General features: G+C 42.6%; 7 protein-coding genes and 2 long non-coding RNA genes across 9 annotated transcripts in view; 6 read left to right on the top strand and 3 right to left on the bottom strand.

Annotated features, from left to right (window-relative positions):
- Positions 1–4820, top strand: part of LOC108896571 (zinc finger and BTB domain-containing protein 5) — a 7147-nt gene extending 2327 nt beyond the window's left edge. The window contains 4 exon segments of the mRNA XM_018695760.2: positions 1–243; positions 246–316; positions 423–923; positions 925–4820. The exon segment at positions 1–243 is cut by the window's left edge and continues 556 nt beyond it. Of these exon segments, the coding sequence (XP_018551276.1) occupies positions 1–243; positions 246–316; positions 423–923; positions 925–1596 (1487 nt within the window). The 3' untranslated portion in view covers positions 1597–4820.
- Positions 4817–7371, bottom strand: grhprb (glyoxylate reductase/hydroxypyruvate reductase b). Its single transcript, XM_018695762.2, has 9 exons — positions 7113–7371; positions 6606–6739; positions 6428–6500; positions 6179–6295; positions 5979–6067; positions 5760–5864; positions 5347–5482; positions 5131–5261; positions 4817–5035 (listed from the first exon to the last, which is right to left on the bottom strand). Exons 1-9 carry the CDS (start codon positions 7283–7285, stop codon positions 4914–4916), a joined length of 1080 nt encoding a protein of 359 aa, XP_018551278.1. The 5' UTR covers positions 7286–7371; the 3' UTR covers positions 4817–4913.
- A 1060-nt stretch (positions 7372–8431) lies between these two features.
- On the top strand, positions 8432–18602 carry uba6 (ubiquitin like modifier activating enzyme 6). The gene is made up of 32 exons (XM_018695741.1): positions 8432–8500; positions 9008–9100; positions 9331–9425; positions 9544–9572; positions 9714–9808; positions 9981–10092; positions 10606–10686; positions 10812–10934; positions 11191–11314; positions 11623–11726; positions 11888–11950; positions 12140–12216; positions 12392–12458; positions 12565–12708; positions 12832–12978; positions 13072–13197; positions 13273–13338; positions 13451–13632; positions 13755–13860; positions 13998–14087; positions 14210–14290; positions 14411–14539; positions 14656–14707; positions 14835–14898; positions 14995–15064; positions 15153–15224; positions 15306–15429; positions 15568–15761; positions 15962–16089; positions 16185–16272; positions 16422–16516; positions 16720–18602. Exons 2-32 carry the CDS (start codon positions 9060–9062, stop codon positions 16859–16861), a joined length of 3111 nt encoding a protein of 1036 aa, XP_018551257.1. The 5' UTR covers positions 8432–8500; positions 9008–9059; the 3' UTR covers positions 16862–18602.
- A 307-nt stretch (positions 18603–18909) lies between these two features.
- On the bottom strand, positions 18910–32736 carry polq (polymerase (DNA directed), theta). The gene is given in 34 exon segments (XM_018695739.2): positions 18910–19367; positions 19739–19845; positions 19974–20109; positions 20223–20252; positions 20254–20348; positions 20633–20744; positions 20838–20939; positions 21030–21112; positions 21206–21306; positions 21642–21765; positions 21921–22095; positions 22203–22331; positions 22425–22618; positions 22702–22909; positions 23030–23232; positions 23324–23464; positions 23583–25155; positions 25258–26809; positions 27197–27440; positions 27973–28097; positions 28206–28399; positions 28566–28708; positions 28954–29143; positions 29261–29403; positions 29512–29724; positions 29844–29990; positions 30142–30283; positions 30390–30591; positions 30686–30797; positions 31090–31246; positions 31356–31486; positions 31599–31775; positions 31893–32134; positions 32239–32736. Coding segments are annotated over 34 exon segments (8145 nt in total). The 5' UTR covers positions 32643–32736; the 3' UTR covers positions 18910–19253.
- On the top strand, positions 23146–23781 carry LOC127142483 (uncharacterized). Its single transcript, XR_007813259.1, has 3 exons — positions 23146–23250; positions 23380–23559; positions 23694–23781. It is a non-coding gene; the product is annotated as an uncharacterized LOC127142483 (long non-coding RNA).
- Positions 32602–33195, top strand: LOC108896561 (uncharacterized). Its single transcript, XR_001963136.2, has 3 exons — positions 32602–32742; positions 32864–32958; positions 33126–33195. It is a non-coding gene; the product is annotated as an uncharacterized LOC108896561 (long non-coding RNA).
- A 1226-nt stretch (positions 33196–34421) lies between these two features.
- On the top strand, positions 34422–45452 carry ptpn9b (protein tyrosine phosphatase non-receptor type 9b). Its single transcript, XM_018695740.2, is given in 14 exon segments — positions 34422–34469; positions 36873–37016; positions 37683–37772; positions 38094–38218; positions 38648–38753; positions 38882–38992; positions 39091–40001; positions 40201–40297; positions 41028–41097; positions 41227–41305; positions 41495–41645; positions 41976–42119; positions 42121–42184; positions 42674–45452. Coding segments are annotated over 14 exon segments (2349 nt in total). The 5' UTR covers positions 34422–34436; the 3' UTR covers positions 42898–45452.
- Positions 45453–46446: 994 nt separating this feature from the next.
- adamtsl7 (ADAMTS-like 7) lies at positions 46447–55492 on the bottom strand. Its single transcript, XM_051070278.1, has 12 exons — positions 55279–55492; positions 54417–54546; positions 54147–54322; positions 53873–53981; positions 52423–52612; positions 51979–52104; positions 50975–51197; positions 50359–50532; positions 50085–50258; positions 49808–49987; positions 49266–49410; positions 46447–47046 (listed from the first exon to the last, which is right to left on the bottom strand). Exons 1-12 carry the CDS (start codon positions 55411–55413, stop codon positions 46892–46894), a joined length of 1917 nt encoding a protein of 638 aa, XP_050926235.1. The 5' UTR covers positions 55414–55492; the 3' UTR covers positions 46447–46891.
- A 4649-nt stretch (positions 55493–60141) lies between these two features.
- On the top strand, positions 60142–67581 carry melk (maternal embryonic leucine zipper kinase). Its single transcript, XM_018695795.2, has 18 exons — positions 60142–60304; positions 60555–60668; positions 60755–60840; positions 61272–61388; positions 61484–61627; positions 61728–61796; positions 62088–62180; positions 62432–62530; positions 62683–62751; positions 63109–63207; positions 63524–63610; positions 63794–63925; positions 64114–64278; positions 64388–64673; positions 65726–65822; positions 66099–66255; positions 66517–66620; positions 66738–67581. Exons 2-18 carry the CDS (start codon positions 60590–60592, stop codon positions 66913–66915), a joined length of 2061 nt encoding a protein of 686 aa, XP_018551311.1. The 5' UTR covers positions 60142–60304; positions 60555–60589; the 3' UTR covers positions 66916–67581.
- Positions 67582–68738: the final 1157 nt, after the last annotated feature.

Genomic DNA, 68738 nt, shown 5'->3' with positions numbered 1-68738 from the left:
CTAACCTGGGGCTGTTAGGAGAGGAAGGGGTGAACGCAGAACGAGAGGAAGGAGCACTTCTCTCCCCAGACTCCCACAAGATGGGGGACGAATCGAAATTGGATGCTGCAATCACAGGCCTAGTGGGGATTTCCCAAGATGATCCCCAGATGCCTAGTCAGTCAGACAGTGGACACTGTGAGGGTGAGGACTTGGGGAGAATGCAGGGAGGGGTGAGCAAGGAGGAGGACATGGATGACCAGGACACCAGGACAACAGATCAGGCGTGAAAATTAAATCAGGGGCAGAGGAGGAGGCTGAGGAGCAGGAGCAGAAGGTAAAATTGTGGATTCTGTTCTTGTGTAGTTTGTGACAAAGTAACAAACTCTCGTTGGGCCTCATGCAAGAGCATTTTCATATTTCTCATCCTTTGCTTCCCACAGGTGGTGGTTAAGCGAGAGCCGCTGAGCTCGCCTGAACCGACGGATGAAATCAGCGACGTGACATCACAGGCTGAGGGCAGCGACCCGGCCGAGCCTGGAGGCCAGGAAGAGGAGGAGAAGGTGGAGCTGAGCCCGGAGAGCAGCGACCGCAGCTTCACCTCTGAACCCCAGCCCAGCTCTGACTCTCTGCTGCAGCCCGGCTCCCAGCTCCTCCTCAAGAGCAGCATGGGAGGAGGCTCCGGAGTCGGGGGAGGTTTTGGATGTAACAACGGATTAAATGGCAAACCTGGGTTCAGTATTTCTAGCTTCCTCAGCCCGAAGGATTTTGGAAGTGGCGGAGCAGGGTTGGTTACAGGAGAGGACGACTTGCCCAACACGACAACTGGGGAGGCAGTAGCGCATCACTTCCTAATGAGACAGGAAGCCGCTGGGCCGTCTGGCTCCGCTTCTTCTTCTTCTCTTCTGCAGTCAGGTCCACTCAGCGGTGAGAGTCGCAGCGGTTTTCGGAGATAACTTGCAGCCTGATTCTCTGTTCCTTCGTCCCCTGCATGACAGTTTGGGGAACCCCAGAGGGAGTGGGGGAAGTGCGAATGGAGGACGCGGAGGGGTAGATCCCTTTGCTTTGGACTTCCAGCGCTCAAGTCTGGGGCTTCACTCTCTGGGGCGACCCTCACGAGGGGCTGGAGGGGCAACCACTGCCTCTCTCAGTTATCCAGGCTACAGGCGCATCGCTCCGAAAATGAGCAGCAGTATGGGAGGAGAAGAAGGAGTAGGCGGGGTCCTTCAGGATTCTGCATCTTCCTCCTCAAGTCTGGCAAGTCCCATTCTTCTCAACGAGAGCGGTGGGTATGAGATGAACAGCGGCCGGCCCACCTCCCTCCCCCCTCAGCTGACCCGAGCTTCAGCAGACGTCCTGTCTAAGTGCAAGAAGGCTCTGTCGGAGCACAATGTCTTGGTGGTCGAGGGGGCTCGGAAATACGCCTGCAAGATCTGCTGCAAAACCTTCCTCACCCTGACCGACTGCAAGAAACACATCCGCGTCCACACTGGAGAGAAACCCTATGCCTGTCTCAAGTGTGGAAAGCGCTTTAGTCAATCCTCCCACCTATACAAGCATTCCAAGACCACCTGTCTCCGCTGGCAGAACAGTAACATGTCCAATGCCCTGCTGTAGGGCCGAGATGACCGCATCAAGAGTGGAGTGGGGCAATTGGATGAATACATCTGCAATCGGAGATGGGCTGAATTTAAACTCCCCAAAAAATGTTTCATTTTTTCTGAAGCTGTGACAGAGCAGCTGGATCTGATCAGCTGTTGTGTCCAAACTAACTAGGCCTGATCACTGACCAAAGATAGGAATGATAATGTAATCATGCATTTTCATTAAGAGGAGAAACTCATACTATCAAGTCAGTAAAAGTTATTCTAAACACATTTAGCCTGAAGAAAGTTTGCAAAAAAATACCACATTTATTGTTATGGACTATGCTATGGATAAGAGTATTATAAGGATTTTCAATCAGTGTCAACAGCCAATTGACTTTGTATAATATGAGCCAGGCCAAGTTGGGACTTGACTTTTAAAGCTGACACACTGTTGGCTACAGCATACAAAACACAATCACATGGGCCCTCTCCTTCTAGTAACATTTAGATGTGTTGAGATGATCCCTTAGTATGGAACATCAGTAGCTTGCGGTACACTTAACAGATGCTGATTTGAGTCAGTTATAACACTCAATCTGAGTGTGTGCAGAGCAGAGGCAGCTGTGTGTAGCCCCAACATTGAGAACAGATATCATGTAAAATAATGTTCAGATTTTTCTATTGCACATATGTAAAACATGTAGCAGCATCCGCATCAGACTGCTGAGTCATCCGAACTGTGCGTACTGACTGTGCCTTGTTCGGTGCAAGAGCAGTCACATAGACTGTGGACTAACTGATTTAGATTCAGTTTGGGTGCCAGATATAATGCCTGTAACTTTTGTTGGATACCCTTGATATTTACTCTACTGTACAAAAAGGTGGATGGAGTTAGATTCTATCCAGTGAGGCAAGGTGATGCTGAAATCTGTACCTTTTTGCAAGTTCAGCCAGAAGAAAAGGATGACAGAGACTCTAAGGGTGTATGTGTTTTTCACCCTGTTGTTGGTATGCAGTGAAAATGTCATTAACTGACTACATAAACTCTCTTAAGTACAGAAGTGATGATGTCTGAGGCAGTTTACACGCATATTCAACCAAGCCATGTCAGATTGACGGGAGATGTTTTACCTCTGTAGTTGCCTTTCAGTCCAAGCACCTCAGTTAAAGTTGAGAAATGATGGGGCCTTCACATTTCATGTGACTACAGGAATAAGTGTCTTTCTTTGATACATTTATACCTGTACCTTATGGTTGCTCTAATCAACATCTTGTTCCAGTGTGTGCTTGCCAGGCAGAGCTATTAAAAAATCTGAGCAATCATAGAGGGAGAAGTGTCAAATTGTAACATCATTGCATTATCAGCAGTTAAAAAAAAAAAAAAAAACCTGCATTTACTGGGCCTTGTAGTGTCTTTTTGAGAAATCTTAATATAAAATATTGCATTATGATGCTACTATAATACAGAGATAACAGGAAAATGTGCTAGAGGTGCACCTTATTTTGTGTCATAATGTTAGTAGTTTTAAATTGTATAAGATAAGCCACTTTCTCTCCTCATTGGTTACTGACTGGGAATGACCACAAAAAGTTCAGCTGTGGCCAACAAGTTTACTGACCGTCCACACATCAGTGTGCTTGTGTGTGTACAGTTTGTGTTTGTTAAAAGGGCAATGAAGTTGTGCTGAGAGGCAGAGTCTGAAGCCGTTTACAGGATATTGAGATTCAGCACGTGTTGCAAAAGTGCTTTAGAAATGTAAATATTGCACATTTGTGGTCGTTTTCATATTTTTTCTCTTGGAGAGGAGACAAAACAACTCATGAAGAACTTAACATTGTGTATAAGTTTGTTACTGTAATTGATATCAATGCTTTATACGCGTATCTTTTTACATCTAATGTTGCATCTGTTACTAAAGCACTTAGACAAATCATTCTCTTTTATAACTAATATGTTTACTGGAAATGTTGAACTATGTGAAAATGTTGCTGTATTGCAATTATCCAACTCTACCAGCTCTCAAGGGTTTTTCCCTTGTTAGTTTTTATGTTTATTTCAGGAGTTTTGATTTCAGGAATTATAACTGTATCTATATTTTAATGTCTACCTGTAACTTGATAAATGCTGTCATATACTGTAAGTTTGACAATTATGGTTCAATCAAGGATTTGTGTAAGATTCAGAGAGAACAGACACACTGAGAAGGAAGGAATCTAATTTTGCAGCTTAATGAAAATACAGTCATATCAAGGATTTTTACATCAACCCGAACTGGCAATGCCTGATTTCCAGTTGGTTGTAAATAAGAGCAGCTTCACTGGTAGAAAGTTGGTTAATTGAAATCAGTGTTCATGCAGTGTTGTAAAGTTCTGTTTTAGTGAACTGAAATGAAAAAAATAACACTTTAAATTCATGTTTGCCTTTTTGTATATTTTATTGCTTGCTATATTGTGTCACCTACACTGTCAATGAGAATCACACAGTCGTTGCTTCCATTTCTAGTTGGCACCTTGTCGTACTGTAAGTCATTGCACTGTTAGCTTGTACGAAATGACAGTTTTATTTGACATATTTTGATGGTTAACTTTGACATTTTACTTCGTGGAAGAGTAATTGCCTTCAAGGCTGTTTTCCCTGTAAACATAAGCTAACCTACTGTCTGCCCTGTAACTCTTGGCACAGTGGAGTCAATAGTAAAGTCCTTAAAGCTTGGCCACAGACTTACAAATGACCACTGATGGTCAAATCTCAAATCTGATGTCCATTCCTCTGTGTTGTCCTGTCACACCTCTTGCTTCATGACTGAGAAAGCTACCTGTGACGTGCTCTTGAGAAATGGTTAAAAAGGTGATGAGGAGAAGGAAATATGCAGTGTCTCCAAAATGGCTTCCATGTCTCACACAGTGGCCTATTAGGAATTCTAATGGTGCTGTCTTCTAAAGCTTAATGTGAATCTCTGAAAAATGCACTGACTGTATTACCCCTGTATGAATATGCCAAAATTTTGAAAAAAATGTAAAAGGCCTGAATTGATTAGGAAAGTTACTGCCTTATGCCCTCTAGCTTGAAAAGCTGGGCCTTTGTTGATTTGCCAAATCTGATGGATTTCTGTGTTGTTTATTTCTGTATACCTAACATAGTATAACCATGAGAGGACTAAATGTTTGTCTCTTTACTGTTGAAGGATATGAAGATTGTATAGTATGTTCAGTTGTTGTATAGACTGAATTAAAAAAAAACAATGAGATTGATTTTGTTGGTTTTATTTTCCTCTATAAAATAACTAGGTATGTGAAGGAATGGTCCAGTATTCAGTTGGTTCTAAGAGGGGAACCACTTTCTTCTTAGAGCTTCAGCTCTTTGATCATCGGCTCACCCCGCAGACCAAGGAGGAGGTTGTTAGCCGCTAGGGCAGACATGGCATTACGGGTGCTATAGGAGGCACTTGCAATATGTGGTAGAATCACTGTGGGAAGAAGGAATTTAAAAAAAAAACAATTAAGGCTTTATAATAAGATGGCCTTGAGACAGCTGAGGCACTAAAAGGTCTGACAGACTCACCGCAGTTTTTAAGGGTAAAGAGTGGGTGGTTGGTGGGTAGGGGCTCAGGGACAGTGACATCTAATCCAGCTCCTGCGATCTGCCCAGTGGACAGAGCCTCATACAGGTCTTCCTGGTTCACTACCCCACCTCTGACATAACAGAGAGACCGAAATTATAACAGTTCTCAGTGAATTTTCATTCATTGTCAACAGTTTATCTTGACTTAAAATGTACCTGCTTGTGTTTATAAAGATGGAGGTGTTTTTCATCTTGGAGAAGAGGTCCTTGTTGCAGATCTCCTTTGTTTCCGGTGTTAAAGCACAGCACACAGTCAGGAAATCTGACTGCTTCGCCAGCTCGTCCAGAGAGACTAGACCAAGACAAAGGCTTGTTGACGTCATATGACATAAAAACGTCTGAGAGCAGACTGTCATCGGAAACAACCTGATTCCCCTACACAGCATCTCATGAATCTGAGATCAGCATGTGAAAGGTCAAAGGAGATGACCTGTACCAGCCAGCGTTTAACCTCTCTACTATCCACCTTGTTGACAGTGATCCCACTGTACACTTTTCCTGCTGTGACATGTCAAAACACCTTCTGTGGAAAAAAGAAATGCTGACGTGACCGTAAATCTGCACCTTACCATACTCTGCATTGATGATACTGGCCAGCTCAGGCCTGGGGGCCACATCTGTGTAAATGAACTTCTTTACTTTGAAAGGTGCCAGACGCTCAGCGATAGCAACACCTGCGAGCACAAACACACAGTGTGAGAAGTGTCAAACTGGTATAAATGGCTGTGTGGTGATAAACTGACGTACAGTACATGTCATGTATAGTGTGTCAGATACTGTATGCTCACCGATCCTCCCTAGGCCAAGAATACCCACAGTGCTGTTGGCCAACTCATATCCACACAGCCACAGGGTTCTCCATGTGCCCCAACCACCACTGACACAAGTATGAGAGAGAGACAGGAGAGCTATGTATTTATAAGTCTGTGCTTGTAGGTTTTAAATAGCATTTGTGCATGTATGTTTTTGTATGCGTGTGTAACATTACGTTTTGGCTTCATGTGTGGCCTCTATGAGCCTCCTGGAGGTTGTGAGTAGCAGAGCTACAGTCAGTTCAGCAACAGCATCTGTCAGAACATCAGGGGTATAACCTACACGGATTCCTCTGGGGAGAAACACAGGTAGCATATGGCACCAGGAGTTTGCATATTACCAAGTTTAATTAAGCCTTCGTGTGTGTGTGTGTGTGTGTGTGTGTGTGTGTGTGTGTGTGTGTGTGTGTGATTTTATGAATCACCTTTTCTTCAGCTCCTCCAGAGAGAGATGGTCAAAACCCACTGACATAGTGCTGAGGACTTTCAGGTTTGGACCTGCAGGAGTAGGTCACACACACACACACACAAAGACATGCATAAATAGAGATACTGATCATTTAACATAGGTTGATTCAGCTGGCTCAAGGACTGTTCTCAGACCTGCAGCTTCTAACAACTCTGCATCAATCTTCTCTGTCAGCACGCAGAGCAGACCATCGACCCCTTTGACCTTCTCAAGCAGCTCCTGCCTGGGCACAGGTATGTCATCTGAGTCCCACAGCTGGAACTGCACTCTGGGAAAACAGACCATGACTTAAGATCAAATCTTTTTTTTTTTTAATCCATAAAAGGATTTGTAGATATACAATATATCAAGCTGCTTCACGTATAGTTTAAGCTTTCATAGAAATTTTTGGGGAGATTTTAGGGACATTTCTTCTTCAGTCTTCTGTGGGGGAATACCCTTTAGGCTACCAGTCTTATCTATCCAACCTGAAGGTAAACGTTAGAAGTCCTGTTTACTCTGAGTAAATGATGAACTTAACAAAACAGAAACTACAAGTGTATCACAATCAAATCAGCTACAACAGGCAGTTAATTATTGTTACAAGACTTCTATATAAGAATCTTTCATTTTAAACGACTTAACAGGACTCTATGACTCACTGTCCCGATTCACGGAGGATCTTCAGACCCTCAGGGGGGATCTGTCGGGTGACATACACCCGAGGCAGGGTCGACATCTCTCTCTGCATGTTGCTTGTGAGACCCCCGGTGATATTCAGTGGAGTGACAGCAATCCGCTGGAGCCGACGTAGCACCGTACGACTGCACCACATTGCCAAGAAAGAGTAAACCTGTGGGCAGGTGTCAGGGAGATGGAAGCGGTACTTTGGAGTTCAGCGTCTGTTGTGTGCATGTGCATGATTTTGGCTCTAGTTCAGAGGAGGGGATGTTCCTGTGTGAGTCTTTGACCAATGTGATTAGAGGGAGGGTGTCTCTAAAGTCTGAAGTTGAGGGGTAGCTGAGCCAGACAAACTCAACACAAAATCACTGAGTCAAATCTTTGTCCAGAAGTCTGAGGTCATTTACTCTTATTGCCAAATGGAATTCAAAACACAGATACACTGACTTAACTAGGAAACACAAACAAACATACCTTTGCACACAAATTATACAAATGTATTAAAGACAGCAGTAGACTTGTTTTCAGAGTGGTAGGTGGTGGGGTGTAAATGTTTCACTTGGCTGTTGACCTTTGTTTCTTTACACAGTGGAAATCCCAAACTCTGTTTTGTATTTTCTGTTCTGTCTCTCCGGCTGGGACTGGTTCAGCTATCTGTCTTTGCTTTCCCAACTGGAGCTATTTTTTCTCTAAATACCAAACTAAGTTCAGTTAACTCAGTTTAAGGCAGCTGGGAGATATACTGAACATTTTAAAGATGAACCAGCTTGAAATTATGTGTATAATGTAACAGGTATCTCACAATTCTGTTTCCTTTTTAACTTTCTTTACTTTTTTGTTTTTCCTTAATATAATGCAATTTGTGATTATGTTGAACTGCATTGCTTTATACCATGTAAGAGTTGTTTAGCCTATTCTCATTGGTTTGAATAGGGTGTCAACACAACGCAATACAGTTCAACAGCACCACAAACTATATGTTCCAAAATATATAACCCTAATGTGGGCAGGATTTATCGCAGGACTGTTGCGTTAGACTGCACTGATTTTAGCCAGGTGTTCCTAATAAACTGCCAACTGAGTATAACACCCCAGCAAGTATTATTATGCACGATGATGAACATAAGCCATGAAAATGGCTTATATTCTTAAATTTAAATAAGAGAAAATAGCCATAGTATTCCTGTAGTGCAGTGTTTGATATCGACACTTATAAAAGTAAATAAATAATCTCAAGTGTAGTCCTGTGTAAAGCACTGTGAATCTATTGGATGACCTCGGTCATGTGACTGTGGTAACCCGGAATCACTCCAAGTTTTTAACCAGTCACAGCCATTCATTCGCTGTAACTCGTCGCGCAAACTGACAGGTAGCTGCGTATGATTATTTGTCTATTTTTAACAATATCAGTAACATTTTCCCCCATATTGCTTGGTAGAATGATTATACCTAAAACAGTTGTCTATTCTGGGGAGTTATTTGTAGCCTAACGTGTGTGTCATCACTTTTAACGAGTTTATGACAACTGTCCTCGCCGCCGGCACCAGGCAGCAGTGGCACTCAGTGCTAGCTAGCTGTAGCAGCTAAGCTTTCCTCAGCAGGTTCACAAATCAACCAGCGTTAACGTAGCGAGCTAACAGCTGTAATCTTTGACTCTTATAACACGTCGCTTTGTTAGTTCAAGTCAGTTTCTTTACCTTGTGACGCGGCTTACAGTTGTCAACAGCATTGCCGGTGTTGGCAACTACAGTTAGCTGGCATTTACAGTTAGTTAGCCACCTAGCTAACATACAGAAGGGCGTTGGTTTAGATATGCCGCTAACAACTAAAACGTTTTATGGCTTCTGTAATCACTGTGTTTTTATGTGTCTGATAGGTATAGTCGTTATCTCTCAGACAGTTGAATTCCCCCCTCTTCCCCTCCCAGCATGGCTGCAGACTCGATGGAGATTGACGACTCTCTTTACAGGCAAGTCTACCTTTTTTATTTATTTTTTATTTTTTATTATTATTTTTTTTTTTTGTGCTCTCGTATTAATTCACTTGAAAGTATAGATCACGTTATACGGCAGCCCAGACAGGAAAATGACAGTGCTGTGCTTTATTCTGCAGCAGGTGCATTTATTGCACTTGGTCTCTTTCCTTCTTGATCTGTCTCTAGCACATTCCCTCACACATGCTCTTCTTCCCTCTCTTCAGCCGCCAGCGATATGTGCTGGGAGACAGTGCTATGCACCAGATGGCCCAGTCATCAGTCTTTCTCAGTGGAATGGGAGGACTGGGAATAGAGATAGGTAGGGTATTATACTTTTTGTGCCACAACACTGTAAGATATTTAGTACCATGGTATTAATTTGATCTGCATTGCCAACTGTGATTTGAGACTAAACAGCTTGGTCTCTGGTTTTACAGCAAAGAACATTGTCCTGGCTGGTGTGAAGGTATGCACTCTCACTACATATTATGATTGTTCAACACCATGACAGTACATAAAGTTTTAATCAGGAGCGTCTTGAAAATTGGTCCTCCCAGTGCCTTTTAGCAACTGTTTTTGTGTACATGTGCGCTCTGTGTGTGTGCAGGCAGTCACCCTTCATGACACAAAGCAATGTGAGACCTGGGATCTGGGCTCTAACTTCTTTATCCGCAAGGAGGATGTGTTGAACCAGAGACAGAGGTAATGTACACCACCAATCTGGACTCCTCCTCTTACCCTCTGACTGTACTCACTCCCTGAAAATAGTGCACACTCACACTTTGACTGAAATCTTCACACACAGGCAAACACTTCTATATCTCTATATCCCCATTTCTTTGTCTGTGTCTTACACATTCTCCTACATCCTCAGAGTGGAGGCGGTGTGCCCTCGGGTTGCAGAGTTGAACCCTTATGTTCATGTTGACCTGTCCTCCTCTGCTCTTGATGATGACACTGATCTCAGTTTTCTCAGCAAGTATCAGGTAAGGTATTGCTTTTCACAATCTGGGTTGTGACCAACCTTGAATGAGTTGTTCTTAGTCACTCAGTAAAATTGTTTTCCTGCAGTCCCCCTGTTGATTAGAAAGTTATGTTGTATATATGTATGAAAATGCCCAAACCCCCATAGACTTGTAATGTGGTTGTAAAGTTCGTTGTCAGTTTTCATGGAGAACAGAAGCTGTCGTCTGCTTGGATTCATAGAAGTTTCCAACAGAGACAAACTGTCATGGTGAAAAAGTCAGAAAATGTTAATAATAGCTTCTCAAACCACTCCTGCAGCATGATGATAAACTGAGTGAACACTAATCCTCTCTCTCATGGTGGGAATGCTACAGTTAAGAGTCAAACTTTCAAACTCCCAAACCATGTTAGGATTAGACAAAACTTTCAGGGATGATGCAGATGGATCTAGGTGTTGACTGTAACTTTAATTCGCATCTATCCAGAGCAGAAAACACCTAATGTCTGACTGCCTGCTGTGCTCTCTCCCATAGTGTGTGATTCTGACTGAAGCCAGGCTGAGCCTACAGAAGAGAGTAAATGAGTTCTGCCACTCACAACAACCCCCCATCAGAGTAAGTCTACAGCCTCTGCAGTGGTTATACATTACAGAACACGAGCTGAATCATGTCTTGTACATGTGGAGCACACAAACAGTCAAATATTAACCAAACCTTTGTTGCCTTTTTGTCCCTGCCAGTTCATTGGCTGTGATGCATATGGCATCTGTGTACGGGTGTTTTGCGATTTTGGAGAGGAGTTTGAGGTGTCCGATCCCACAGGAGAGGAGCCCAAGGAGATTTTCATCCAAAGTATCACTCAGGTAATCCTCTAGGGCCCATAACATGTACACAAAAATAGCAGTTGTAACTTTACTTCCAGAAATGTTTATCTGATTTTCTGTTTTATTTTTGTTAATTGGAGAGAATGTATTTCTTACTAATATTGAGCTACATTTCTTGGAAGAGTGAGGTTGTGTTATCTAGAAACTGCAATTTTCTTATTCTCCTTTAGAAACCAGTCCACAAAGACGTTGTGATTACATTTAGCAAATCCCCTTACGACTTTTGCCCCTTCAGGACAGTCCCGGGGTGGTAACCTGCATGGACAACCAGCCCCATGGCCTACAGACAGGCCAGAGTGTCGTCTTCCGAGAGGTCAATGGCATGGTGGAACTCAACGGCACTGCACGGCAGGTCTCAGGTATTATGTCTACATTGTAGATAATGGTTTCAGTACATTAAAGCTTTTTGCTGAGCTTTTTTCTTTAGGTTTATTATTGCAATTGTTTAACACAGACCAAGCAGTGGTGTCAACAACATTTAGAATATGGTTGTGTTCAGTATTTATATCAAGTAGTACTCTTTTACTTTTGTCATGTTGAACTATTCTAAGAGCAGATTTGGTGAGATGTTTTCTGTATAATGTGACATAATAGCATAGTAATCTAATCTAAACCATGTTTGTCCTTTGTTTGTGTATGTGTGTTTTGTTTGCATGTGTGGTATTAGTCCTTTCCCCTCACAGTTTTGCAATAGGAGATACATCCCAATTACTACCATATGTACATGGAGGTTTCTTCGTCCTGGTGAAAACCCCTAAAACATACAGATTTGTAAGTTATCTTGTTATATAAAACACTGACATCACAACTGAACCTTAAAACATACATTTGCCAAAATGAACATTCTTTGTGTGTGTGTGTGTGTGTGTGTGTGTGTGTGTGTGTGTGTGTGCGCGCGCGTGTCTTTGCATTTATGCATTTGTGTATTTCAGGAAACAATAGAGAGACAGTTGTGTGATCCTCAGGTCATGACCCCAGACTTCAGTAAACCAGAGGTGAGTGTTTAACTGAACACTAGCATTACATTGTATTGTAAAAAGTAAAAGAAACGCAGATGTTGACAGACTAGCAGCATCCTTCTGCCATCGTAGTTTCTTCCGTGTGTGTCTGCTATCTTTCCTGGGTTAACACAACTTGAACGTGAACTTGTTTCCTCACATTCTTCTCTCACATCTTCCCATCAGGCTCCACTACAGATTCATGCAGCCATGTTAGCGCTGGACACCTTCCAGGAGCAACACAGTAGACTTCCCAACACTGGGTAAATACAATATTTTCTCTACCTCTCACTCTCTCTCTTTAGATCCAATCTGCTACTCTACTCTCTGTATCCCAACAGTACCTGAGGATATCATTTGTCCTGGCTGTTTACAGTGTGTGAAGTTGTTGAAATGTGACATGTTCAGTTGTGAGCAGTTTTACTTTGATGCCATCAGGTGTTTACAGGATGCTGAGGTTTTACTGAAACTGACTGAGGAAGTGAATGCTACTCTTAAGAACAAAGTGAGTTTTTTTTATCCCTTGTTCTGTCATTCTCTTGGGTCTGCAGAGGTGTCATCATCTATAACATCTCTTTTTTCCTTCCCCCTCTCTCCCTTTCTCCTCCCAGGCTCCCGTTAATGCAGAGCTGGTGCGCTGCTTGTCAACGACGGCAAGGGGAACTCTTTCTCCGTTAGCAGCAGCTGTAGGAGGCCTAGCCAGCCAGGAAGCTCTTAAGGCCATCACAGGGAAGTTTGCACCACTGCAGCAATGGGTAGGTTACTAAATTTGGAATACAATGGAAACTATTAATAGTTTTTACAAAATGTTTGCATCAATTTTTTTATTTTCCCTCAACTCTCTACTGTATCCTCTTCTCTGTTTGTCCTGTGTTTAGTTTTACCTTGATGCCATCGAAGTTGTCAAGCCCCTTCAGTCTCTCTCCCCAGAGGAGTTTTTCCCCAGGGGCGATCGATACGATGGATTACGAGCTTGCATTGGTGAATCAATGTGTCTTGAACTGCACAAGCTCAGGGTCTTCATGGTGAGGTTTTCTCAGCATATTGAAGGTATCTTTCATTTTGAATCATTTTAAGGTTTATGTCTTCAGTAAACCCCACAATGTCTTCTCTTCCAGGTTGGCTGTGGTGCCATAGGGTGTGAGATGCTAAAAAACTTTGCTCTGCTTGGGGTTGGATTGGCCAAGAGTTCAGGAGAGGTGAGCCCTTCTTCCTTCCTTGTTTTGCTGTCTTACTGCATTTCTGTACATATTTCAGTATATTTAAATTTATTGAAATTTCTTGCACCATATCTGTCCATCCTCAGGTGTGCATCACAGGACCCAGACCTTATAGAAAAGTCCAACCTCAACAGGCAGTTTCTCTTCAGACCACATCATATACAGGTGAATGCATGTCCTCTTTCTGTACACTCAATTTTAAATTACTAAATCATAATCAGTACACCCACCATATATACACACACTAATACCCATTTTTTTCTTTTCTCTGTCTCAGAAACCGAAGAGTACCACAGCAGCAGAAGCCACTCACGACATCAACCCAGACCTGCATGTGGATGCTCACCTCAACAAGGTGTGTCCGGCTACTGAGAACATCTACAGTGATTCCTTCTACTCCCGCCTGAACCTAGTGGTCACCGCGCTGGATAACGTGGAGGCCCGGAGATATGTGGACAGGTTGGTGCAAATATAAAAGTGATACAATCAATATGATGTAAAACATTCAGAGGGATTTCATGAAATACTTACCAGTATGGCCGAATACTGATATTGTGTTTCTGCATGTATTGAATTTTCAGTCGCTGTGTATCCAATCAGAGACCTCTCCTGGACTCTGGCACCATGGGAACTAAAGGACACACAGAGATCATTGTGCCAAATTTGACAGAGTCCTACAATAGCCATGTGAGTGTGTCTGAGAGTTTGCAAGTGTGAAACCTTTTTTTTTTTTTGCTTGAGTTTGTTTCCTATCCAGTCACTTCATAGGCACAGACTACCCTCAGTGCAGACCTCAGTGCTTCTACTTTTCCTTTGCTTTCTAGAGAGATCCCCCAGAGGAGGAAATCCCATTTTGCACTCTCAAGTCTTTCCCTTCTGTCATAGAGCACACCATCCAGTGGGCCAGAGACAAGGTCTGCCTGAAGTCCAACAGAATTCCTCTTTCATGTTGCATGTGATGATTCTTTTTATTTTAAGTATCTCTCAGTGTACTGTCCTAATTTAGATTTTTTTTTCTTTCCTCGGGTGCATGTAGTTTGAGAATGCATTTGCCCACAAGCCCTCCATGTACAACTCGTTCTGGCTGACCCACTCTTCGGCTGAAGTGGTGCTACAGGTAAGGACTAAAGTGTATATCTCATTTATTACACATAGCCTTTGTTAATATACACCAGTAACGTAATACTTCATTCAATGAAAAACTGTTTTGAAAGATCATTGGTCTGTGTGTTTGCAGAGGATACAGGCAGGGGAAAGTCTGGAGGGGTCATTTCAGGTCATTAAGCTGCTAAGCAGACGGCCTAGCCAGTGGGAACAATGCGTTGCTATTGCTCGTCTGAAATTTGAAAAGTATTTCAAGAGAAAGGTAATCATTCTCTACTTGAAAATACATATTCATAACAAATAGATCTTACATATGTAGGTGTTGGTGCAAGCTCTACAACATGATATGCGTTGTTTACTAATATTGTTTTCATGTAGGCCATACAACTGTTGCATTCTTTCCCCCTGGACACAAGGTTAAAAGATGGAAGTAAGTTTTTATTATTACACATTTGTTCCTATAAAGCAAATAATTTCACAGAAATTTAATATATATCTACAGTGTAAGGTGTACGTAAATGTAAGATACATGATAAAAACTTTATCCTCATCCTTAGGTTTGTTTTGGCAGTCTCCAAAAAGACCTCCAGCACCTATTGATTTTGACTTGAAAGACAATTTGTGAGTACTATATTGTTTTATATTACAGTTCAAGACTTTCTTGTGTTGTGTATGTTTCATATCTAAGCTTGCCAAACCCTCCTCTATTCCCATCAGGCACTTCACTTTCATTGTCAGCACTGCCCGGCTTTTCGCAGGGATTTATAACATCCCATACTCAGAAAAGGTAAGTCATGAACACTCACACATACACTTTTTCAAACACACACACACACACACTCACTGACTGACTAAACTTTTTTTTTATCTCTCAGGATCTCTCTGAAGAGACAGTGAGCAGGATTCTCGCAGATGTCAAGATTCCCGAGTACAGACCCTCAGAGAAAGTAAGCTTCTCTACTGATCTGAGATTTCAGAGTGTAAAGATATCATACTCTTGTTGATTGTTGTGCACCTGTTCCTTCCAGTGTATAGAGACTGATGAAACAGTAAAGAAGCCTGATCAGATGAAGATGCCTCAAAGCAGTGAAGAGGAGCGAGAGGCCATCACACAGCTGGAGCAGGCCATTGCTGCTAACAGCGTCACGCCAGGTACATAAACACTCAAAATGACCATTACAATTCAAAGCTGATCTTATATATTGTAAACATATGGTTTATATGGTATTTGATGAAAATATCATTATTATATCCTGTGTGATAATGTCTGTGCTCTCACACTTTCTGTAGAGAGCTTACAGATGAGTCCACTGCAGTTCGAAAAGGACGATGACAGCAACGGCCACATGGACTTTGTCGCATCAGCATCTGCCCTCAGAGCGAGGATGTACTCCATCGAGCCAGCTGACAGACTCAAGACCAAACGCATCGCCGGTAAAATCATCCCTGCTATCGCCACGGCAACAGCTGCTGTGGCTGGACTGGTGAGAACCTCACTGTTACTTATGCACTGAAACTGTCTTGTAAACGTTTAGGCTGTCTTTCCAAGTTGGTGCCAATGGTGCTACACCTACAGATACTGGGGAAATGTTGATTTCAGCTTTAACTGCTTGATAATATGACAATCACTTTCTTTTTGTCTATTTATTCAGACTTTTGTGTGTTGTTCTTTTGACGTACTCAGGTGGCCCTCGAGTTGATCAAGGTGGTTGGAGGATACGGGTTTGAATCTTTCAAAAACTGCTTCTTTAACTTGGCCATCCCTGTAGTGGTGCTCACTGAGCCTGCCCCAGTTAAACGGACACTCATCAGGTAGGAGCATGTATACATTTTGTCACTGTCTCTCACGCTACTTAAATGTGAGAAAACAAAGCAAAGTAGTGACAGTTCTACAACATCTTTCCCAGGGACAACATCTACTTCTCTATCTGGGACTGTTGGACTATTTTTGGCCATGAGGACTTCACTCTCTCTGACTTGATGAATGCAGTGAGGGTGAGAAATATTACTTGTATTGTGTTGGTGTATTAGCGATGCAGATGCAGTTACAGTTACCACATTATTGTATTTTCCCTGAGGTTTCTGATAGCTTCTTAATGTTGTATCTTTGCCAAATAACATGTTGTTGATGATGTTTATGTCAGGAAAAGTATGGAATTGAACCCACTATGGTCGTCCATGGGGTAAAGATGCTCTATGTGCCTGTGATGCCAGGACACTCGAAGAGACTTAAATTGACGTGAGTACTTTACCTAAAAAGAGATTTTCTTTTCCCATCTTTATGTTTGGAGCTTTACTAGACCAATGGTTTTTGGCAAACGTCCCAAACCTGTCAGATCTTGTTTTTGTGCTCTTCTGACCCAACTGCAAAGTATATTAAAATGTTTCATCTGTTGTCTACACTGAACAGATGCACTTAAATCTGCCTCTGACTCTCTACAGGATGCAGAAGCTAATCAAGCCATCAGTGGACCGCCGCTACGTCGACCTCACTGTGTCATTCGCTCCGGAGGCAGATGGAGACGAGGACCTCCCCGGTCCACCTGTCAGGTACTACTTCACCCGCGATGGAGAGACGCCCTGACACCTTTCTAAATGTTGTCCTCAAACCTCTTGTGTCCTTACTTCTCTTTCATGTAAATTGTTGTACCCCAATAACCTGGGCCAGGGCCAAGAGCTTTCCCTCTGGGATGTTACCTGACAAGGGCAAAGCTCCTGGCCCCAGCAGATCCCCCCTCCCCTGTACTTCATGGAGCAAGAAATAGCCAGTCCTGGTCCCAGTTTTTCTTGCCACAGATCTAGCCAGTGGAACACGAGGCTGCTTGAGTAGCACTTAACTGTATCTGTGTACATATATTTTCTCTGTTCTGTTTTCTACTCTGGTGAAATACACAGCTCCGCCTGTGTCGATGCCTTAATTGATTAATAACCTTTTTTTTGTTTGTGGCAGTGAGTCTGACTTAAAACTATGTTTACACAAACCTGCGTACTCCCAGCATACAGCCCCATTAGTCTAATGTCTGTAGGCGTCACATCTTTTTCTTCCTCAGAGTCCTCTCATTGGTTCTGAAAATGTTGCCAACCACAGAAATTTGCCAGTTGTTGGTCATCTCCCCTTATAGCAACAGGTCAAGCCAATATTTGTTGTATAACTCAAAGGTGCAACAACGGCGAAACCACCAAAGATACTGTTTATCATTGTGTCTGCGGATGATTGTTCTCTTTTTATCATCACTCTGACGACTGCCTCATAAAAACACATTTATATCATGGGGTGTGGGTGTTACCCAAATATTTAAGGGCAATGCACACAGCTGCGTCTTGATGTGCTTCATTACTGGGTTGATGTCAGTTCTTTGGGATAACTCACTGTCTTTTTGATGATCAATGCTTAAGAAAAGCAGCAGTTTTATCACATTGCTCCCCAGTCAAATGATGTGTGTCAAAGGACATAGCCGATGTGTGGTGCACTTAATATGGGTAAAACCACCTATTAGTTGTAGCTGCTGGTCTTACCTATCGGGTTAAATACCTAGGTAATGACTGCTCTGACGTCAGTTATCACATTGAGTAAACAATATGTTCTTAAGTAATGGCGTGAGCTCAACAGCTCTTTCACACAGACATGAAACATCTAGGATCACACTCCTACTCTTTTAAAAACGCCTTTTATTTAAAGAAAAAAAAAACGTTGCTGTTCATGATTTATTTCTTGCATTTGTTTATTGATGTGTGTCCATGACGTGTATTTATTTACTTGTTACTCATTTTTGTCACTTTTTTGTGTCAAACTGAGCCTGTGTTGAGCTCTGTTGAGTCATGGTGCACTGGTTAATTGTTAATCAACACTGAACAAAAGTCATCCCCAAAAGTGTTTATCCAGGGGTGTAAATGGCCCTCCTGTTTAGTTCCAGTTGAAGGTTGTGGAAAGGGTCTTTGAAATGGTCTGCATATTGGCAATAATGTCAGTGTAGTTTTCAGTGGAATCATTTGAAAATCCAGCTTTTTGTATTGAGGTTATTGAGATCCGCCTGAGGACACAGGCCACTAACAGATTATCATCTGCGTCTTCAAAACAATTAAGACTGAAGTCACACAAACTTGATTCCTCGACCACATTTATATCTCCGCTCATTTACCAGAGGTGGTGAATTTCGCTTTGCACAGAAAACGTCTATCATACTGACAACACTTCTGTGCAGTGAATGTCATAAGTGTAAAACAAAACAGTGTTAATGAGTGACAATGATGTATGTTCTTGTGACCGACAACTCAACCAATGGTCCAATAAAATGTGAGATTTCAGGATGTCCTCATGACTAAAACTGCTCCGAGTCTTTGTTTTAAATGCATCACAGTAGAGCTGAAACAATCCGTCGATCGACAGAAAAATAGTCTTTTGTGTTAATCGATTATTGTTTCAGTCATTTTATGCTAAACATTCTCCAGTTCCAGTCTCTTGCTTGAGGATTTTCTTGGTGATATATCAGAATAAACTGAATACCTTTGGACTTTTGGTTGAATGAAACAAGACCTTTCCACATGTCACCCTTGGGCTCTGGCAAGTTGTGATGACCATTTTTTTCACTATTTTTGACATTTCAAAGACTAAATGATTGATTGAGAAAAACATTATCAGCTTCCAAACATACTTTCAATTTATTACATAACAGGATATCATCTTACATAAAATTTCATGTCAAGTATTGAGATATCTATGAATAAAATTAGCTTTTTTCACAAAAATCTATAATTTGTGACACTGTACATCAGAAAACAGAATTATAAATACATTCAATAGTTCACTTAGAGTTCATAGAGCAATCATGGGTTTATCTTACATTTCATTATTGCCAGTGTATTGATTAAAAAAATGTTACATTTTAGTACAAATTATAGTATGGACATATATCACTGAACTTACAGCAGCAACTACATGGTATTTGATTGTGATATCAAACATTAAAACATTCACATTATAGATCTAGATCCTGCAGGTTCCCCCAACTGGGTCCCACCTTGACTTTGGCCTTAAGCTTTACATACAGTTTTACTGCAGACTCCATCTCCCTCTTGACTATCTGAGCAACCTGACAGACAGGGGTTTGGGAGAAAGACAAAGAGTTATGTATGCATGTAGTCTTTTCCAGACTGTGTTGTGTTTCTCTGCATGTGCTAAAAAGGAAATACACTGCATTAAAGAAAAAGCTACCGAGATTTTTTTTTGTTTGTTGTTTTCAGGTTCATTGTTAATTGGACATCCCAACAAATACTGAAGTGGTCATTTCATGGCTCTGTTTCCTTTTAGCGTTAGATGAGACTTAATAATGAGACTTATTTAACCATGACTTTACCTGTTTTCTCAGCCAAGAAATAACATCTTTTCAGATAAATATCATCCACATTGAAACATTTTAGCATTTAAGTAGAACTACTGCAATCCAGGAAATAATGCCCATACCTGTATGAGGTCTTCCTCTCTAGTTTCATAGATGAGTTCATCATGCAGCTGCAGGACAAAGAAGGCTCCTCTCAGATGAGACGTCCCAGCCCTGTACTGACTGGTACCTGAATGAAACAGTATGTAAACAGTCAGAATTGACTTTATCCCACATGATTAATTTACAGGCTTTGAAACTGTAGGAGGTGACTGACTGTCTGTGTGTAGTGCTTGATGACAGTTAAGTGTGCGTTACCTGAGTGTGTGTGCTGGTGAGACAGTGGAGCAGTAGGATATGTTTTTCGCAGCCGCTTCTGAATGTTCACAGTGGCAAGTTTAACAATGTCTGCTGCTGAGCCCTGAACGGTCGTGTTCACTGCCTGGCGCTCAGCCTGAGTGAGGGAGGAAGAGAAAAACACTCAGATGTTATGAAATGTGGAATTAATTTCATATTTCACAGCTTACAAATAAATTCTGTCAAGTTGTGATGGACTAGCATGCTTACGTGTGCTTTAATGTGTGTATTTGTGTTGGATGATTCCAGGTAGGTATCTCCTTCGGCCCATCAGAGTCTGAACATAGCCGTTCTTTATACAGTTCTTTACTGTTTCTTTAAGAAAAGCATTGATCCCTGAAATACAAGAACACAGAACAGGGAAGTTTAACGTTTCTTGAGTAGGAATTTAAGTCAGCTAAATTTATGTTGGCACTAATTCAGTTGGTCTTCCCAGTATATCTGTTTAACTTGTGGAGGCCCACTTTTTGGAACTTAACATGTATATATACTCACAATTTTGATATCTTATATATATATATAACATACACAAAAATATAAAAAAAATGGATATGTAATAAAAGCATTCAGAACAGCTAGTTGTATAGGTATAATTCTAGCTAAAATAGAAATGCGTATACCTTTGTATCTGGCTTTGAAACTTTCTATGTAGCAGGCTGCATCATTCTCCTCCACTCCCATTTGCTCTCCCAAAGACTTGGCTCCCATCCCATAGATAATGCCATAGCAAATCTGCACAGACATACATATATGGACACAGTGGTAAGCTTCCCATTGAAAATACATGCATGTCAACGTTATCGTCTCTCTCCTGTCAAGTTGTACCTGTTTTGCCTGTTGTCTGAGGCTATCATTCACAGTCTCTGGGTCAACGCCTTTCCACTCAGCAGCGATGCAGCGAAACACGTCCGCTCCTCCATTCAGGACCTGGTGAGTACACAGGCTTTGTCATTTCTTGTTTCATGTTTGTGTATACAGTGTTTTCTTACCATTTATAGTAATGCATAAACCACCTACCTGTAGAAGTCGTTGATCCTTGGACAGGTGAGCCAATACTCTCAACTCCAGCTGGGAATAATCAGCTGCTAGTATCATGCCACCTGCAGCACAGTGCAAAGAGACGAGGCTGACACAACAGTCTGAGGCAAAGTTATAGACAGAAAAGGTCATCCCCCACACATCATCATACTCACCTGAAAAAGGTACAAAGGCATGTCTCATACTGACAGAGAAGGCAGGGCCTTGTTCTGCAGCTCCACCTGTAACTGAAGGTGCCACAGAACGTCTATTCTTTCTGTAACAGAAGAGTAAAATCATTATTATGACAAACCATCTCATTCTATCCATGCTAGTGACTGTTAGTGGAGGAACTCATGTCATAATGTTCATTAACACTCACAATTAGCCTGCAATGTTATGCATTATGAGTACATTTTATACTTAAGGCACCCACTGACTCAGCTTGTAGTTTTATAAATTGACATGCTTATGTATTTCAGTGTACCATGTGGTTGGTGTGTTTTAATGACATTTCTCATTTTACTGAGAACACACTGGAAGCCTTTCAAAGGCCCCCTTGAGTCCCCAAGACCCTGCTTTAAGAAGCGCTGGCTCAGAGATAATACCTACCCTGGTTTGGTGGTCATCTGGCAGCCATTTTGTGAAGGAGGGCTTTCACCTACCACTGTGGGCATGCAAATCTCAAAGTCTTTGGGGACGTTCTGTATGTTGGGCTCAGTGAAACTCACTCTGCCTAAAAACAGAACGAGCTCGGTCACTGCATGTGGTATAGTTACTTCAGAAAAGATTATTTGAAATTTAAAAATGACCTCAAGGTGTGTCAACATCAAACTTGTTACAAATGGTAAAGTGATGTCATGTCTTTGTGTATCTATGTGTGTGTTTTACCTGTGGCTGTGTGTGTCTGGGCGATGGGATATATTCTGTCCATGGCCAGCGTAGGGTGATATTGCTTCTCCCTCTGCAGGGGGAACACCACTTTTGTCAGGGCGTTAGTGATCCGCCTCCACTCCAGAATCACACCTGGCAATGGGTGCAGGGGGCGAAGTTTCTCCAGAATGTCCTGTGAACATTATTTCAATTCAGTTCAAAAATAGTGTATATACATATCTCACATATTGTGTTATCAGACAGTATAGACAGTATTACTTGATGGCAAAGTAAACTCACCTTGGTGGTGCTGAACTGCTTTCCAAGCCGTACTCTGCCACCGCCTCTCCTGGTGTAGCCCAGAGTCTTCTTACTTTTTGATCCACCCACATCACCATTTGGAGGCAGGTGGAGCTCCAAGAATAACACCTAGCAAATACAAGTTTGGAAAACTGTAACTACCACTTAATTTGGAATTAGTTTCAAAAACATTGCTGGGATAGAGAAGAAGATGCATTGAACCTGTGCTATGTCGTCAATGCTGGTGAGGGAGAAGCTGTGTCCAGCCAGGTTGTACGCCTGAGATTCCAGCGCTGTGAGTTTGGCCTGCATTACATGTTTTTGTCTCTCGCACTCCTCAACACTGAAGCCCACTCCATTCAGTTCCAACAGAGCCAAGCACACCTGGGAAGGCATCTCAATGCTCCTGAATAAATCTGACACGCAAGTACAGGACATTAAACCACTAACAGTTCTTCTACAATACTCAGAATGCAGAATGACTGTGTACTCTTAATACCCAGCATGCTGTCTTTCTCCAGCAGACCGGTGAGGTGGTTCATGACAGCATGCACAAGCACACTCTTGGTCGCTGCCCTAACACGAGGACAGTGCGCATGCGCACTCCCGAGTCCATCCAGCAGAGGTAATTCTTCGGGACAGTAGACAGTCACCATGTTGGGTAGAGTCCTCTCCTCACTGCCAGGGTCCAGCAGCCAGCACGCCACCTACGGTAAACATTCAACAAAAGTTTGTTTCTGACATTAGATCAAAGTAAAGGCTCAGAGGTAAGTTCCAAAGATCTGAATGTGGATGAACACTGTGCACTTCTGATTTCTCTGCCTGACCTTTGGGTCTTCACAGTTGCCCGCCAAGCTGATGCCACAGCTCAGGACTAGTGTCTTGTACACCTGGATAATGTCATATGTGACAACCACACCCCCTCTAAGACCAGCCGACGGCCTGCTCAGACAGGACCTCACCTGCCCCAGCCTCTCGCTTACTGGCAAATCGTCATCCAGTGGAGGAGGGGCCAGACTGGAGCTCAGACCTGAGGATTGATAGAAAAGTGCTGAATTAAGGGAACTTTTTTTTTTTTTTTTTGATTGTGTGCTTGTACATGTATGTGTGTGTGTTGATACCTTTGCTCTGCTCCTGCTGCAGAGATATGTAATATGAATCTCTTGCCCCCCAGCAGACAGAGAGTCCAATTAACACCAGACCATCACTGTCTCTTACTGGAAAACCATCAGTCCTGTTGAGCTTCTGACGAGCTGCTGGTGCTGCACAGATAACACATGCATGGTTGAGGAGACTGCATTCAACACAGGCTATTTGGAGTATAACAGTTGTTTGTGTTGTAGCTGACTTATTGTAGGTTAATATCATTTTCATGGTTACCTCTCTTGTGTTTCCCTCCAATTTCCCCCTCAGGCTGCTGTATGTGCTCCCTCTTTTCGCAGGCCAAAGCCAGAGAGTAACGCTCCTTTGTTTTCCACTCTTTGATGAAAGTGTTGAAGAGGCGCCGGTCACTTGCTACGTCTATGATGGAGAAGGTCCCGGAGTTGCTGGGACAGAGTGAAGCATCCTGGGACAGCTGTAGGGTGAATCCGTCATCAGTCACGGGCGATTCTGCGTCAGATGGAGGCTTCAGCTGGGGAGAGGATGGAGAAGGAGAGCGTGGTGGAGGGCTGAGGTTCTGGTCGCCGTGTAGCAGGAGTTTGGTTTTTGAACTTGAGCGTGTAACAGACTTCAGCTGGAATTCAGGTAGTGTTTTTGGTTGCCCTGTCTGGGGTTTAGTGTCAGCAGCCTCTGATAGAGGACTACTGTGTCCTGAGTGGGATTTACGGTATTTCTGGGCTGTTGGTTTCCGTGAAGGAAGGGCTGAAGGAGTTGACTGGTTGATTGGCTGGGCGGTGAGAGGCGACTGGATCGAGGTTGTGGTCAGTTTTACTCTGGGTGTGACAGGTGGCGTTTCCTGGGTGGGGGGAATGAGGTCACCGGCAGATCCTGGTCTCTCTCTTACATTCACAGCATCATGCGTGGACGGTTGTGCCAGTTGAGAATCACTGTCAGCAGCAGCAGGCTGCACATTTAGCTTTCCCTTTTTTCCACCCGCTTGTATCGAAGGCTGAGGTTGATCTGAAGCATCCACTGTGTTTGCAGCAGCAGTGTGTGTGGCTGCGTGGCCTGTTGTAGTGTTTTGCCAGGACTGGTCAGACATACTAGGCCAACGGTCAAAGATCTCTTGTAAACCAGGGCTGCAATGAAGAGTACTTTCAGGCATGTTATCTGACAAAAGATTCATTTTCGCTTCCTTTCTCTCTACCTGATTCCCTTCTTCGTTCATCCTTCCCTGTGTCTTGTCTGGTTTATTGTCATTTTTACCATTAGTGACATTTTTAGCTGTTTCTTTATCACACTCTTTTTGAGTTAAAAAACAGTCAGGTTGTATCTGACGGGGTTCCTTCGGTGAATCTAACAGCTGATCTTCGGGCAGAACACGGTCTGCGTTGGTTTGCTGAGCATCATGATGGCGGTCCTCTTGCTCCTTTAGCGTTCTCTCTGCAAGTCTGAGCAAGCTTTGCCTCTCCAGAAAATGTTCGCCCACAAACAGCGAGTCTCCCCACTCTGACAGGTTGAAGGAAGACTCGCCCCATTGGATCGCCTCCTGCTGTTCTGCCTCCTGGTTGGCGAGAAGCTCACTGCGTCGTCGTTCCTGGGTTGACGGAAGAGGGCGCTCGTCTCTCACCTCCTGGCCGACAGATTCCTCTTCATCGGATTGGTCAAGGATCTGCTGTGGGCTCAGACCAGCCAGCAGAGAGCTATCGTACAGGCTGTCGAAGAGGAAGCTACTGCTTCTGTTAAGACTCTCAGAGGCAACCTGATTGCCAGTAGAGGCTTCGTTATCATCCCCACCACCTTCATTTTTATCCTCATCCACATGATCGCCACCGCCAGGACCAGGGAAAATCTGTGAAAACAAAAGTGTATTCTTATTAAAGAGTCAAAACATTTAATTATACAGTATTCCTTATTTGCAATCCATTTATAATTATTGATTCTGGTCAGTCACCTGGTGGCTGGTGTTAAGGATGAGCTCCATCTGGCTATCTGTGAGAGAGATATTGAATCTTGGACATGCGTTGTCAGGGTCAAGCTCATTTCTTCCGTCATCTGTGTCACCCTCCAGCCCCACAGCTTTTCCTACTGTTTCCTCCTCTGTCATCTTTTCTGTTTCTACCATCTCATTCCCTCCTCTGTCATTCCCATTTCGTTGCTGATACATCTGTTGAACAATGATTCTTTCTGTCTGAGTGTCCAATTCAAAGCTGTCACCAAAACTCTCTTCTCCCTTTTTAACGTCTCCCTCAACTTCTTCATCTCTCTCGTCTCCTGCGTACAGCTCGGGAGATGAGAACTTTTCTACCTGTCTGTCCTCTATCCTTCTTCGCTTGGCTTCAGGAGAGAATAAGGGAGATGAGGCGGGAGAAACAGACGCAGGAGATGTGTCCAATGTGTCTGCATTGGTAGGAGCAGAAACTGTGGCAGGAGTCTGTAGCACAGGGCTAGTGGTAGACACCTGGGCTGCAGTCTCTACATTATCTTGTAGGCATTTGTCGGTTTGTATGGAGTAGAGGACTCTGCTTAGGGCTCTTGAGTGCTTTAGTCTACCTGGCTGCACAGGGCTCGCTGCCTCACCTGTGCAGCCATCTCCTCTTAAAGTCCTTGTGGAAACACTCTGTTGTTCTTCTACCCGGGATATCGGGGCTCTGAAGCGAGGAGGTGGCATAGGAGAAGGTGAGGGCTGAGGATCTAGCAGCGACTGAGGCTGAGGGCTGGATACAATCTCATCCAATTCCTGTGTCAGGCTCCTTTCAGGGATGGGCCGTTTGGCTGGTTGACCCCCTGGTCTGACTGAGACTGTACCTGTGCCACTTTTCTGGACTCCTCTCCCTTCTGATTTTTTGTGCTCCTCCTCTTCCTTCTCTGACTTTGTGTGTTTTTGTCTTCCTTGTGTTTCTTCTAGATTTTTTGTTTCATTTGTCATGGACATCTTTTTATTTGTCTCAGCTGTCTTTGTTTCTTTGCCGCTTTCCACTGGTACTTCATTATGTGCTTGTCTGATTTCTGGGTCTATCCTGTCCTCCTCTCTGTGCACCTCCAATCTTCCACTTTCTTCCTTCTCAACAGGTTTGGACTTCTCTTGCACTCCTTCTGGTTTCTCCATATTTTTACCAGCCACTCTTTTCTCACTTTTATATTCCTCTCTCTGTCTGCCAGTCTCTCTACCCTTACTTTTCCTGTGCCTGTCTTCCTCTTGGCGGCCTTTAGTGTTGTCAGTCTGTGCTTCTTGTGAACTGAGATATGAGCCAGATGAGGTTTCTGTATCTTTGCTGCGATGGTCGTCAGGGCTGCTGCCGGCAGGCGCCCCAGGAGGAAGTGTTGTCGGGTCCCACCGAACCCCCAGCTGGGCCAGGTCTTCCTGAAGGAGGAGCCTTGCCTCAGAAACTATCTCAGTGGCTGCTTCCTGTTCTGTCAGGGCCCGTCCACCAGTCACCCAGACACAGCGAAGGTTCCGCCTCTCAGCCGCCTCCATCTCACTCTCATCCACTGCACGTTTAGAGCTGAGGAAAACAGACAGTGCACCATTGATTTGATAGGAGGGAGATTAAATTTGTTGTACCTACATGTTAGTGCACGTTTATAGTCGTATTTAACGTAAATACTGTCTCTGTAGCCCAGTTCTTTAGGGTAGACTTTTAATTGATTAATTATGAGTTTTCATTGGGGCCTTTTTGCATTGTGCAAGTGTCTAGTTTTTACTCACAACTTCATCAAAGAAAGTTTATGTGTGTAAGCTGATGGTGGAACCAAACTAAGTGATATGCTTTATCTTCCCCCTGCTGACAGCCCTTTTTATGCCTGTGTGCTGTCAAGTGACTTGTGTACTTGTTTACCTAATATGCATTTATGTCTTAATGTAACATACACGCAAACATACACACGCCTACCTCTTGAACGGGACTGCATTCCTTAAGGCTTTCTCCACATCAGCCACAGTAGCCCTGGCTAGTTCAGCAACAGTACAAAGCCCTTGTGCGTAGAGCGCTCTGGCTCGTGTTGCATTCAAGAGGGACACCCTGACCAGGTCGACCAGCTCCCTCTGAACTCCGAAGCTCAGCCTGGTCTGGTACTGGGACAATAACAGCTCCATGTTGTGCCAGCCCAGACGCTTGCAGAACACTGTCACCATACCTGAGGGAGAGCAGAAAGTGAAAGACTGAGTAAGTGGGAGCTGCAAATACTGAGCAATAACTCTTTTGGCTTTGGATTTCTTAATGTTTAATGGTGTGTCTGCATCGATCATTGATAATGAGCACCATCATTCATATGATATAGACTCACACCCAGACAGATTTGTTCTGGGCCACATTTAAGCATATGCCTACTGAGACTAAATTACACCAGGACCTCATGAACCCTCTCACAGTAACTTGATGCAAGAAGTATGAGCACTTATGAACCATGGATACGTGGCTGTGGAGAAAGCATATAGGTTCCCGAAACATCAGCTAATAGAGTGAAGCCTGTGCTGTATATACATCATTCTAAAGTGCTCCAGCTTCTTGCATCAAGTTACTATACTTGTTACTGCCTTCCATTTTTACTGTAAAGTCTTGTATAGAATTCAGTATATTCTACAGTGTAACATGTCCTGTGTTGTAGACTGTAGAAATGCTGTACACTGTGCTCCCAAATGCAATCAGCATTGCTCTTCAGCACGTACCTGCATATGTGGAGGCAGACTGCTGCAGAGACTGTAACTGCCCACGATTGCAGTTGTATTTAGATGCCACTGTTCCCAAAGGCACCTCGTTCACCAGATCCTGTAGTACGAGGGTGGTGAAAAACCTGTAAAGTGATAACAAAGAAAAGATGTGAAGGACAAAAGCCCTATAAGCCAATACAATTACATAGAATACATATAGCATGTGTAGTTAACATAAATATGTGCTTTACCGTTTATGAATTGCCATCTGTCTGCGCTGCTTTTCTGTCTTGGCGACAAGTTTGCCGCTGACTGACCGTGCGAGAAAACCTTCCTGAACGCCCACCAGCTCTGCTACTCTCTTCATCGATGACGAGAGCTGTTCCCAGAGGCAGAAGAACTGATACCAATCTATGGTCGTCCATTCTGCGTACAACGGGGTGATCTGAGGAGAGTTTACACATTTGTTTTGTGACGACTGGTCAAAAACTAGAATTAAGATTTAGTTACCAGTAGGGATGTATTGGTGAGGGTTCAGGGTTAATAAGGAGCGAATTAAGTTAACAAAAAGTTATTGTTGTTGTTATAATACAGGATGTGTGCATGTGTACCAGATAGAGAATATGCAAATCATTTTCAAGTACGAAGCCCTTCATGGCACGCTGGAGATCTGCAAATATTCCTAGAGCCTCCGGCGGAGAAAGGGAGGAGGACAGGGTGGCAGCACCAAGTTGAGTGGGACAGTACCGCTCCTCTGGATATGAAGACACATCGCAGTAGTTATTGTTATGGTGAAAGGTAAAAAAAAAAAAAGCATAAGACATAAGAGGTATATCTATGGACATGTTCTCTTTCCTTTACAAGCACTTTCTTGCCAAATTGTAGCAACACTTTTGTGAGATATCAGCTGTTACCAGGGAATCAGTCTCATTTCTGGAGGTCTATTTCCATCACAACGTGGCGCATAATAAGATAGCACTGTGGCAGTTGTGGCAGTACCTTGTCCGTCCTTCTGGATGCTAATAAATTCATTCTCCATCAGCCATTCTACACAGGCCTCAATAGCCCCTTTGTTGGTCTCTTCATTTGATTTGCGTTTGCTGTCACATTTCATGCTGGCAGCCAGTAGAGAGCACGAAGCATACAAGCTCACATCCTGTGGAGTGCTGGCTACACCACCGACAATGATCTGTGATTTGGGAATAGATGAATTAGGGGCAGAGATAGTTTTTTGTCACTGTGAGCAGGACATGACTTACATACAGTCTGTGAGTCATTTCTGTGTTCATTTAAACATTGATCATACCTCCAGGATTGCTCTCAGCATGCTAGTGGTGACACCTTCCCCCTCCCTTCTCACCAGGCAGCTGCTGATTGGCTGAAGAGCACCCTTAATGAGACTAATACCTTTCTGACGCTCTGCCTCCTTACAAACCAACACACTTTCACCTGAAAGGGAAACAACAAAATGACTCGTTTCAAATTAACTTTTCAAGTGATGATCTTCTCTCTTTACCATTTTTCCTTCTTTTTTTCTGCCCCGTTCTCACTCCATACCTGTAGTGTCTACTCCTTTTCTCCCTGCCCGTCCAGCCATCTGTTTGTACGTGAGCGGATCCAACAAGTGTCCATTGAAAGTCGGGGTTCGGATGATAACCCTGCGGGCTGGGAGATTTACCCCTGAAGAGAGGGTAGAAGTGGCAGCCAGGACTCTGACCATGCCCTGACGAAAAGCTCCCTCCAACACGTCACGTTCATCAAACGTCAGACCTACAGTGTAAGAAAGTATGAATCATCTGTCTTGTTTGCACAGTGGACAACAATGACCCTGCCATTCTTCAGCCAACAGTTTTTTGGTAGTGGTTATGGGGTTGTGTGAGCATGTTCACCTGCATGGTGGAAGGCCACCCCCCATGGCACAGTCCGCTGGAGGATGGGGTCTATCCCGGCGGGGGTTCGTCTCAACTGGGCTATGACATCAACTAGTCCCTCCTGATCCAGACACACTGGCTGGAGGTCCGTGTCGCCCTGACGATCTGAAAGAAAGGTACTGTAGTCTAAAGAACTTCATCCACATCACACAAGAAATGCACATGAATATCACTTCTACGTGGTGTGTGCGTGAGATCACACATCGCAACACAAACTATCTTCAAAACAGTTTTACTTCACCTCACTCTGACGTACCATTATGTCTGAGGTTGTAGAATTCTCTAGCGATGCTGTCTGCCAGTTTCTCACACCAGTTCTTCGAGGGGCAGAAGAGCAGGACAGAGTGGCCCTCTCTCACTGTCTCATAACACAAGCTCACTATGTGGTCGTCATCCCCCTTTAAACGGAGGCGATTACAGCAAATGATTACATTACTGGTCCATGAGAAAGTATGCATCAATCATGATAATGCACATATCGGATGATCTCTCCATCTAGATCACCTTAATGTGGAGTGCAGGAGCGAACTGCCGGACCACGGAGAGGCACTTGTCGTAGATGTTGCAGCCCACTTTGAGATGCTCCTGCAGGGGTACGGGTCTGTAGTCTGTCTGGTAAAGCTCTGCACCCAACCAGCTCGCCAGGAGGGAGAGGTTAGGTAAGGTGGCGCTCATACCTATTATCTGTACACCCTCTGACAGAGACCTGTAGATAAAAATATACTGACAGACTTACTAACTCATTAACAGGATTTTTAAACACTGTACATTAAGACAAAGATGTAGACAGACAAACAGACCCTGTGACATTTTGCTTCTGTGCTATGTAGCGGATTTTGGTCAGGAGCAGTTCTAGTAGGTATCCTCTTCCAGAATCCCCAACCATATGCAACTCATCCACCACCACCATACCTGCCAGCACAAACATAACACACACTTTTAAACTAACCCTAACCCTAACTCTGTGTTCTATATTCACGAACATACACAATTAGGGCTGCAACAGAGATTAATCCATTGTTTTTTGTCAAATAGTTTTTTAATTTATAAAATGTATGGAAATTCTCACACTTCAGAAACTCAAGAGGTGATGATCCACTGATTATTAAAACTGCGCCAGATTAATTTTCTGTCAATTTCCTAACTGATTTGATAAATCAGCTGCTTATCTCAGCTTTACACACAATCAGCATAGATGTATTACCTAGTAGGCCCATGCTGTCTTCTTCAATGAGTCTGTTAATCAGAGAGTTGGCTTTTTCTATGGTGCAAACAGCCACATCCAGTGCTGTGAACCCTCCAGCAGCTGAAGTGCTGCCCATATATCCCTCCACGCGAACTCCTGCCTCTTCAAATACACTCTGCAGGTGCAAAGACACAAGTCTGTTAGACAGACACACACACACACACACAGAGACAACACTTTATTCATAACAGCATGAGGTATCCCTCTATCCACTTCTCCCTCACCTGAAGATAATGCATCTTTTCTTTGGCCACAGAGACAAATGGCAAAATAAAGAGAGCTTTTCTTTTAGTCTCCAGCACACGCTTCAACATCAGCAGCTCTGACACCAGAGTTTTTCCAGCACTAGTGGGAGCTGAGAAAGAGGGAAAATAAAGCTGAAAACAGCTGCAGCAGAGTGAATAAAACTATAAGAATTATATTGACTGACTCCATGAATCGCTTTATTGCAACATTCATCTTCTTACCAGAGTAGACCAGGTTACCTCCCTGCAGCACCTGTCCGACAGCGAGGCACTGAGCCTGCCACTCAAACATGTGAGTCACTCCGTGTTTCTGGTAGCGCTCCAGGACAGGTTTTGGCAAACCCCAACTGGATAACAGCAGCTTTTCAGCTTGTTCCAAGGGAGCACACAAGGCAATGCCTACAATAGAGCACACATAACATACTCCTTTTGCACATGACAATAAATCAAACTGATATCAGGGTCTATAAAGAAATAACAGCCTACATGAAGGTTTTATGATGTAAAATACTTTACCTGGCTGTGGTAAAGTGTCATTGAGAGTACTGAGCTCTAATCCAGTGGGGATGGTGAGAACTGAGGCAGACTGATTCTGTAATGACTGCTGGAGTTTGGCCCTCTTCATGGCAGCGGCGAGGCGCGTGGGGCTGAACAAGATGTAGTCCCTGGATACATCAAGAGGTGGATCAGCATTCTTAGTCGATGCACTTTCCTCTTTCCTAAAAGGGGAGCTCTTTCTTCTGGAGGTACGCTTCTGCCTGCTCAAACGAAGTGAGTAAGAGAAACATTTGATGACAGAAAAGTACAGAAGATAACAGAAACTACAGAAAAACAGGGTGATAATGTGTAGGTTCAGACTCACATGTTGGAGCTGCCTGCTTGCTGACTGTTTTTTATTTCTTGACCATTATTGCAGACAGACACAGGCACCGACGGGCCGCTTTTTGGACCCCTCTGAGCACGCTCTGCCTCCTCCAAATCCTCGCTGAAGAGAAGCTTCTGAGCGAGGTCTTTGCAGTCAGCTGTCCACCCTGGTCTCTTACCATCACTGCTACACCAACTGGGGCTGCTGGGGGCTCTGCTGGGTCCCTGGCTTGTAACTCTGTCACTCTCCCTCTTATTGTGTGCAACTGGTGCGAGAGACCGTGACGGGGCAAAGGCAGATGATGACGCTGACTCTTCCCGTGCATCTCTGTTTACTGTTGCTGGACGAGCATTGTTATCTGCAGGCTTTACAGGGTCGACAGCATCCAGCACCTGCAGCATCTCCTCATCAAGAGCTAATGTGGATTCTCCCAGCAGGAACACTGCTCCTGCTGCTGCTGCTGCTGCCTCCACCCTATGGCAGAAAACTCATGAGATTCAGGTAATTTGTGATCAACCTCATGAGTGAAAAAAGAGATGACGAAAACTTGCTCTCGTGCTGTCACACTCACCAAAAGGCTGTGTCTGCTATTGTTTTCTGGTCGGTTTGTTTTGTCTGACAGATAACGGGTTTCCTGCGACAGTCTGTCTCCGTCTGTTGGCTCACCGGGAGCCTGGAAGCTGCGGTCAGGAAAAAAAAAATGCATGTTCGTCACAGGTAAGACTGGTGTTCATGAATAGACATGTTTCAAAGATTTTAGAGGTCTCCTGGCAACAGGAGGGGTCTGGTCATAATTCTTGTAAATCAGCGAAGAATAGAAATGGAGTGAAACTGTGACTTAAACTTACCCTTTTTTCTTCTTGATCTGGTGTTGCCCCATGTAGCTTTTCTTTTTCGGAGGAGGACCCGACGCGCTCATCCTGAAGAAGTTGCAGAGTTTTCAACAAACGTGTGTGTAAGTGGATGACAGTTAACATGACATTAGTTTCATTATTCATTATTTCATAACGTGTATCCCAGGTGAGCGGTTCAGCGAAATTAAGCGTCGTCACAGAATTAAATGTTTAGATCGCTAACTATAAACATTTGCTTTCCGTCGAACAGAAATCTGAAATCAAAAAGTCCGCCGATGCGCCTCCCCGGTGTTTCACAAAAACAGTTCGACGGAACAAAATGTTCGAATACGAAAGTTCCCACCAACACCAACACCACCACCACTACTACTACTACTACTACTACTACTACTACTACTACTGCTACTAATGCTGTTAATAGATTTAATCTATGTATGTATAGAATGTTTTTAATGAACCGTTTATAGTTGAGTAAAAAAGACGTTTAATACTTAATAATGCTTTTGTAAATTCTCCAAGAAAAACTGCCTATAAGCGCTATAAAATGGAAGAGACAGATAGTTTACAGTTTTTAGTTTACAAAATATATAAAAATAAAAAAATAAAACACATAAAAAAGTGTATAAAAATATAATACTGCATGGAAAAATAATGAACCACATATTGAATTATGAACGACTATTATTAAAATATGTGTATAAATACATTTTTTGTGCTGTCTATGGTAAACTATCAATACATTAAGTTTACAAACTGAATGGAAAATACAATTAATAAATTGTTGGTAAATTGCATTGATAAGCACAATGTAAATCAGGTGTATTACTGCCAGTAGTAAAATTGATAAAAGCAGATTTATTTAGTAAAATAAAGTAATAAATTCTTTTATGAACCATGAATGGTAAAAATTTATGGCCTGTGGTAAAATGTATTGATAAACTGAGTTTATTACCGTCCATAGAAAAATAGAGTCAATAGAAATATCGATCACAGTTTATTGACTGTCAGCAGTAAACTGCAGTGATACAGGTTTTGATCAGTGTGGTAAACTGCAGTTTTGAGCTGTCTGTTTTCAAGTGTATTGATTTTGAATGTGGTAAGGAGTATTGATAAACACAGGTCTTACGGTAAAGTGTATTGATAAATACAGTTTCCAAATCCTCTGTGGTAAAGTGTATTGATGAACACATGGTTTAATGAATGTGTGGTAAAGCGTATTGATAAACACATTTTATCAGTGTCTGGTAAAGCGATTGGGTGTGGGCGGGGTCTCGGTCTCTGTCTCGGGCGTGAGCGAGCGGCTGGTGGGCGCGCCCGCTGCGACGTTGCGGAGGCTTCAAGATGGCGGAAGCCCTGACAACTCAGGAGCAGCTGGTAAGGGTCTCTTAACGGATTTTTTCCTTATCTCCCCATCGTGTTCAGTATGAACACACGTCACCTTCAGTTACTTCTCTCACTGATTTTTTCCATATATTTTGTCACGGTGATTGTTCCCGGGAACGATGTGGTCATGTTCAGCGCTGGCCCGTTCGCACCCTGACTCCGGTGTGACTGACAGCAATTAGCATGTGTGTTAGCATGATGGCGTTTGCTATTAGCTAGTAGTAGGGATCACTTAACCGGCTGTGTATCTCGAATACTCGCTCCCCTGATAACCCAACCTTACATGGACCACATAGTTATGTTCATATCACTTATGTTAACTAACGGTACACCCTTATCTATGGTTAACCCCATACATGGTGCCTTCAGTGTCTTTAAAGCTACCGTTAGCCATCCAGCCACCACATGTAACCTAGCCGCTAGCTAATGCTAATAGCTATTGTTGACTTGCAGGGAATTTCCTTTTCAGCTATCTTGCCAGATGTTAAAAATGATATTGGACTTCGCGTGAAGGTTAAAAATGGCCAGCCAATGATTGCATTAATTGTCAATCGTTATAATGTGCCATGACACAGTAAAGACAGACCAAAATCATGAGTCTCATCGCGCACCGCGAGTGTTTGCTATGAGCCCACTAGCTAGCAGTGTCCTGCCTATCAGATTTACGGTCGAGAATTCACAGAAGTGATACTCCGGTTCCTAGCATTGTTGTTGCCATCACTTTCTAGTAAAGGGGTGGGCCTGACATTGATAGCAAACATCAAATGGCACACCGCATTTCTGACAGCTGACAGCTTCGTTATATTGATACTTGTTATATCTTCATCAAGCATTCACAAGGTTAATCTATCAGTACATTAAATAACGGGACACGCTCACACTGCTCCCCAGATTTGTCGATTTGTTTCTTGATGGCTTTGCGTCACTTTCTCAGAGCCAGCAACGTGAATCGATCGAGTTACTACCCTGAGGACACTTGGAGTACAAAATGATTGTAGTGTTAGCTCGCTGCTGAAAACGGCGACTTGTTGCCTCGTCTTATCCCATCAATACTAACAGCCATATCCTGGTGCTGATCATCTGTCACTGGTGGGAAGCTAACAGTATATTTATACATCGGTTTCAATCATTTATCAGGTCTCTCGTGATATTAAGGATGTGATTTAAAGATCCCTGACTTGCCCTGTCTCAACCTGTAAAATTGTATCCCAGCTTAACGTTACTGTTGCCCATTTACACACGTGTTGACAACATGTGATCAGCATTTATTTAAGGGAAATCTGTGGTGCAGTAAGGAGGGTACCCTCAGAACACATCATTACTTGATATAAGTTTGTTGCATGATGAAAAATAGACTATGCCAATTTGAGTGGTGTTTAGTGGCACTAAATTAGACAGTGTACCTTTTGATGTTGTCAGATGTGTCTTTGATTGTGTTTGATTCCTTTACTTCTCCTGCCTTGATTGAAAAGACCAGGTGTAGGTTAGCTTTACTCAAAGTGTGTTTTTGTGTGTGACTGCAGTATGTGTATAGTCACAGCACTGACTTAGGTATATTCCTGGCACATAGTTCTGGCTGTGTCACTCTCTGAGAGTCACAAATCTTTGACGAAAGTGTAGTTGCTCTGATTGGATAAATGACCAAATATGACTTTCCTGTGTGAGATTATTATTGTCCTGATGATTTCATCTATCTATCTATCTATCTATCTATCTATCTATCTATCTATCTACCTACCTATCAAAATCATTCACATTAAGAGAGAAGGAAGCAGAGTTGCTTCTTCACACAGCCAATGCCATATATTTAATGAATGTGTCTATTGTTTAGCCCGTCATCTAATAACAAAACTGATCATGAGATGCATCAGGATGTGGGTGACTTACCACGTCTGCCAAACAGCTCACAGGGAAAACCCTGTATTTTGATAAATTTTTCAGTTGACATCCGCTTTTTTATTATTTGTCTTATGAGTGAGTAGATTCAGGTTTTGTGTGTAGCTGATCATTTACTCTCCCCCTCTTGCTGGTTTCAAATTTAGAGGACAGATGCAACCCACTTGGGTGGAAACAAGCTGACTGTTGTTCTCCTGGCGTATGAGTGCTCTCATCTATTTCATCTTCCAGGGGCACAGCCTGTTGATACCATCTGTATCAGAATTATTGTAAGCAGGCAGAGACAGTGGGGTCTTGACAGTTTTATGTGTGTTCTCCTTGTCATGTCAGTTGTCATCCCATAATCTCTATCTGTCTCTCCCATCGCTTTACTCCCTAAATTCCATGGTTTTGATGTGTTTTTAATAGTTGCTCCTCCTTTGTTTATTCCCCTTGAGTTTTTCTGCTTTAACCACACACAGACACCTCACCTTTTCTCCTCCCTCAACATTTGTGCAGGCTGTGGAGGAGTTCCTGAGTGAGGTTCGTAGCAGGGAGCAGCCTCACAGTGCTGGGCTTGTCTCCCAACCTACAGCTGTAAAGTTTCTTATGGCCCGCAAATTTGACGTCTCCAGAGCCATCGACCTCTTCCAAGCATACAAGGTACAGCAGTTTTTTGATGGTTGAACTATTTTTCTATTATCAACATGACACCAGAGGGCGAAATTATATTTATTTAGGTAAAATAACTAATTGCAATATTTCTGAGCAATATTTTAATTACAGTTGAATCTTCTACACCACCAAATAAAATCCAGGCTTATTTATTGGTGTATACAATACATCCATGATATTTTTAAACCAAAATAGAACGAATCAGACAAATGGATGATGAAGACTTTTTACTGTAGCAGCATGCATAATGACAAGTCATAACTATGACTTATCAAAACAGTTCTGAATTGGCATGCTCCTGTTCAAAATAGAATATCAGCATGGTGTGTATTATTGAGTAAGTTAGCCCATTGAGGACTCAGAGCAGTGCAGGGGGTGGATACAATGAACAACCATACAGTCTTATGAAAACTAATATAAAATCTTAGCATCAAACACTATTTATGCAAAGCTGTTTGTTTTATATTTTTGCTAATACTGTGCGTGGTGCTGTAATTTTTGAGGCTGCACTTGGTGGTGGTGCTCAAAACACAACTATAGCCTGCTATTACAATGTTTTCGGTGCTGTTGCACATTTGTTTACCTCCTGATTTAGCTGCAGGCTAATGACTGCCTTCTTTCTTCCTGACCTTTACCATCACGTGTCAACATTAGAACACAAGGATCAAAGAGGGCATCATCAATATCAACCCTGACGAGGAGCCCCTACGCTCTGAGCTGCTGAGTGGTAAATTTACAGTCCTGGTGAGTATCTCAGTCATTATGAGCCACTGAACACAAAGGAACTCGAGTTAATCACTTTGCAGTTACGTCCCTGGATACATAAAAAGTAACACACATAGTGTGGACATGTATGCTTGTGTGTCTCTTTTGTTTCATTTGAAATGGTGATAACAGCAAAATTTATGTGTTTTAACTTTATATTCTTGAATGTGCATTTGAATGGTCAGAAAAAATGAGTGCGTGTGTCATCGGAATTTGAATCGACCTCTTATAGATAACATAGCATGGAAGCAGAGCACATTTGCATTGGTGTATATGATAACCTGTCAATGTTCCTACCAGCCTGGCCGTGACGCAAAGGGTGCTGCTCTAGCACTCTTCACTGCCCGTCTCCATCGGCCAGACATTACCACCCATAAAGCTGTGCTTCAGGCCATCATCTATCAGCTGGACAAAGCCATAGAGAGGTGATGCTCTAACCATAACCATTTCTATAAACACAGTTTTTTCTCTCCGTCCTGTATTTTACTTTGTTGTTATAGTAGACATGTTCCTTTTGGTCATTTTTCATCTCTCTCCCTTTCTGTTCCCATTTTGCATTTAGTCTTTTTTTTTTTTTTTTTTTTCCTAGTTCCAGTTTTTGACTTCTACTACTCATTAGTAGTGTCAGGATCTCAGATAGTGTCAGCCACTTTGTTTTTTCCCAATATGATAATTTTATGTTTGTTTTCCTGCAAACACCAGGATTAAAAAAAAGAATAATTATATAGAGTATTACCTCACTCTTAAGTTTCCCTTTCGTTGCATTCTGTAAAATTATTTGTATTTCTTATGGCAAGCTTCTGTGACACTCCTTCTCTGCTTTTAATTTAAAAATATTCTTGATTTCTCCTCAGTATACAAACTCAAAGAGACGGACTCATATTTATCTACGACATGACCAACTCCAGCTACAGCAATTTTGACTATGAGCTCTGTGTGAAGATCCTCAATTTGCTCAAGGTAAATATCTGGAACATGCTCTTTTACTTGCTTATTTGCCTGTGCTCTGGTGTTTGGTGTTAAAAGTGTCTCCCTTGAAATGAAAAACCTTTTAATCATTTTGTCTATTTGCTGCTTATATTTTCCAGGGGGCATTTCCAGCTCGTCTAAAATGTGTCTTCATTGTATCATCACCTCTTTGGTTTCGTGCACCTTTTGCGGTCCTCCGCCTCTTTGTGCGTGAGAAGCTGAGAGAAAGGGTATGTGTGTCTGTTTTCATCAGGGGATTATGTCCTACTGTGTAATATGTTTGTCGTTTGTTGTTTAAAATGCGTTTTCTTTGTTCTGCAATCGCCAGGTGTGCACGGTGAAAGCTCACGAGTTGGCCAGTCACATCCCAGTCTCCTCCCTTCCTGAGCACCTGGGTGGGACATCCCAGTATAGCCACGTGGCTTGGATCCAGTCCTGCGTTAACGTTCACACAAACACTGTTCAGGGTGACACGCAAGAACATGACACGCATGACTGTGTGGGAAGCCTGCTACGCTCTTACAGCTTGGAGTGCAGCAACACAAGCGCAGGCGCTACATTGTCCCACACCCATATAAACACGCAGTTAGGTTCTGAGCTAGCTGTGGCTAACTCTAACTGCTACGACGATAGCAATGCTAACCCACACAACCACTGTGGTGTGGGGGAGGGCAGGACTCGAGGCCTAGGCCAGTACCAGCAGAGCCCACATTCTGCCACAAACAGGCCGCAGGGGAACCACCAACACTGGAACGGCTCAGCGGTGAGCGAAGCCAACATGGCTGTTAGTGGCTCCAGCCCCAACGCTAACATGAACGGCCGTGGCCGCCAAGCTCCTCCCCAATCAGACACGCCTCCCGACACGCCGCTTTCCCAGAAAGGTGGTGGGGATGCGGTAGACGTGAAGGTAACAGACTCTGCCCATAGACCTCAGAACGAGGGTGTCAAAGAGGAAGACGAGGAGGAGCATGAAGAAGAGGAAGGGGTGCCGCCGTTGCCCCAGAAATCTCTGCCTCGTCCACCCCACCAGCCTTCCTCTCATTCCCCGCCCCTGTCCTCGTCGTGGGGTCCTGATGATGAGGACCGCTGCATGGAGGTGTCTGTTCACATGCCAGAGCAGGGAGGCATGACAGTGCACGATCTCGTGGAACATGTGAAGAGGAAGAAGAAAAAAGGGATCTATCAGGAGTACGAGGAGATCCGCAAGGAGCCACCAGCAGGCAGCTTTGATTACTCCAAGTAAGACATAGAAAAAATACATTTTATCCATCACTCCCTCCTTTTTTTTCTGTGTGCTTCTGTCTCTTCAATGTACATCTGCTGGTCTCTTCCTTTATTTTCTCTCTCGCTAACAAGGTAAAGGAAAATGACATGACAGATAACACATCAGCCCTGTCTGTCATGTTTCCTCACGTTGAACTTAACTCTGCTTTTACAGGAAATTATCTAATCAGATAAAGAACAGGTACAGTGATGTTCTCTGCCTGGACCAGTCACGAGTGCGACTCTGCCAGCTCTCTGATGACGAGGATGAGGTAATAATTAATGAAACATTAATTCTTCTCGCGTTTTAGTGATTACTGTATTTTTTTCATACATATGTAATTCCTTCATGACTTTGCAGATGAAGGGTGACTTGATAAATTTTTGCTGCCAAATTATGTGATAGTGTAGCCATTATCAGTCATACTCAGACTTCTGATTCATGTGGTCAGCAAAGGATTGACTGTAAACATAAATGTGCAAATTTCATGATGCATGTCAGCATTAGGTGTCAAGACCCAACATTTGGGTTTCAACTGTCATGGTCTGTTCTTTACCTGTGCTTATCTGCTACGTGTAATTGAACAGTGGCGTTCTTGGAAGTATCATTCACAGCGGCTTTTATGTGGTTTAAAGGGAAAGACCTGTTTTCTGGCAACCTTGGCTCTTATTTTTGTAAAATTAGCACAGTGTTAGAATGACCAAAACTGTCAATATTGTAAAAAAAATCTGACAAGAAATACAAAGGTGGTATGGCTGTAGAACAAATGTTGGGATTGGCAATTGAGTTCATACTGTATTGTATATAATAGAATTTAAAGTGAGTCCAGTGTAAATGTTTAACCATTTACTGCAAGTAAGTGAGTAAAAAAATGTAATTCTACAGAAACCAGAACCCCACTTATGTGAGTAGAAAATGTGTGTCCCACTCGAGTAATACTAATGTTGAGCATCTTACAGTCTCTTGAATCTCACCCCATCTCTGCTTTGTGATTTTTGCAGACATCAGATTACATTAATGCCAGTTTCATGGATGGGTACAAGAGGAGCAACGCCTACATCGCAACTCAGGGTGAGTAGCTGCTGAAACAAACTCTAAAATATACAAATATATACTTTTTCTATTCCAACCCTACTCAGTTCCCCTTAGAGCTTATAACCTGGTGTTGCCGTGGCCTTGACAGACTTTTGTGTCCCTTAGGTCCTTTGCCAAAAACTTTTGGTGACTTCTGGCGTATGGTGTGGGAACAGTTCGTACTTATCATCGTCATGACCACCAGGTGAGGCTCCCTCCCCTCTGTTTTCAGTGGTCTATAATGGATCGGGCCAGGTGGACGCTGCACGGATTAAACCTGATTTCAGAGACCAGTTTTAGAGATGTACAAAAGGTGCAACATAACATAATTACATGAAAGGGTGATGATGAGATTAAAATGTTAAAATGATGTGATTTGTGTTGTGCGTCTCAGAGTGGTGGAGCGTGGACGTGTCAAGTGTGGTCAGTACTGGCCTCTGGAGGAGGGCAGGACCGAGCAGCATGGATACTTCTTGGTCAGGAACACGCACATCGAGGTATTCCAGGACTTCAAACTCTCCCATCTTGAACTCTACAACACACAGGTAAGTCATAGTTATAGTAGTTGAGTGCTGACAAATTCAGAAACTAGGTCTGTTAATTAGAGATAATAAAATGGCCCTTTAAGTATCTTTGATGGCTTTAGAGGTACTTAAGTTTCTAGTAAAGACAACTTGATATGACTTTATTGACTTAAGATTGTTGGAATGCTTTTGCTTGTGGAATCTCTTCATTTTACAAGATCATAATTTCATGTAATCTGACAAGAATACTTGGCCTGAAGATTTGGTCACAGGCTCATACATGCCAGTTGAAAGGAATGAGCCTAAAATCTCGCTCCCTTCCTCTACAAACCTGTCTTGACTTTTTCCTAGTCTGGAGAGAGACGGGAGGTTTACCACTACCTCTATGTCAGCTGGCCAGACTTCGGGGTGCCCAAGAGTGCTTCTGCTATGCTGGACTTCCGTGAGCATGTACTTCAAAGGAGGGAGGCTGCAGTCAAGAGCCTGGGAAACCGTTGGACTGGGGTCTCCAGGAGGCCCCCCTGTGGTTGTGCACTGCAGTGCTGGCATTGGCCGCACAGGTAAACACTACATTTTAGGGAGTTCAATTGTCATTACAATAGAATGCATCAGGTTTAACTCATCTTTTTATTGTGTCCTCTTACTTACTTACTTACTTACTCCTTACCTCTGTTGGTTATATAGTCACTTCTTGTTACATATATACAGAATGTGAAGATGGAGTTACTGTTAAAATGAATGGAAAATTTGGTTTTAGTCACCGGGAATGTTGCTCAAAGTGTCTAAGTGGCTCCAACATATTGTTGAACCTGTGCTAGTAAGAATTCAGACTGTGCTCTGAAGGAAAAAAAAAAGGGTCCTTCTCAGTACTACATAGGTATACCTGACACATAGAATAGGAGGGTAAGTGACAACTTATTTTACTTACTTTGTACAGTTACAGTTTTAAGTTTTCCCCTGTTGTTGTGCATCTGTGTAAATAGTAATTGCATATGGCATCCTTGTGTAACTTCTTTGTCTCGCTCTTCTTCCCCTCTCTCTCTGTGTAGGCACCTTCTGTACTCTGGACATTTGCCTGTCCCGGCTGGAGGACATCGGCACAGTAGATGTCCGTCAGACGGTGCGGCGGATGCGTACACAGAGGGCTTTCAGCATCCAGACCTGGGACCAGTACTACTTCTGCTACACGGCAGTCATCGAGTACGCCCAGCGCCATGGGAAACTGAGCCCAGTGCAGTGGTCCGACTCAGACCTAGAGACTGACAGCGAGTGAGCGGACACACGGAGGGAGAACTAGACGAATGGGGTAGCCAATGTAAACCGAAGTCATAGGAACGATAGGCAGAGGAATGACATTTCAGAGTAGAGGAGAAAGGTGACTCTTCTGCCATAAGAGAGAAGAGACAAAGGATGGAGATCTTGTTTTGGCTCTCGATGTAACAACGCAGACTCCCACAGTTGCTCTTCCTTTACATGAGTGGATGGACGGAGGAGGTGAAGAGCTGTGGGAAAAAAAATACAGGAAGTGGAGACTGTGCGTTGCATCACCGATTGAGCAAGCTGTCCTGCCAATTTCCGAGCCCCTTTTTATTTAGCAAACTACAGGGGGACTTGGCCTGCCCGAACCTATCTTGTTGACAAGAGTGTTGTACGAGTTGTAGCATTTTTATATTGACTTGCACATGAGGAATGACAAACTTGAACTTTACCCCTTGACGCCCTCCAAACCCCAGTCTTTTTTCCTTTTTGTATTTCTCGTTCCTTTTCAACCCTGAACAGGTCTGTGACTACAGATAAAATGTGAGGGGTATGAAAAGGTGAAACTTGAAAACTTTTTGCTTTGTGTTCTCTTTTTTTTTGGAGAGGAAATGGTTCTTCCTGAGCAAATGGTCGTAAGTAATAGTAGATCAGCATGTGAGCCATTTAGTCCATCTTGTTTTTTCCTTTATTTTCCATGTCCTTTTTTTTCTATGGTGCATTTTCTACATGTGTTTCATATTTGTGCATATGTAGACTAACTTTTCAAAGCCAAAGTCCTCACCCTGAATGCTTGGATGTACTCCTTACTGAAATATTATAGACTGAAGCCCATGTATATTCTTGTAACATACATTTATACATTAGTGTGCATTATAACAACCTCTGAAAGAAGAGCAAAAAAAAAAAAAAGCTGTTTAATATAATTGACTTAACCTTGAGAAGAAATATCTATGTAGCGAGCCAGGCTATGACAAAATATCAAAAAGAGTTCTGGTATAAAACTGATATCATAATGCAAATCTGTGTGATTTGTCAGGTCTAACATCATTTTTACTGTTGGAGCGTTCTGATTGGACGATCTTAAGTAATTTGGCCTTAACTTGATTCACTGCCTCGTCGTTCTCAGACCTAAACCATACCTGAAACTGTAAACCGTTTTATTTCCCCTTTTGTCCTTCCCCTGTTTGAATCTTACTCTTTTGATGCCACAACTGTTGTGTTTGATTCTTGGGGCACATTCTGCCTCAGATAATTGTGCCTTCAAGTTTTCCTTAGCTTAATGTCTCGCTAGTATAGTAATAACACCCAAACTAGTGCACTTGCATAGTACACATTGACTATGTGCTACACAGGACACCCACATTTTGCCTATAGTCCTGTACATAGTACACTACTTGAATAACATAAAAGTAGTGAGTTATCTGGGACTAAGCTCTGGTTTGAGACATGGCTATTCTTTTATCATTTGACCTCAGGGGGTAATTCTAGTGTTTTTTGCCTAGTGTCAAAGATCCGTTTCTGGGTTTGCTCCGGTAAATTATCATTTAAGAAAAAAACTATATAAACTTTATTTTGTATTTTTTACTGTATTGTATCCTACAATATTTATGTCTTTGTAAAACTTCTACAATATTGAAATCAGTGAATGTTGGTACGATGCTACAAATAAAACAAACCAGTTATTGCATTTGATAAGCTGAACAAATCAGATGGGGAGTGAAATATATTTTTTGTTGTTCAAAATGAAACTTTAGTGGAAAATATCACTTGCCATTGTATTTTCAGAACTGACTTGTATAAATGGTGATTGTTCAACTCTAGGACAATAGAGGGGTTTTGGGGAGGGTGGGAGGGCAAGGGGGAGGGTCATGTTTTTAGAGAGCTTATTGTTAAACTCTTCAGTAACAGTGACATTAACGTCTCACTGTCTGGTACCCAATGCCAAGGATAAAGCAAAAAAAAAAGAAAAAAGAGCTATCAAGAGGGAAAAAAACTAGCAAAAAAGACAAGTGGCTGACATTTCTGTTCTCAAAAAACCCAGCCTGGTGTCAATGAGTAAAAAAAAAATATATATATATATATATTTAGAATGGGATATGGTTTATCAGCATGGTAAGAGAGCCTTGAATGTTTTTGGGGTAATGGTGTCCAAGCAATTTTGTCAAGACAGACTTGGATATTATTGGTGAATGTGGACCCTGCATCCCCCAATGCCAAAGGCCCAGGCTCACCCTAAAAATTTTTCCCTGTCACACATCCTCAACAGCCTACTAGCATGGACCTATCAGTGCAGCCTTGCATCCATAGACACAGACTCTGGAGCAACACGGGAACATTACTGAAGAATATGTATGGCTACAAAATGGGAGAGTGTGTGTCAAAGAGTCTTGGTCCCCATGATATTTTTAATTTGTTTTATGAGAAACAAGAGAATGCAATGTGCATTTGTCATTGGTGTTCATTTAATGTTTCCTTTTTTTGTGCTTTAAGTTCTCGTGACTGAATTATGGCCTTTTACATGCTGTCAGCCCGGCTGTCCCATTAAAGCAATGGTATTACTATCCTGAATGAGTACAAAGCTCCAGTGATCTCTTTTTGACTGAACAGAGTGGTGTGTGTGCAACATGAACATGTATACTAAGTTCTGAAATTCTTGTCACTTACACACATTTTGTAGCATTTCGTTCAAGCAAAGCTCTTGAGTACAATGACTGATTTTTCAGCGTGTTATTGATTTTTTTTCTTCTCCCCAGTCAACAGAAGCAGACAGCTTTAGGCTTGTAGATTTAGATTCATGTCTTTGGACTGACTAAGTAATGCGCTTGTGTACAATTTTGAGGAACTTGTACTTGAGTGTTTTCTTTTTGGTGCCACGTTATGGCTCAACTCCACAACACTTCAGAGGGAGAACTTTTTTACTCCACCCTATTCTCCACCTATTATTTAATACTAATGGCTGTAACTTTACAAATGAAGATTTTACATACACAACATCTGATGAGGTTATAAGATATGCAGCTTTGTTATAGATCAGACTGCCCAACAGTACATAACAAAGATAGATAGATAGATCTACCTCAACTAACTAAAACAGCAAGATACTACTTGGCCTACACATTAATACACCAGTTATAAAAACATATGAGTAACATATGTAGTGTAATACTTCCCTTAAGGTTGTTTTCTGCACTGAATACTTTTACTTTTGATAATCCAAGTTCTTTTAGCTGATCATTTTTCTTCACCTTTACTTTGCCAAAGTTTCCAAAACAGGACTTTTACTTGTAATGAGCTGTTGTGTGTGGTTTTGCTGCTTTTGCTGTATTTAACTGAGGGTTTTGAAGGTGGCACGCTAACAGACTTTTGCCAGGTTGCTGCAGCATGTGGCAATCTTTTGTACACATTTTGTAAAGTGAACAGAAAATACACAGGAGAGCACAGATGGGATCTTCTCATCTTCTAATGTGTTAAAATTGAGGGTTGAGACACAAAACATCATGTAAACATCAAACAGTTTAATATTTCCTGCAACTCCTGCAATAATACAGCAAAAACAACTCAGTCCCAGAAGTGTATACAGTTTTTATTAAGAATAAATATATAGATGAAGTACATCACCAAATGTGACCAGTCCAGGTTAAAGTTACACTGAGAGTGAAAACACACTCTAGACCTATAGATACTGAAATTCTTAAGAGTGTGTGTGTGCGTGTGTATGTGTGCTGTCATGAGATCAAGTTTCAAGCTATTTCCATCCAGTCTGGTGTCAGATGAAACAGCATCTCACTTAAACAGCAGTATTCATGCTGTGGTGGGTGTATGGCTGTGTTCGCAAAACAGAAGAAGGTAGCTAATAACCTGGTCAGCTTATCTGTTGCAGACTGAGTGACTGAATATTAACAGAGCTAGGTGTCATGTTCACAGTGCTGCTTTTTTTTTCTTTTCTTTTTTTTTTTTTTTTTTCTTTATTTGTGATCTGAAGTGAATTTAACTCTTCTGAGGCAGCATCACCTGTGGATGTGGTTCTTTTGAAATGAGTTGGGGTATGTTCTCTGGGAACGGGAGCAGGAGACACAGCAGACACTTCTGTAGTAAGGGTAAATGCAGAGTCTGGCTTGAACCACCACCATGCAGTTATGATACTGGTCACTGCATGATGGATCTGGGAACGAAAAGAGAAACAAGGATGAGAAACTGAGAAAAATGGGGGAAGTAGAGTAAATCTCATTCTTTGATTCTGTGTTATTCAGCCTAGCCTTCCACTTGGAGCGGAAGTATGCTGGTTACATCATGTCTTACTGGAAGCAGAGGCGGGTGTAGATGCTTTTGAATGGCAGTACAATTAACAGAAAGTTTAAAATGAATAAATGTCTAACTAAGCCTACAGCCATGAGGAAGCTCTTTTGTGGTCATTTTGCAATTGTTTGTGGTTGTTTTGAATCTCTTTGAGGCTGTTTTGTGTCTCTTTGCATCGTTTTGTCTTTTGATTGACTTTCCTACAAGAAATATTAACAGTCATTTCACACAGAGGCTCTGGTCCAGGGGCCCTGGGTTGTGCTTGGTAGGTCCATTCACTATCTCATTCATGATACTAATAAGCCACTATCACTTCCTGACTCTGGTGGGGCGGCACCAAGGGTGGTCAATCAGATTTCTCACAGGCACAGGCTACCCCAGGCCTCCCTTTAAACTATATAGAAATACACATATCTGTCATAATAAAGGATGGATCTTGGTTGTGGTGACTCAGTGTATCAACTGTTAAATACATGACTTTCAAAATGTGTAAAAAGAAGAGGGGAACAGAAATTATTCCAAATTATTCCTTAGAAATGTTTCAGTTCCCATTCAATTCTCACTAATACGTGACATAATCCAGTAAGTGGTTTTCAAATTTCTGTTTCAGTTTCAAATTTCAAGTTGAGTTCCTCAGTGAATAAGTTCAAATTCAGGTTCATTCAGAGACCATCTCTCTGCACATGCCATCTGAGTCACAACCAGTTTCCCTGGTATCTCTAAGCCCCACCTGCTAATTCCTGCTTTCATCCAATCACAACCTGACAAGCTCACCTTGAGCCAATCACCTGTAAGATGTCAAAGTTTTAAAATGCTCTCTCTCTCTCTCTCTCTGCTGTCGTTTCAGCCTTTCACTTTTTGTAAACGGGTCTCGCTCCTCCACTCCCTACCACTCCAGCTGTCGCTCCATCCTCGCCGGCACCCGATGTCTTCCTAACACAACGCTGGTGAGATCGGTTCAAGGTATCAACTCACATCTCCAGACGCTTGACAATGCCTCGGTTTTAGCTGCCGCCACCTTCTCATTTCAGCCCTGCTTACTGCTCTAACCTACCGTGAGATCCCCTGAGGCCTGTCCTCACTCTCTGACATCCCCTACTCCCGTGCTATTGTTTGGTGGACCTTACATCCCATCAGTAGCAAACATTTCACCCAGATATAGATTCAAAATCCAACTGGACAGTTTCTGTCATCCGTTTTTTTTTTTTGGGGGAGGGGGGGCATTCTTTGGGGCCGTTTGGGGCAGTCACTGGCATCGCAGAAGAACAGCCGTGCAATGCCACAACAAAGAAGCAACTGTCGATAATATAAATAAAGGGCGCTCCTCTTCAGGCGCGTCACCGGGTTGGCTGTTACGCATCATTCATCATCACCGGCTGTTACGTGCCTGGTCACTTCATCGTCGCTGATTCTTTGTCCTCATTTTAATTTTCACATCTTCATTGCCATTGCCCCCATGCCCGTCCCTCTTCTTGATTAGCTGTATGCAAGTCGTGCTTATACCGGTGGTGGTGTCAGAAACTCATGATCTCTGTCCTCTCATCCCCTGCATCGTAATGGTGATTTCTTTTTTTTTTTTTCTTTTTTTCCATCTGCGTCATACAGCATTTTCTCTTGGCCGGCATTAAAGCTATTCCCTGCATCATGTCTGCATTCCCCTGCATTAGGCAGCACTTTCATGACCTATGACCCCTTCATCTTCACTAGCTTTTTCCCCTTAAAACTAGTCTTATTTCCCAGCATCACTCTCACTCCTTCCTCATTCAGTATACCCAGGTAACTGCTTCATGTGTGTTGATCTAACTTTCTGTTCTTCCTCCCTGCTGATTTTGTGTTGCATGTCAGTTATGGTCTACCTTTAATTTTTGTGGGGGAAGAAGCTCCCTGTATATCAGAAGTACCACTTACATTTGACCGCTTCCCATGGTGATCGACTTCCTAAGCATCAAAAGACTACTTCTCTTCTACTTCAAATTTTCTCACGCTCTTCTGCTCCTCTAAGTCTCTCCTGATTGAACTACACTTGTAGTGGACACACAGTGTGCAATGACTCTGCCTTAGTGTGGCACTGCTAGTTGGACTTACTTATCTCAGCTACACAGGGCTGTTTGTTGCATTCTTCTCGACTCTCTGGGGTCAAACTGGGGTCACATCGGTCACTCGGGGCGATGTTGTCTGCAAGACAGCGCACCTCTCGCACGCGGTAGCCACCGTTGCAAGAACGGGAACACTGAGGCGATACAAGGAGAGAGCAAAAGCAGACATAACAGGTTACACACACACATACACACACAGTGTAATCTGAGGATTGATTGTATAAATGAGGACATCAGTCCACTGCCAAAAAAGGCAGTCATCATTTTTAAAGAGTTCACACAGAGTTTAAAGATTTTAAAATGTGATATTTCGGTTATTTTCAATAGTATTCACTGTGTGTTTGGGTAGCAGCAGAAATCTATCTGCATGGCTGTAGTATGACTTTCTGTATTTTGGGTGAACTGACCCTTTAATAACCCTGTAAGTTACAATCAAATGTCTCAAATACCCTCATGTATTTATGTGTCAGGTATTACAACAGGGGTTCATAGGTGCATGTTAGAGGGACAGAGAGACTTTAGGACACTTACTGCACTCCAGTCTGTGACATACCACTGGACACCACATGGCTTCAGTCTGCAGGTCTGAGCTGTGATTGGCTGAGGCAGACTAGAACATTTTGACTGATCCACAACCTCCATGTGACTGTTGTTGTTGAAAATGCAAACCACCCTCCGGGTCTGGGTGCCATTCCCACACTCTGCAGAACACTTAATTAACCCAAATAGGTAAGGTGCTGCAGTAAGTGAACGCTGCTTCAATAATGCCTGTGAGTACTACATGTATGTATGAATGTATGTTAATTACCTGACTCCAAGGTCCTGTATACCACTCCAACTGGTTCTGGCAAGGGCCTGAGTCACAACCTGTCACTTCTGGTGGGCGTTCCCCTTCACAGCTGTCCAATGGGAGATCAGTCACATGATCCATCAGGCACACTGTTGTCCGGGTTCGATTGCCCCTACCACACTCTGCAGAGCACTGAGGATTATCACACACGTACATGGTAAATCAGTTCCATTTAAAGATTTCAACATGTTTTCACTTTTTTTTTTTTTTCTATCAGCAGTTTCTGTGTTACCCGTTGGCTCCAGAGGGAGCTGAACCAGCTGCGTGCACAGGCTCCCATGTCACAGTTCTGCAGTGTGTCTGGCTTTAGGTTCATGTTGCACTCTTCATCCTCCTCCACATCACCCTGGTTACTCAAACACACCACCTCTCTGCTGCGCTGGCCCACCCCACAGGGCACTGAGCACTGGAGGAGACAGAAGGAGAAAGGTAAAAGTGAAGTGAAATGTATAATACATACATATTATTCACAAAGCTTTTAGTTACTTATAATAATCTGGTGAAATATATCACTGTATTCAGTATGGACAGAGTTAAATAGGGATCAGAGAACAACAGTCAGTGGTAAAAAGTAATTAAGAGGTACTTGTACTTTACTATATATATTGTGTGAAAAATTGTACCATTTACTCTACATTTATTAAACACCTGTAGTCATTAGATACTTAAAAATAGTTACTCTAATTACTCTACTCTAGAATGCTTTTACTTGTAATTGACTATGTGTAGTATTACTTATTTTCCTTAACTCAAAAATCTGAGGACTTCTTCCACATCTAATGAACGAACAGGTCTATTAGTCATCATCATGCACCATAACACTCAGGTGTGTGTGTGTGTTTTCTCACTGGGCTCCACTCAGATCGAATCTCCCACTGGCTGCAGATTTTCAGCTGACATGTAGACTTGGTCACCGGCTTATCGGACAACCCACACAGCTCTGGCGCCACAGTAACCGAGGACTCCGTCCCATTGGCGTGGACACGAGTGACCTGGCGGCAGATGACCTGGCGGTGCTGCGTGCCAGGTCCGCACCTCCTGCTGCACTCTGACCACTCTCCCACATCCCAGCTGTAAGGCAGTCGTACAGGACGGAGGGAGGATTAGGGGAAATAAAGAGCAGCTTGCGGACCATCACAAACAAATGTGGTTTCATGGTGATACACGAGTTAACAATGACCTTCCTCAAGCAGATTATGTCCCAGCTTTCTGTCTTCATTTTGACCACAGTTATTGTGTGCGGTCAGTTGACCCAGGTCTACAGGGGGCATTTTAAATCCCATGTTTTCCTCCAAAAGGATATCATAGAAGAAACAAGCGAAATAAGCCAACTTGTGCTGCACCAGTTCAGATGTTTCTCCTTGCTCTATTAGAGCTGAAGTTTCAGTTTTTCAATCTTCTGTTGCTGCTTCATTCCCAGTAGAAACATATATATTTCAGGCTGACGGATATCATGGATCACTGACACTGGGCTAAATATCTAACAGACCCACATCCAAACATACAGTTTATTCACTAACGCCCTGCCACAGTTTGGCGACGGTAAGATCTAGTGGTATTTACCGCAAGACATGAAAACCAAAGCCACACCAAAGTGAGTCAGAGTGATTGACTGTGACTAGTGACTGACTTATGGCTTGAATGTGTGTGAGCGATGGAAGTTTCACCCTGAGAGTCACAGACAGCACCACATGGAACTAATACAGTGTATGTGTGTGCGTTTCTTACTCTGTATATGTCATGATCGACGCATGGGACGTCAGGTGTGTGTGTGTGTGTGTGTGTGTGTGTGTGTGTGTGTGTGTGTGTGTGTGTGTGTGTGTGTGTGTGTGTGTGTGTGTGTGTTACTCACTATGCAGGGCAGGGCTGGGTGTTGCAGTCTTCTTCCTGGTTTGTTGGTTCAAGGGCAGGATCACAGAAGTCAGCAGGAACAGTCACCTCTGACTCCTTCTCAACACACTCCCACTGCACCTGACGCCTGCCTGGCAAGTACACAAACACACACACACACATACACACACAGGAAAAAGACTAAGAAAGTCAATGTGTGTTTGTCTGCAAACATTTGAGTGTATACATATTCATTATGATAGACATTAGTTGTTTTCATCCATAGTAAGGATCCTGGAGGCCCATGTGTTTTGCCAGCAGTCTCAACCCTACAGGTGTGTCACAGCTACAATTAGCAGTTATAGGTTTCAGTTACATTTGTGTGTGTCATTTCTGATTTGGGGAGCAATAATTCAGTGTGTGGTCAACATAATGTTATGTTTTTATGTCATATGTATTTCCTCACCAGTGCCACAGGTTGTGCTGCACTCTGTGTGCACCACTCTTTGTCCAAGTGTAAGTGGGCTGGGGGTCAGAGTTCACGCTGGGTACAGAGGGAGTCTGGTTGGGATGGGATGTCTCCTTGATGATGTCATTGTTGGTGATGTCGCTTTGGCGTTCTTTCTCACCTGGGTGGGACGGGCCTACTGTCTCAACTACAAGAGCGTGGAAGTTTGAGGGGTGGAGCAAAAGTGGTGACAGGCATGTGAGAGAAGAAAAGCAGTGAAATAAAAGTAAAGTGACGGGAATGATGCAATTTAATGAGTGTTAAAGGCCCAGCACACCCATGGTACACCCAACGGGTGACTTTACTTACTCTGGCTGATTAGATGTGTTTTCAGGACTGTGTGGGTGTGTACAGTCTGTCGTAAATCCATATTACATACTCTGATTCTGAGCAGGTTTGTAGTGTGTTTGCATTGATAAAGTATCAAAGAAAAGTTTACTCAGTCAGCATGCACACTATAAAAGACTTTTGAATGTGCTGTTGATGTACACTACTCTCTTGCAATGCACAAAGGAATTGGAGGAGCTGCTTACAGCTGGAAAAAATCTAAACTAATTGTGGATGGTGGCAAAACAGCTCCAGTAACACTTCAGAAAACAAAAGTTATTAGATTTTTTTTTTTTTTTTTTTTTTGAAAAATATGTGCCTTAGAGTTGCAGTTTGATGATGTCCAGTGTTGTACTTGATGTTTCATGTATGTTTATTTCTTGTATACTAACTGGAAGACGATATTGTACATAAAGTATAGAGTATGTACATTGGGTGGGAGTAATAATAGCTTTATTATTCTTACCAATACATGGATGACCAGCATCTTCCAGCATAGTTCCACCCACCTTCAACCTGAGCAAATGTCTAATCAGCCGGAATAATTGAAAACGCCTGTGGGGTTGTGCAAGGTTTTAAAAAATATTTATTGTGTAACAAGATAGTTCAGGAGATCTATTAAAATTAATTAATTATTTGCCAGTGTTGGTGGACACAAATCAAGCTTATTCTTTAATGAAGGTTAAATATTAGGTAATGAAATGAAATCTAGCCCAAGTGACTGATTATTGTCTCCGTGTGCAGTAAAATTCTCTTTGCCAGAACAAAGTCTGGCTGCCTGCCCGTATCGAATGTTATCGAAATCCTAATCGAATTTTCCTAATCAAAATGACAGCTCTGCTGGAAATGATACACACTAGCGTTACTGTGACCCTGCAGTGAGATCTGAACCAAACACACACGCACATGCAGTGCAACTGTACATGAGGACACAAGCAGAGGCATCTGTTATGTGTTATGATCCCTGAGGACAAACCAGAATATTTAGCATGAGAAACTGGCACTGTGGGTATTTAGGGTCACTCTAACACAGCTTTAAGAGAGAGTTTGTGTGTTTATGCATGTTAGTGTGAGTACTCACCCAGGGGAAGTATATCAGAAGGTGTGTGCGTTTCAGGAGTCGGATGCGTGTTATGTAAAGGCACACTGTATTCATAGTATATACTAGGACCTGGTTGCTGGTAGATCAACTATAGAAAAGAGAGACAGGGATGAGTGGTATATCATGGTATGTAGTAATATTGTTTCTGTATCATAGTACGTGTTATGTACGGTATGTATTAGTGCATTTGAATAAGAGCCACAGAAAGGATATGTAGCTGTTGCCAGTGTGTGCATGCCATTATGCATCTCACATAAACATGCAGGTCCTCCATCAGTGGCCCAGGAGCAGTGATGGACTCTCCATTGCGAGAGCGGATCTCATTGGGTCTTCGGTACATCAGTTGTGTTCCCACAGCGGTGAAGATCCCTGGCCTGTCAATCACCCAGTTTCCATTGATGATGGAGACGCCAGTTTGGGTCTGCAGAGCTGAAGGAAAACCCCAGGTTCATCCATCACTGTAGTGTTTGTCATGCTGAAAATATTCCTGTTGTTAGATACGTGTGTGTGTGTGTGTGTGTACCTAGGTAGTTTCGGCTCTTTATTGTCTCTTGTATGTTGATGTTTCGTGCTCCTGCAGGAATCTCTGCAATCTTATGGTAGCCAACGCGGAGGAAAGTCCGAGAGAAATTCCCCTTCACCACCTCAAACCCCTGCCAACACACACATTCACACACTTTCATGCGCACAAAGCCTGCCGGTACAAACACTGTTGTGTGCTCGCTCGTGTACATGTACAGACACTCTCGGCATGCTGTCCGTACCACAGTGTTCACCGTCACAGGCATGTGTTTCAACAGTATAATCATAAATTCCGCTGGATCACATTGCTGCTCTTTTTCTCTCATTTTCACTCATCCATCCTGCTCTCCAACTCACTCTCCCCCTCTCACTCTCTCTCTCTCTCTTGCTGGAAATCCCACAGCTCACTCAGTCCAGTCCAACAGTTGGTTTGAGTTGGGGAACCTTTCTGGTCTTCTTCTCTATTCCTCCACTGCACAGATCTCCATTTTGCAAGTTTAGAATTTACCTCCTCTGTTCTTTTCATGTCATGTCTGTCTTAATGGGCCCCTCTGGTTGTTCCCTTTTGATGCTTTATTCATAATCTGATATAGTTTGATCTGTTAGTGATTAGTTAGCCTGAGTGACAAAGACAAGGGTAATCTAAAACAAACTGGTGGTCTGTCATGCAGTTATTCCCCACTTCCAGATTTTGGTTTGATTTTACATGTAGCGTGCACATATAAAGACAACAAAACAACATGTGTATAGCACTAACACAATTCTTAAAAAGCTCCCATAAATACAGCTTCAAACATTCATGTAGACATATATGACTATGAATTACATGTACACTCCTTTCCATGACCATATGGATGTCTTACCTCCAGAGGGGATGGGCTGGCTTTGGTATCCCACGGAAGAGCACCTGAGGGTGGGCAGAGAAGACAAATGAAGTGGAGGAGAGCCAGAGCTCGACCCTGCCGCAGGGAGCTGAGCTGCTGCCACAATCCAGCCATGGAGAGACTGAGGGAGGACACTCACTCACACATACACACACATACACACACATGTTTGATGGGGGGAGTGTGTGTGTGTGTGTGTGTGTGTGTGTGTGTGTGTGTGTGTGAGGTGGGGTTGGCTTGAGGGGTGGGAGGGAAAAAAGGACAAAGTCTGGGAGGGATGTAAGGAGAAATGTTGAGAGAAAGTGTTTGAAAAGTGTAGGCACATTTTTATTTCACGAGTTATTTCAAGCTGAGCTCACACCCATTTTGCACCTCAGTATGAATGTTGTGACAGCTTATGATGTTGTGTGTGTCTGTGGCATGTGGACAGACTCCTGTAGTGTATCCTAACACTTATCCAAAACCAATATCTACGGCCCGTGAATCGTCATGCAAGATTGTGAGGCTTTGGACACACATCACTCCTGATCTTGCTCCGACTTCTCCACCCACTTCTTGTTTTTCACTTTATAAGGCTTGTCTCGTTCTGAGTTATTCCTTTTTTCATTTCAGCAATGATGGAAAAAATGAAGGATAAAAAGCCTAAATTAAAAATACCACAGTAAGAAAGGGCTGGATTGAGGATAATTGAAAAAATATGTTAAATCTATTCACAACTTATCACATTTTGTCTCTCTGTAATGAACTCAAAACATATTATATTACTCTTAATTCTCTCTCTGTAGTGATTCAATTTCCCTTCATCACTGATTCACACCCAAAAGATGCTCATTTAATAGTGACTCAGTTCACCACCATACCATGTAGGGGAACAATCCGATTCAGAAATTACTGTAAGCTCACTGGCCAGGGATCAAAACTCCACAGTGACACACTCCCAGCGTCTTCATCTTGAGGGGTTATGGTCATATTTGCATGGACATAAATGAACTGGAGAAGTTCAAACACATATGGGTGCAATATATTCCCCTGGCTGAATGTTTTAGTTCTGGGCACACGACTGTTTTAGCCCTGTAAACACACAATGTAGTGTAGTTTGCCTGGCTCTTTAACTTTCCACTGTTTTATGTCTGGGAGCGAGGAGAGAAGGGAGCTGTAAATATCAGAAACTACTTTAACTGTCGACTGTATCTTAATGTCGCAGTGTGGAGAAACTTAGAGGGATGGAGCGGAGACAATATGTTTTTCCTACCTGTTTTGTGCTTGTGTGGAATGGCAGAAACCGCAATTAAACTCTGAAAAAGAATTTTTCCCCCAGATTGCCAGCTGATCCACACCACAGCTGTTCACAACATGGGTGTGAAATTGCAAGGACTGAGAATTTCACAACTTCTGTAAGATCCTCCTTTTTCATTGTGATTGCATGTGTGTGTGTGTGTTTGCATGGGTGCCTATGTTTGTGTGTGGACTCTACAAAGATATACGAGCCACATATGTGTGGATAAAGCATGATGATGCAATGTTCGTAGTACACTGTGAATCGATCAAGTTGGAAAGACAGCTCTGCGAAGCTCTGTGAAGCCTCATAAGGATGCTGGAAGCAGCATGGAGAGAGATGACGCCAGTATATCGTTTCCTCTGTCTGTGTCTGTCTCCCCCCTGTGAGTATTTGGCACCGCGCCCTTTGACCTCAGATGCACAAAATGTGAAAACAACGCAAACTGTTATTATAGCATAAACTTGTGCACACATGTTGTACATCTCATACATGCCTGCTCCTTTCTTTTTCCTTTCACCCCCTCTCTGGCACACAGCCAGATCGAAGACGCCGGTCCCCTACAGTGAATACCCGGTAGTCACAGAGCTATGACACAGGCATTCTGGGAGCCTCCAAAAGTCTGTCAGGGAATACTGGGAATTCTGCGCAAGACAGGCGCTGTTAGGGCTACAACGTCTGTTTTCCACTGTGACAGCTTAATAGCTGCCATGTCTGATTACTCACACAGGCTGTGAGCCCCTGAGAGCGTCTGGAAGCGTCACAGCAGCTCCTTAATGCACAAGTCTGCGCAAACAGTGACATGTAAAAACATAGGGCCATAAACACAGGCAGTACAGAGATACAATTATGCTTTCCCAAACTGAAAACACTACTACTGCAGCATTTTGTAAAGATGATGTGGTAATCATCTTTTGCAGCTATTGGGATTTAGCTAAAAAAGGTGAAGATGTCGGACTGCTACAGTATGGTTCAGTACTGAGGTTTGTACATGCAAAAGTTAGCTGGCAATCCCTCAGGCCTTCCATGACCGTGCTGTCTGTTAAATCCATCGACTGTAACAGAACTTGCCCTCAAAAGCATTACAACCATTTACTTTTTTTTATTCCTGAAGAAAAAAAAAAAGCATCTCTCTTGAGTTGCATCTTATAAAAGGACCCAGAGGGGGGAACACCCACTGGCTTACAGTATGTTACAGTACATTGAAAGTATGTTTTAATGTGCAGTAAAATTGTGAGCTCATGCAGATTTGGGAATCAAAAAGCCCTTACTGACAGGTTTGTTTAAAAATGTGGCCTGAAAAAGTTCTAATTTCTTTCTGTTGTTTTCCTGAGAGTCAACCATATGTGGCTATTTAAAATATGTTTTAGTCAGTGTTTCTCTGTATTGTTAGTAATTGTGTGTGTGTGTGTGTGTGTGTGTGTGTGTGTGTGTGTGTCCTAACTGGCCACAGTGGCCACAAAAAACAAAGAAGAAAAGAAGACAAAATGGTAAAAGACACTGAGACTGAACAATACAGTCAATGGAAAATTAGCTCACCACTGAAATGAAAGATTTCTCTCTCTTTCATTCCCATACTATTGATTTTCCTTTCTTCTCAGCTTCCCTCCCTTTCTTCCTTTCCAATTTCTTCTCTCCTCACGCTCGCCTTCCCCTCTCTTTCCTCCAGCTGTGGGTTGTTTGATGTCCCCTCTGTCCTGGCCTGGCCAGCTGCCCCAGAAACACAAATGAGGGGTTCTGTCAATCCCGCTGACACCTGGTCATCCCCTAACCACCAGTTACTTCCCTAACGACCAATTCCTTCCCTAACGACCATGAGAAACACAAGACGACCTGCTGGTCAATCACTGAAATTCCTCCACAGTTGTCTGTCCATGTTGGCTGAGTGTCAGGATGTAGTATTTTCACTCCATAAACCTGTCTTTCTTACATTTTACAGGCTAATGCTTGACTGGGATGGCCTGTTGTGTGACCTTAAAAGCACGACGTCTTGCTGCTTATTGGATATTCTTTAGTTTTGAGCTAATCTGTCTCTAATTGACAAGAACAGGTGCAGTAAGTTGTCCCTTGCCAATGTATTTGATGGAAGAGAGAAAGAGTTACTGTGGCATTTACAGAGCAACAGGAAAACTGCAACAGTGAGAGTGGTTTTGTACAGATGGCTGACATGTAGGCAGAGGTCTGTTAAAATGTGGCCTCTGCACTCACCTCTCACCTTTACCTAATTACAGGCTTGAGATCATTGCAGGTGAAGACACACACACCTACTGACACCGTAAATACACCTCTCTGGTCAGCTACTGCAACCGCATACCTACTGGGTCAAGAAGAACAGTTTACACATTACAACACACAGGATGCCTTCCATCCCACAGGTTGTGTATACCTCCTGCACATGAAAGTATGTTTTGCAGGTAAATCTTTCAGCTAACTGCTACCTTTCAGGAAGGTGTTACCATCCATGCGCCAGGTGGTAGACTGATTATTCTGTGTGGCATTTCATTTTTAACAAGCCTAGTCATATAATGTTGCACTGAGGGTGAATTTAGAAAGTACATGTATGTCCAGTGCAATGCAGGTTAGGGAAATTGGTGACTGCCTATAGGTATGACTGTCTGTCTATCCGGAATGTACAGTACCCTGCTTGCAGAGCATAAATGCGTATAGATAATGGATGGATATGTTATTTGTGTGCATACGGATGTGTGGTCTATACTGGAGACCATGTTCAATCATTTGGTATTTTGATGATGGAGTTGGAGAGCACTGTCTAACACGTCCAAAATCTCTCATAGCTGCTCATTTGGGTTGAGATCTGGTGATTAATGCACCTCCAAAGAGACAAATGGACCTCACTCAAACTATGCCAAGTCCTCCACAGCATAAGAAGGCCCTCAAATTTCCTATTAGTGGTTGAGCATTCATATGTTTGCTTCTTTTCTTGATGTTAGCCATATGTGGTAAAGACAAAAATATGGTAAAGGGTGACTAGTCTGACTATATTGCCTTTATAGACCAGTGTCAATGGAGTCTTTACCGCTGAACTTATGTATGTGCTTCAATAATGAACCCTATTTGATTCTTATTTTTTGTTCTTGTGGTGGTTGAGAATATCTAATTATTGTTACTAAATTACTGTACTTAAACAGTATTCTGACATAAACTACCTGTACTTTACTCACAGTATGTATCTCTATTTTATACTGTTTCATACCTCTAATCATCTACCTCAGGGGCAAATATACTTTTTACACATTATCACATTAAACACATTATTTATTTAATTACTAGCATATAAAAGATAATGTTTGTTTTACAGTTATTACACTAACCAACAGTATATAAAAATGTAAAACCTACTCTACCTTGACCACCAGCAAAATCAAACTACTGCTGATAAATTGATAAAGTAATCATAATAATCAATACAGTACACATACATACACATAATAATATAACAGTGACAGAGGTGAGCTTGTTTATATGCATACTTTGACTTTTGATAGTTAAAGAGAATTTCACCACACATCGGTGCTGTTTTGTTTTAATGGCTGCAGTAACTATTATTGACCAGAAGGGGGCGGACGAGGCATCAACCGGAAACAGGAAATGCAGTCAACGTCAACGTGCGAAATTCAAACTTCTGTAACAAAACATCTCTGTCAGAGGTCTTCCCCATATGGTTAACTGATTTTATCTTCTCACTCTCCCGTTTTCAGACAAACTCAGGTAACGTCAGTGAGTTAAGTCGTAGTAACACCGCTTTTACTAAGGATGCTTTTGTTACTTTTAGTAGTATTAACGGCTTTTGTTGGCAAACGCTCTGCATCGGTTGAGCTAGCTAGCCAGAAAATGTGAGACAGGCAGAGTACTATCTAATGTTAATGTTGAAAACAAATGGAGTTTTCCAGTGTAGCTCAGTGTTTTTAGTGAGTTGAGCGCTAACACTGCTGCTTTAAACCGTTTTCTCTGGCCGCAGGGAGGTCTTATCGTGGTGCGGCTGAAACAGGGAGGATGCCTGTGGAAAGGACGGAGCACCGCGGAGCCGACGAGCTCTACAGATACTATGAGGTCTATGAGACTATCGGCTCAGGTGACTTCGACATTAATGATTATTTTACAGCTTTGACAGTGTCATATTCTCTACGGCGTGAGTTGTGAACCTTGTGTGTTTTTCAGGAGGCTTTGCTAAAGTCAAGCTGGGTCGACACATCCAGACAGGAGAGAAGGTCGCCATTAAAATCATGAATAAGAAAGATCTAGGGGTGAGTCACCATTTCATCTACCACTTATTTGCATTATTAATAACCAATTTAGATAGTCAAGTTTATAAAACATCTGTCATACATCAGTACATAGTCTTAACTTTATAAAATGTCAACAATTACTGTAATAAATCACCACAACCCAAAAGGATAGATGTCCAGACTAAGGTTTAAATTGTTAACTTTTTCCAACCAGCAGCCAAAATCCCAGATGTTTACAATCATATAAAAAGATGAGCAGAATGCCTCAGTTTTAGAGACTGTGGTGATTGTCTATAACAATTCATAACATTTCAGAGTTTTCCTTTATTTTCTGTTTAACATAACATAAAATAATACAGTGACTTAAAATCCACACAGTAGAAAAGACAGAACAAGCCAGACATAAATAGCATAAAATTAATGTTTTTCTGTGTTCTCTCTCCCTTCAGGATGACTTGCCTCGTGTGAAAGTGGAGATTGAGGCCATGAAGAACCTCAGTCATCAGCACATCTGTCGTCTTTACCAGGTCATAGAGACCTCCACCCAGATCTTTATGGTGCTTGAGGTAAGTGCACATACATGTAGAGAATTTCTTTGAGTGTAGATGTGATAATGTCATATTCATTCATTTGGCTCCTCTGTGTCCCTCTCTCCTCTCAGTACTGTGTAGGTGGCGAACTGTTTGATTACATCATAGCAAAGGACCGTCTGTCAGAGGAGGAGACCAGAGTGTTTTTCAGACAGATTGTATCTGCGATGGCCTACGTCCACAGCCAGGGATATGCACACAGAGATCTAAAACCGGTAAAAATGCATGAGTGATTAAGAGAACATGCAATAAAATGCATCTACTTTTCTGTGGTTTTATGAATGTAAAGTGAATGTTTGTCTGTCTGAACTTTAGGAAAACCTGTTGATTGATGAAGACCACAACTTGAAGCTCATAGACTTTGGCCTTTGTGCCAAACCTAAGGTACAACATCACATCCCCTGTCCCACAAATATTTAGCCTGTAGGTTATTGGTGCAACTAATGTGAAAGGAGCAGAAGTTCCACACAAAAATACCTCCCATCTCCTTATATAGAGACAAATCTATTCAGTCAGTCACCCAAATAGATTTTATACTGGGGAAACACTATCACAGTCTAGTTTGTTTCTATGTCTGTGATCTACAGGGTATAAGAGAGAAAGTTACTGAATACAAACACTGCATGCACATGTATTTTGTGTGGTCTGGCTATCATGCTGTTGTCTTTCTTTTAGGGTGGTCTGGGTTATGAGCTGATGACGTGCTGCGGGAGCCCTGCGTACGCTGCTCCTGAACTCATCCAGGGAAAAGCATATATTGGTTCGGAGGTGAGAGATGTATACGCTGTTTACAACTTTTAGAACCATCAGGGTTGCAATTTCAATACTTGTCCTCATCTAAACCTGCAAAACGTAATTTTTTTTCACTAAGGTTGATGATTACCTGCCTGTTCCACAATTCTGCTTTTTCATGGTGTCCTGACCACATTCGCTGGTGCATGACTCAGTGGAACTGAGCTGTGAAATCCGGGTTGTAACACTTGAAGTTGAAATATTGCTGTGTGATGTGTAACCTCCAGGCTGATGTGTGGAGTATGGGGGTGCTGCTGTTCGCTCTGCTCTGTGGATACCTGCCTTTCGATGACGACAACTGCATGGTCCTCTACAGGAAGATTACAGTAAGAGACCCTCTGTGTTAATGACATTTTCCCCTCCCTGTATTCACTGTTGAAATCTTACCAACTAAGCAAATCCTTAAACTGAAAAAAAAAGTTTGTTTCTACTGTATTTCTGTTTCATAATGTGTTTGTGCTTGTCCTAATATCTTTAGAGAGGTAAATACGACAACCCCCGGTGGCTCTCTCCAGGTAGTGTCCTCCTCCTCAACCAGATGATGCAGGTACATTTTCAGTCATTCACTTTCCTTCTTTATATGTTTTTCTCTGTTGTCCACTCAGCACCTTGGTCTCCACAGTTTTTCACTGTTGTCTAGAAAACTCAGTCCACAAGTTGAAAGCGTTATTACACTGTGGTTCTGCTTGAACCCTAGAAGAATTCAGTTGTATATTTGTAACATGAATTCAAAATAACAGAATGAGGGAAAAAATGAATTAAAACTTACAATAAAGGTGAAAAATATTTTATTTATTCGGAATACGATTGCTATTCCTGTTTTGTACATCATGTACAATATGACAGGCTGTAGAGTGTGTAGTCTGTTGCATATTGAGTTGTAGTTTCTGTGTGTATCCTGTAGGTGGACCCCAAGCGGCGTCTTACAGTTCGACAGCTGCTTGACCATCCCTGGGTGATGAAAGACTACAACAGCCCTGTGGAGTGGTACAGCAGGCAGCCAGTACGCTCGTACAAACACATGCCTATAACCTGTGTTAGGAATGTTTCATAAACATATAAACAGAATTTTACAACTACAAACACTTAAGCAGCTTTTTCCTGTCTACAGCTATGTATAGTTAGAATACTCCTTATTTTGCTTCAGCATGTTTCTCATAGTTTCAAACTGTAAATTTGCTCCAGTGAAGAACTTTACTTGAAGCAGCACCACAATCTTCAATATCAGCATTATTTGGTAGAACATACATAAGAAGTGTCTGTCTTGGATTTTCTGTGAACAGTCTGGGTTTTTTTTTTTTTTTTTTTTTTTTTGGTAGCTTGGCCACATAGATGAGGACTGTATCACTGAGATGGCAGTCAACATGAAGCGATCGAGAGAGAGCACCACAGCGCTGGTGAAGGAGGTGTGTGCCGCTCTGTATGCACATTTCTATCATCAGTGTTACCATTGGTGTTTACCATGGTGATTAGTTCCTCATCAGTTCATATAGTTCTGTTTTTGATGGTGACACTTGTTTTATGTGTAAATATAATGTTTTACATAGTTTCTATTAGATATACAACCTAACATGTCTGAACTCTCACAGTGGCGGTATGACCACACCACAGCTACCTACCTGCTGCTGCTGTCAAAGAAACAGAGGGGGAAGCCTGTCCGCCTGCGCCCCGCACCAACTGTCTGTGAGGATTCCTGCTCTCCTCTACACCAGGGAATACAGGTCAGACTCAGGGACCACAACTCCCACAATGCTCTTCTCTCTCTCCTGGTCACTGGATGTACAGCTGTTCTGGCTTGTTCTTTATACCTATACCCTGAACCTTGCACACCTACTGTTTCCCAGTACGGAGTGTTGTTGTGGATCTTTTTGTCTGGTTGTCTTTTTCTTATTTTCTCTCTCGCTTTCAGACGAGGGAAGCCCTTCATTTTAGCGAGGATGAAGACGCTGTGATTGTGGGTTCTTTGGACTTTGGCTCAGACTACATTGATGATTGTCCATGGGTTTCAGTCACACAACACACACCCCAGGGGGTCAGAGGTCGGCCAGATGGAAGTGCAAACACCAAAGACACAGTATGTGGATGTTAAGATGAGTATATGCTTTGGTGTGTTCTGTGTCCTTATATTAATAGGTTCGCATTTGGATAAATGTACTCATGCCACATTTCACTTCCTCCTAAAGAGACAGGCATCTCCATCTGTAGAGAAACGATTCGCTTACAGCCCGACTCCAGAGAGGGGACGAACGACTGCACAGCATCGCCAGGAGAGGAGGGACAGAGAACGGACCTGTGAGAACAAGGAGAATATTGCTGTTCAGGAGAAAGATGTCGACATTTTTGCGTTGCCTCCTCCTCGAACTCCGGTGTCCAGTAAGAAGAATGCACGGCCCAACAAGAATGTGTTGACCACACCCAATCAAAATGCTAACGCAAGTAACAGCAAAACTAATGCAGTCACGCCCACAGGTAAGAATCGTTTGGTTTTTCAACAAACTGACTGTAGTTTCAGTTAATCACGCAATTTATTTGTATACTCTAATTGTTTTTGTTCCAAACAAAAGAGCAGCTTGAAGTACAATCTCTATTAGATTATTTGCATTGGCCAATTGCCCCTCTCTGCATTGGTCTTTTTCATTTATCTGTCCCTCTCTCTCAGTCTCATGCAGCTCTCATAATCACAAGTGCCACATCCACATGCCACACATTTGCAAGTAAATTGTCTTCTGGTAATAAACTCATTTATTGGGCCTGTTTTTATCCCAAAGCCATTCATATTTCTATGATTTAGCTGTCATTACGCCACTGAAAATGGACACAGACGCACATTTACTCACACGCACACTTATCACTGTCAACTCAAAGGTGAGGTTATTATCAGGAGAGCTAATTCTTTTCACTTATCTTAAATGAAGGACACTAATATGAATGGAGAATCATTAAAGTCTTAATTATTTGTCAAAGTGAATTCACTGCTCAGACGTCCAGCCTCATTAGTTTCCACTATAAACTCGGCCGCAAGCATGGCTCAAGCGCCGCTGCTACTGCCATCCTAGTTGGTGTTAAACCCTCCTGCTCTCTTCACAGCCGCCTGTTCTCTAAGCTACAGTGCAGACATGGTGCCTCTGACATACTTGTCCACACACGCATGCACGCACGCACTGTGGTCTGTGTGCGTCTGTCCCTAGGCGTGTGCTGTGACAGGTGTAGCTGTCTCTTTCCTCTGCTCACTGTCCCACGTGGGCTGTAGTGACATGTGTTCTCTTGCCACTAAAGCCTAGCTCTGTGTGTGTCTGTGTGTGTCTGCGTGTGTCTGCGTGTCAGACTACTTGTCTTTGTGTACACCAAAGCCTTTGTGTTCACAGCTCCAGTGTGAAAGCCAGCTAGTTCCATGCATAAGAGCAAAGGGCTGTGCCCATAATTTTGTACATTTAATCTCATCCCATATTTTTCCCTTTTTATTTCCTCTTAAAAGATGCTGAGGTTGGAAAAAATCATTTGTAATCCTGTGTGACTTGTAGGTGGGGGCGGTGTCTCTAAAGAACACAACAAGAAGAGAAAAGCAGAGAACAAGGAGCCTGCAAATATTGAAATACTGGCCTTCAGTCCTGAGAGACGGTGAGTAGCCTGCAGGGTAGGTTAAGGCTCTCAGGGGAAAGAAAGGAAGTCAAATGTAGGGAAGGGTGTGTGAGTAAACCACAATTGTGATTCCAAAAATGCAATACTTCTCCAGCAGCAGCCTTACTCATTTATTACAAGTCAATTCGAATCAGGGAGTCACCAAAATAATCAGAAAGAAATGTTTTTATTTCCAAAGTTCTTTAAAAAACATGTGAGCTAGTGGGACAGGTGAGGGCGACTTAGATCGAATGTGACACATCATTTGCTCCACAGGTCTCGGTCTTTGGACATGGCTGTTACGGGAGACAGCGGGAAGAAGAAGAGAGGGGGAAAGATGTTTGGTTCTCTGGAGAGAGGCCTGGATAAAGTGATCACCATGCTCACTCCCAGCAAGAGACGAGCCCTGCGTGACGGCCCACGCAAGATCAAGGTATGTGCATGTAGAGGTCACAGACTTCATCGATCCATTGATTAATGGATGTATTATTTAGTCTAAAATGTCTGAATAAGGTTTCAGAAAGACAACTTTATGTCTTGAAATTGTCTGATCAGGTATTCAAAACTTCTTTAAGATCTTTAAGTTGTAGTGGTATAAAACGGAAAAGCTGGTACCTGAGGATTTTTCATATTTTTGCTTGATTGCTGACTCAATTAATTGTCAAATATTCTGTATTCCACATTTTTCCTGTAGGCACAATACAATGTGACTTTGACAAGTCAGACAAACCCAGACCAGGTGCTTAACCAGATCCTCTCTATCCTGCCAGAGAAAAATGTCGACTTCACACAGAAAGGGTAAGAGCACATACCTGTAATCACTCGTCTTATCTTTCCCTTTTTCTGACCAGACGTCTCAGTCTTCAATCAAATCTTAATGTTTCTGTACTTGTTTTGTCTTTGCCCTGCATTCAGGTATACCCTGAAGTGTCAGACCTGGGGCGACTTTGGGAAGGTGACGATGGCATTTGAGCTGGAGGTGTGCCTGCTGCAAAGGCCAGAGGTCGTCGGTGTCCGCCGCCAGAGGCTGAAGGGAGATGCTTGGGTTTACAAGCACCTGGTGGAGGACATTCTCTCCACATCCAGTATCTAAAAATAACGCACTTTTCCGTCAGTATCACTTCCTGTGCAAGTCGATGGGCACTGGCCGTTTTGTGTCAGCGACTTAACACCTCTTTCCGCATCCAAGAGTAAAGAATAATTGTGGACTGATGCAGAGATTCTTAGCATTAGTGCTCAGTCCTTCATTACTCTTTATAAATATTTGAAATTGTCCTTAGGCCAGCTTGCAATCTCTAGAGTACATGTTACATTCAATTTATGAGCATTACATGCCAGGATCCTTTACACTCTGTCTTGTGTTATGTAGAATATTTCTGTTTTACTTCCACTTTTCATAATTATTAAGCTAAATAGGATCCACGTCAATCCTCTCGAGATGAATGTGTGTGTAAATGAAATGTATTTACAGTATACCTTCTGGCTGCTTATTACCATATTTATGTCATGATGTTATTCTCCCCTGGAGGTGCAAAACTTGATTAAATAACATAAATAAGCAGAGCATTACTAATTTACTGTCATTGTTTTTTTTATGTACACGTGTTTACAGTTCTTCCATCATGGAGTTTTTACATGGTTATATGAAGTGTCTGCTTTTATTTCTTATCTGTGCTTTTCTGTTTTTTTCACAGTATGTCTGTAAGATTTTTACTGACAATGTAAACGGAGCAAAATAAATAATTTCTGCTGAGAGTAACATGCCTGTGATTATGGAGACAGATGAGTGAAGTTGATTTTCTTTTTTCAGACTTTGTTGACATCAAATGTTCTGTTTTTTTAAAGAAACATTCGGCAGTTTGATGGAGCAGTGGTGTGTTTTACACTCTGTCATCATCCTTCTGTTCATCTTCTCGTCTTTACTCCTCTTTTGTACAGAAATTGATGGTGATAGTTTGGCTTAGTGACAGTGTTTCTAAGCATTTACCAATAAAACGAGAGGTGAAAGGTGTCAAAGGTCTCAAGCTCCCTTTTTGCATTCTTATGTTGACTTGGCTCAGTGCTCATGTACAGACAGCTGTGTTTTCAGCATTTTTATGTAACAGTACTGCACTTGAATATTGTCAAAACTAGGATGTATTTTATCCTTGAAAATTCAAACTTAGGGTGATTAAACTACAGGAATGTGGACGTTCTGTGTTGTTCTGAAGTGAAGTTATTCCCCCAGTGAAGGATAATAGATTAGCTTTGATTCTCAAAATGGTGGATGATCATTGTTATGGCAGCAATGGCTGTAGGAGTGTGATTGTTATGACTGACTGAATGACTAAATAATGATGATCATTGCCTGCAACATCTGAACAGAATGAAACAGAGCAGTCTGAGGGCTCCCCTCTCCTCCTCCCTATTCCAAGACAAGATGCCACTTAGCCCTGACAGTGTTGCAGCTGATGGGCATTTATTTGTGGCAGATTCTCCTTGGCGTCTCAGCAGGGAGGGGAAGGGTAATGGTGGGCTGCAGTGGTGATAAGGGGGGTTTAACCTTAATGGATTCTGAGAGAGAGCGGGGGGTGAGATGATAATTTAAGACAGAGGTGAAGGTTGGAGTTGGAGGGGTAAAAGAAAAATCCTCCTCAAGCACATATCCTCTGTATTATTCCAGTGGTGGTATGATGACTCCTGCTGGGCTGAGGTTGAAGGATCAGAGCTGTGTGTGTGTGTGTGTGTGTGTGTGTGTGTGTGTGTAGTGTGGACAACAGCTGGACTAAAAGCCACCTGTCACCAGACTCATACATAGAAAGGCTCTTTCCCTTCTTCCCTGGCCTTTCCCCATTTTCTTCTCTCATCTCCTGTAGCCAGCTAATTGTTCAACAGAGCCATCACATTTTCTTATGACTGTTTTTATTGAAATGTTTT

The sequence above is a fragment of the Lates calcarifer genome, linkage group LG5 (assembly GCF_001640805.2).
Source record: "Lates calcarifer isolate ASB-BC8 linkage group LG5, TLL_Latcal_v3, whole genome shotgun sequence".
NCBI classification, from domain to species: Eukaryota; Metazoa; Chordata; class Actinopteri; family Centropomidae; genus Lates; species Lates calcarifer.
This window is presented reverse-complemented; position numbering and strand designations above follow the sequence as displayed.

Excerpts from the sequence above, each read along its gene's own strand:
- grhprb (XM_018695762.2), bottom strand. The coding sequence starts at position 7,285 with ATGTGGTGCAGTCGTACGGTGCTACGTCGGCTCCAGCGGATTGCTGTC. Across the intron at positions 5,865-5,978 it reads TCTTGGCCTAGGGAGGATCG|GTGTTGCTATCGCTGAGCGT; the intron begins GTGAGCATACAG and ends TTGTGCTCGCAG. Across the intron at positions 5,483-5,759 it reads TATCATCAATGCAGAGTATG|TCTCTCTGGACGAGCTGGCG; the intron begins GTAAGGTGCAGA and ends GTCTTGGTCTAG.
- uba6 (XM_018695741.1), top strand. The coding sequence starts at position 9,060 with ATGGCTGCAGACTCGATGGAGATTGACGACTCTCTTTACAG. Across the intron at positions 9,809-9,980 it reads GTGTTGAACCAGAGACAGAG|AGTGGAGGCGGTGTGCCCTC; the intron begins GTAATGTACACC and ends CTACATCCTCAG. Across the intron at positions 14,708-14,834 it reads CACAAGGTTAAAAGATGGAA|GTTTGTTTTGGCAGTCTCCA; the intron begins GTAAGTTTTTAT and ends CCTCATCCTTAG.
- adamtsl7 (XM_051070278.1), bottom strand. The coding sequence starts at position 55,413 with ATGGCTGGATTGTGGCAGCAGCTCAGCTCCCTGCGGCAGGGTCGAGCT. Across the intron at positions 54,547-55,278 it reads CCAGCCCATCCCCTCTGGAG|GGGTTTGAGGTGGTGAAGGG; the intron begins GTAAGACATCCA and ends GTGTGTTGGCAG. Across the intron at positions 49,988-50,084 it reads ATACAGGACCTTGGAGTCAG|TGTTCTGCAGAGTGTGGGAA; the intron begins GTAATTAACATA and ends GGGTTAATTAAG.
- melk (XM_018695795.2), top strand. The coding sequence starts at position 60,590 with ATGCCTGTGGAAAGGACGGAGCACCGCGGAGCCGACGAGCTCTACAGA. Across the intron at positions 63,208-63,523 it reads AGTGGTACAGCAGGCAGCCA|CTTGGCCACATAGATGAGGA; the intron begins GTACGCTCGTAC and ends TTTTTTTGGTAG. Across the intron at positions 65,823-66,098 it reads GCCTTCAGTCCTGAGAGACG|GTCTCGGTCTTTGGACATGG; the intron begins GTGAGTAGCCTG and ends TTTGCTCCACAG.